The sequence below is a fragment of the Mustelus asterias genome, chromosome 4, assembly GCF_964213995.1.
Source record: "Mustelus asterias chromosome 4, sMusAst1.hap1.1, whole genome shotgun sequence".
In the NCBI taxonomy this organism is placed as follows: domain Eukaryota; kingdom Metazoa; phylum Chordata; class Chondrichthyes; order Carcharhiniformes; family Triakidae; genus Mustelus; species Mustelus asterias.
Genome location: NC_135804.1, coordinates 57,968,758 through 58,040,846, shown reverse-complemented (window position 1 = coordinate 58,040,846; position 72,089 = coordinate 57,968,758). Strand labels below are relative to the sequence as shown.

The following is a 72,089-nucleotide window of genomic DNA, read 5'->3' as shown; positions in this document are numbered from 1 at the left end:
AGTGCAAAATTCATCTCCAAATCTCCGTGTACTGAGGCTCAGCTCCTCCTTCTGCAACTGGATCCTTGACTTCCTAGCCCACAGACCTCAATCAATAAGGATCTGTAAGCAACAACACCTCCTTCACAATTATCTTCAACACCGGTGCCCCACAACCCCTTACCATATTCTTTATGCATCTATGACTGAGTGGCCAAATTCCCCTCCAACTCGATTTTTAAGTTTGCTGATGACACCACCATAGTGGGTCAGATCTCAAACAATGATGAGACAGAGTACAGGAAAGAGATAGAGAATCTGGTGAACTGGTGCAATGACAATAATCTCTCCCTCAATGTCAGCAAAATGAAGAAGATAGTCATTGACTTCAGGAAGCATAGTGAAGGACGTACTTCTATCTACATCAATGGGGATGTAGTGGAAATGGTCAAGAGTTTCAACTTTCTAGGTGCTTAGATCACCAACCATTTGTCCTGGTCCTCCACTCCTACAGTTAAGGAAGCCTACCAATGCCTCTACTTTCTCAGGAGACTAAGGAAATTTGGCATGTCCACTACAACTCTCACCAACTTTTATAGATGCACCATGGTTTATGGTTGTATCACAGCTTGATATGGCTCCTGCTCTGTCCAAGACCATAAGAAACTACAAAGGGTCATGAAGCCCAGTCCATCACGTAAACTAGCCTCCCATCCATTGACTCTGTCTACGCTTCCCACTGCCTCAGAAAAGCAGCCAGCATAATCAAGGACCCTACCACTTTGGACATAGTCTCTTCCACCTTCTTCTGTCGGGAAAAAGATACAAAAGTCTGAGGTCATGTACCAACCGACTCAAGAACAGCTTCCTCCCTGCTGCCATCAGGCTTTTGAATGGACATATCTCGTAATAAGTTGATCTTTCTCTACACCCCAGCTGTGACTGTAACATAACATTCTGTACCCTCTCCTTTCCTTCACGATGTATAGTATGCTTTGTCTGTATAGTGCGCAAGAAACAATACTTTTAACTGTATACTAATACGTGTGACAATAATAAATCAAATATAAATAGTAAATTAACCCCCTGATTTTACCCTATCTTGAGGTTGCTGAGGGCTATTAATAGAATGATTGGCTCACTCAAAAACTGAGGTGTTCGGAAAAATATGCCACCACTTAAAAAGGGGGGAAAATAAAATCAAAAATCTCCTTTCTGTTTACACCCAGGTGGGAGAGGAGACATCAGGACTGTTTTAAATTAAAAGCCTTCCTATCCATTACACTAGCATCAACAATTGCAGAAGTGAGTCCCAAACTTCTATCACTCTTTGCATATGGAAGTCCTTCCTAATTTCATCCCTGAAAGGCCTGGCTCTAGTTTTTAAGCTATGCTCCCCCCCACCCCCCCAACCCCTTCCACCTCCCCCCACCCCCCACCCCCAACCCACCCAGTCCTGGACTCCTCAGCCAGTGAAAAAATTTCTCTCTATCTTTCCTATCAGTTTCCTTAATGTATCTCAAAAAACTTTGATTGAATCACACTTATCCTTTTAAATTTCAGGAGATCCAGGAGTGCAAGAATGCAAGTCCTAGACTCCCAACCAAGTGGAAATAGTTTCCCTCTATCTACCACCCATTTTATGCCATTGCTACAGTGAGTGAACATCAGAACTTCTTATTTTAATGTCACAAACCTCTATCCTGTTTCTCTATAAATGCTGTGCAATTTGCACTTTTCCTTCCTCCAACGTGTTCACATCTCAACATTCTGTCCCTGCTTTAACTCAAATCTTTACTCGGATCTCAAACCTATGCAACTCCTCTGTCTCCTCTTCCCACCCAGTCCCTACATTAAAACTACAGGATTGGTTTTACTTTTTCAGCCTTAATGGTGTCATGGGCTATGGGCCTTCACCTCTTACATAATAAATATAAATTTTTAAAAAGGGATATCCAATCTCCTGATACAACAGATGGGAAACTGCTCACAGACTACAACATGGGCTTATCAGTTTTCCTGCTTTTCCTTTATTGCAATTTTACTTTTCCTAACCAATGGAACTTTACAGCCAATACATTATTTTTGAATTGTAGTCACTGTTCTAATGTAGGAAATACAGCAATTTATGCATAATGAACTCCTACAAACAGCAATGTGATGACAACCAGATAATCTGTTTTGATGATGTCTGTTGAGGGATAAATCTGGGCCAGGACACTGGAGATAACTTGGTTGTTTTTCTTTAATTGATCTTTTACAACCATCTGAGCAGGCAGGTGACACGTCAATTTAACATCTTATCCTAAAGACAGTAGTAGGAACAGTAACAATCGAGTCATTTAGCCTGTACAGAAAGGAGCAATAATGCACATGAGATCACATTGCAAGGCTGTGTAAGGCTCAAAATAGTTGGTAAAACAAGTATTTGATTTGTAATATACAGAAACAAGAGCAAGAATCAGGCCTTGCCTGAAGTGCCTCAAGCCCTGCAAAAACCAGGAGGGCAATTTTTCAACTTCGCTGCCCCTGGCACAGATCGTGTTAACCCTGGAAGATAGCGTGTGGCCCTAAAAATCAGTTTCTTGCCCAGCGCCAAACGGTTTGCAATTGTCCCAGGTGCAAACTGGATGGGTGCAAGGCTGATTAGCATGAGATTGACTGGATTTCAATCTCATTAGCAAGTTCGGCAACTGATTGTCCCCCCCCTCCCTGAATGTTCCCACCTCCCCGGCGGACGTCACATGAACGTGAATCACTGCTGGTTCCTTGAATTGTGGTTCATGTGCCACTAATGCAAGGCTGAATGGTGAGGTGAGTACTGCTGAGCACCAACCTCCAGGGTGCAAGAGGGCGGGTCAGCCGCTGCCATGGGAGGGTGGGAGGCCCTCAAGGGCGCAGGGGCTTGTGGGAGCTCAGGCTGGGCCAGGAGTCCTCAGATCAGGGGTCGCCATTAGGTTGGGGCTCTTGCGATGAATATTCTCCCTGCCTGCTGAAAGACCTTTGCAGGCTTTCATATGAGGTCGAGTTCAAACCCCACTAATGTTGCACTGGTTACCCTGCCACCTGTCTGCTGTAGAGATGCCGGCGTTGGACTGGGTTGAACACAGTAAGAGTTTTAACAACACCAGGTTAAAGTCCAACAGGTTTATTTGGGCAGCGACGCCGAGGATGCTTGGATAGGCCGCAAAAGTAGCATTTGGACCCCGCTGGAACAGCCGTCGTGGTGGAACCGTCGCCGGAACGGGATGCGGGGTAAGCCCCGAGATTGCGGGAGGCCGCTTCTAGCGATTCAGCCATCGTGGCTGTTTTCTGGAGATCCAGGCCATCCTGTTCAAGCAGACGCTGCTGAATATAAGTAGACTCAACATCCGCGACATAGGGGTCCCGGATCAGGTCCTCCGTGTTCTGAGCTGCTGAAACAGCCTTACAGTCGCAATCTCGAGCTAGGACCCGCAGGGCGCGCAGAAATTGGGCGCACGATTCTCCTGGCTGCTGCTTGCGAGTAGCCAGGTGATGTCTGGCGTAGACCACGTTAGGGCTCTTTCGAAACTGCCCTTTTAAGAGTTCTATAGCATCCACGTATGTAGCAGCGCCCCGGAAGATACCGTAGACTGCATCGCTTACCCGGGCGCGGAGCATGTGGAGCTTATCGCCGTTGGAGTCAACGACCGCAGCGGCGTCGATGAATGCTTCAAAGCAGTCCAGCCAATGGCCAAATTTATCAGAGACTCCGACTTCTTGAGGGTCTAATGTTAACTTGTCGGGTTTTAAAAGCTGCTCCATGTCAGTCAAATGTTATGAATAAAATTGATGTGCTATCAACTAGGCAAAAGACTACTTGTGTGCCAACTGTAGGCTTTTATTCATAACAGAATCAGGAGCACATCCCAACAGGTAACTGACCCGAACTGAACAAGGGGGAGGAGACAGCCACCTTTATACTAGGTGACAAGGGGAGGAGCTGAGCTGGCAGGGGATGTGTCCAGGCATAACAAACACACAACGGTGGTCCAGGCAGGACAAAGGCACAACTGAAGTCCACCACACAAATTAGGCTTTATTATATTTTCAACCATCATAAACCATGCCTTGGATTGCTATAGAATATGTGGATGACCTCTTGGACAGTTACAAAGAACAAAGAACAATACAGCACAGGAACAGGCCCTTCGGCCCTCCAAGCCCGCGCCGCTCCCCGGTCCAGGATTGAATCCTGAATCCAGGATCCCCGCCCAATTCTCCAGCCTATCTACATACCAATATCCTATCCACCGAGCTGTCCCTCACAGCTACGATGCTTTGTTCATTACAACCTATTAACTCACCCCCACCCCCCCATTCCAGACCATGTGATCTCCAGGGAGAGGCGAAAACCCAGAGTGAAAAACCCCAGGGCCAATATGGGGAAAAAAAATCTGGGAAATTCCTCTCCGACCCCCTGAGGCGATCGAAACGAGTCCAGGAGATCACAATGGCCCCGATCGGAAAATGCTTCCCAACCCTAGTCATTTCCACTTCCACGAACACCATATGAATTCCCTGCCCCCGAGACAGGTTCCCAACTATCCGCAGTCTCGCTCTGTACTGTTGTAAGCATATGCAACAGGCAAGCACTTCATTGGATGAAGAGGTGACAGCAAATTACAAGAAACTAATCCCCCAAAAGCATGTTACTTATTAGTGTTAAAAGTAGGTTTACATTAACACTGCAATGAAGTTACTGTGAAAATCTTGTATTCAATCAATATTGAAAAATATTGTATTGTGTTTCAAACGCAACCCCCTTGATCTCCTTCTCATTAACTTAGTTGATGCTGCAAGTCTAGGACAAATGTGCATTAAGTTAATAGGAATCTACATTCAAAGTAGTCTCAAATGGGCTTACCTAGTGTGTGAAATACCTAACAGAGCTAATGGAAGTCTTCACATACCATGTTTTCCGAAACATCACAACATATCTCAAACTGACCTATTCGCTGTGTTTAATTTTTACACAAGATCCATTGTTGAATACCCAGCACCCTGTTTGGAATGCTGGACTTACTAAAAAGCATGTGAACAAACTGGAAAACATTCAGAAAGGGACACTGAAATTGATCCTTGGCAATACCTACCAAAGATACTGTGACCCAATTAAACAACTGAATATATCCCCTCTCTGAAAATGCTCTGCTGGACTTCACTACAAAGCTCTTCAATCCCATCTCCCACTGCCACTCTCTCTTGCCACAACAACACAGAAGTAAATGTGCGATAGAATTAAAATACATCATTCTACACATTAGATATAGAATGAATAGACCAAATCTCCTAATTTATAAAACTCAGAGTGTATGGAACTGATTGAAAATTTAAGAAGCTCAACTTGACAACATGTGACCTGTGGAATTTAATACTAAATGCAATGTGTAGTAGACCTTTCATTTCTAGTTTATAAATTAAGGAGATTTGTGTTTTGCAACATATTGTAATTAATTGTATACTGAAATGTTCATAATTGTGAAATCCTTTTATTATTTTGTACTTTATTTTGATTTTAATGATTGTTGATAATTAGGTTATGAGTTATGATTACTTGTTTTATTTGAATTGTCATCACAATGCGGCAACTGCCTCTATCTGATTTTTCAATAAACCAATTGTCTGTCTGTCTGTCTTTAAGAACCCCAGCAGCAAGACATTAAAGTGTATAGTGGACGTTGGAGATGTCTTCATTACCTCTGTGACCAGATTTGCTGCAAGCCCCGGATGAAAACAACTATTTTGTATGAATGAACAATTCCAATGCATTATTGTATCGCTAAGTAAAGATTGTAACTGAAATTATCTTTGGCTGTGCTTTTCCTTTAATAATCACAAATTCAACATTTAAACTGGCATCTCACAGTCAGCAGTAGCAGCTCCAGGGCTTTGATCTTCTGCCTTGGATCCCTCATTGCAACTTCCAATCTGAGGTGGTTGGATTAGTGTGTTAGACTCTTACCCTGGGGTCTAATGCTACTTTGTATGGGTCAGTGGAAGGACAGAATGATTTAACCTAGCATGCCCATGCTCCAGCATCTCTTTATCATCTAACATGTTGAAACATGAGGAACTCCCCATGGAGATGACCTTAGGCTGAACTCTCTCATCTCACACCGGAGGAGGCTAATGGTGTACCCAAGGGACTAAAGAGTAGAATCCTAGCAATTCTGAGCTATTTGGCAGATGCAGCTCTGCAATAAATGACCCTATGATTGGAGATGAAAATGTAGGCAGAAGGTATGAGAAAATTCAGCAGTAAGGATAGAAAATTGGTTGATTGACAGGAAATAGAATAATTAGATTTTGCTCAGAATCATAAAGCTTGGAGGTAGTGTACTCCAGCGGTCAGTGCCAGCTGCAGTTTTGTGCTCAGTATATACAGATGATATAAACTTTGGTGTGGAAACACAATTTCAAAATTTACTGATGACATAAATGTACAAGGTTTGACAAACCGCAACAAGACTATAACATATGTATGTACATTTGTAAGATCAGTAAGAGTTTTAACAACACCAGGTTAAAGTCCAACAGGTTTATTTGGTAGCAAATGCCATTAGCTTTTGGAGCGCTGCTCCTTCGTCAGATGGAGTGGAAATCCAAAAGAAAATCCAAAATCTAAAAGCTAATGGCATTTGCTACCAAATAAACCTGTTGGACTTTAACCTGGTGTTGTTAAAACTCTTACTGTGTTTACCCCAGTCCAACGCCGGCATCTCCACATCATTTGTGAGATGGCAGGAAGGCATAGACTGTTAACAAAATGGGCAAACAGATGGCAGATTCAATCTGGTTAAGTGTGGGGTCATTGCTTTTGTGGAAATGCAAGGAATAGAAATATGAACTCAAGAGAAATGGTGTGGATGAGCAGAGAGTTCCTTGAAAACAAACAAACAGATAGTTAAAATCAATTGTGTTATGTATGTTGGAGCACAGCCCCTTTAAGAGAACAGGTCATGTGGCCTGGGGGTGTGAGGTGAGCTGGTTGGGAACCGCCCAGAGTGGGCAGTCAACTTTTGAAATGTGGAGTTGAGTAGACTGAATAAAGACCCTGTGTCCCCTGATGCCTGACTGGAGTAGTTCTTGAGGAGACACCTCAGTACTCAGAGATTTAACGTTGGGTATGAAGGTTAGCATATTTGACGGCTCATAAAGTGAAAGTCAGGAACCTTCAACACAGACCATCTGGAGATCCACAGTACAGAAGGAAACCCTCCGAGGATGGGTAGGACCACGGGGGTAAGAGAGCTTCGTGCAAAACAGCAAGTGGACAGACTCGGGAGCCATCAATGGTCGAAAGTCAGACTCCACGACTGTCACTGGCATCAGGTTGCAGGCAATCGAAGGAAGACTCGATCATCAAGTGATTGCAATACTAAGTGCTGAGGAAGAAGTGGGTGCAGGAGCCAGTGTGGGGAAAGCAGGCTTCGGTCCTAGCTCAAGGAGGGAAAACCTCTGCCATTGATAAAGAGAAATGGTGGGAAAATTCGGGTTGATTGGGACATTCGATGAAGAGGGTGAGTAACGGACAGCCTACATCGAATGATTCAGTATTTGTCACCATGAATAGGGTGGTGGGTGACCTCATGATGCCGATCTTTTTGAGCACAATGGGAAGTAAAACTTTTGCCGTCTTGTGAAACCTTCTGCAGCCAGTAAAACCAACAGAGAAAACTTTTCAAGAGTTGTGTGTGGTACTAAAGTGGCACTTCACACAAAAACCGCTGCTGATTGTGAACCAGGCTTTACAAGTGAGGCCAGATAGAGGGCGAAACCTTTACCAAATTTGTTGCTTCCTTCAATAGTCTGGCAGAGCACTGTGACTTCAGGGTTTTTCTGCAGAACACGTTACGGGATTGGCTTGTATGTGGCCTCCAGCAGTGAGCAATCCAGTGGAGACTATTAGATGAACTGCAGTTGGAATTTAAGGCGCTGGAGATTGCGGTCTCCATGGAATGAGCTGATAGTGAGGCAATACATTTAGGTGGTAGTACCAGAGTGCACAAGGTGGCAGAGACACTGAAAAGCCAGTCATGGACCGAGGAATGCTACCTTTGTGGCCAAGGGGGTCTCATGGAGTCCAGTTGTTGGACAATAGGAGCTCAGTGCTGGAACTGCTGGAAGGCGGGTCACATTGCCCGAAACTGCAGGGTACTGATGTCCCAGGAGAATGTGAAGCTGAAGTCAGGGTTCAAACCCAGGAGGAAGTAGTGTCAATGTAGATGAGGACAAGGAGTCCATGGGTCTGCAGATGGAACAGAGCAGACTGAGAAGACATAGTTGAAGCTAAACATCCTGTTGGTGTGAGGTGAAGCGGACAGGTTCTGGGTGATGCCCAAAGTTGAAGGCAAACTAGTGAAGATGAAGGTGGACACGGAGGTGGCAGTGTTGTTGATCCAGTATACAAAGCAAACCATCTTCACCTGAAGCTTGCGAACGTCATTCTGAGGACATATACAGAACAATTAGTTCCTCTGTAAGGCTATATCTCGGCCAAGGTGCAGCTGAGAGACCAGTGTGCGCATCTCCCTTTGTATGTGATGAAGGGTGATTCTCTTGCATTGTTCAGACAATGTTGGCTGAAACAATTGAAATTAAACTGGGAGGCGGTGGATCGACTAACGGAATCTCATTAGAGTCTGAACAACATTTTGGAAAAATGCAAGAAGATTTTTAATGGAACTCTGATTTCATTTGATTTATTTTTGTCACATGTATTGGGATACAGTGAAAAGTGTTGTTCTTTGCATGCTTTACAGACAAAACATACCGTTCATAGATGACATAGGGAGAAGGAAAAGAGAAGGTGTAGAATATGGTGCTGCAGTTACAGAAAGGGTGACGAGAATGATCAGCTTACTATATGAAAGGTCCGTTCAGAAGTCTGATGGCAGCAGGGAAGAAGCTGTTCTTGAGTCGGTGTTCTCCTATGTCGTAGAGATTCAAGGCAAGAAACATGTAGACCATCTAAGGAGAAGAGCAGTGATGGACACAGGGGATCATCAGGCGACCCCTGCCATAATTTCAAAGATAGAGTTTTAGCAACACCAGGTTAAAGTCCAACAGGTTTATTTGGTAGCAAATACCATTAGCTTTCGGAGTGCTGCTCCTTCATCAGATGGAGTGGAAATGTGCTCTCAAACAGGGCACAGAGACACAAAAATCAAGTTACAGAATACTGATTAGAATGCGAATCCCTACAGCCAGCCAGATCTTAAAGATACAGACAATGTGGGTGGAGGGAGCATTAAGCACAGGTTAAAGAGATGTGTATTGTCTGGTGTTGTTAAAACTCTTACTGTGTTCACCCCAGTCCAACGCCGGCATCTCCACATCATAATTTCAAAGATGCCAGGGTTGGTTACTGGGATTCCAGTTGGGAATGAGGGACCAGAGCAGCCAAAGGATAAGTTAACTGAGGAGCCAGCAGTTACTGAAGAGCAGCTGGACCCTGGACTGATGAGCCTGCCTTTTGCATCTGTCCAATCTGATCCTTCAAATTCCAAAGAGCCTAGTACAGAACTTAGGTGCTCTACCAGAGCCTGGAAGTCTCCGGATCGGCTAAACTGTCGGTGAGTTTTGCCATGCGGTATTCCTGTTGCCCTTAATGAAAAAAAATGTTTGTCTTACTATCCTGTTCTTTGTTCCTCCATAGGTGAATTCCAGAATTAAGGGAGAAGGAGTGTGGTGGCATGGTCCTTTAAGGAGGCATTACCTGAGAGTCACGTGATGGGGCTGGACCCTATGGATTGTCAAGGCAGGAAGCCAAGCCAATCAGGTGTGAGGGCGAATATCCCGGATCGAGGAGGTCCCGCAGATAGAGCCTGAAAGGAGAATTGTTCAGTTGTGTAGTTAATTCAGTCTGCAAATTTGTACCTATAATTATTTATTGTTGACAAAAAAGCCTTTATTAATTCAAGCCATATCGAGTCACCCTTGATTTATTACAGGACATAAGGTCCAGGAATAAAGAAGTAATGACAGATTTATGGAAAGCGTAGGTTAGCCCACCATTAGTGTTATGTGTGTAATTGTGAACACCCAATTACAGAAAGAGTATGAATGCTGCGGAGAGGGTAAGGTATAGATCCACCAGACAGAGCCAGGGATGGGAAACAATAGTTATGAGAAGAGATCCTGAAACTACTTCTATTCAAGCAGAGAAGGCATAGAGGAGATTTAAGAGAGGTTCCCAAAATTTCACATGTTTTTTATGAAGTGAAAAGAGAAACCAGTTTTAAGGAGCTACCTCTTTAATATTAAGAATGGGGAGAGAGATAAGGATCAATTTCTTTACAATATGGGGTTGTGGAGCTTGGATTGTTTTGTCACAGGCACTGCAGAGACCATTGAATCTTTTAAAGAAATGTTGACAAACTATTTAAAACAGGAAGGCAGAGTCGTGGGTAAAGAGTGGGCCAGTGCAATTAGTCCAGGATTACTGAAGCAAAGAGCTGGCAGAGACAAGATGGGAAAATTGACTCCCCTCTGTGCTGTAAACAACCATGATTCTCATATTACTACTAAATGTAGGTTATAACATCATTAAGATCCTAACAGTAAGACTGGAGACAGGACAATCAAAAGTGGTTCAAAGATGTCATGTTGGTTTTTGAAAAATAGCCTAACTTTAGGTAGCATGAGAAACCCATTTTAACAGTCAATGACCCTCCTGTCATTCTGTTGGTCTTCTATACACTGCACTCACTGGGCCATGAGTTGCTCCAGCTTTGTGCCAGTTCCACTCACTAACAGAATTATTGTCACACATCATGCCATTGTATGTTAATCATTGTCTCATAAGTATATGAACAAACGAGTAAAGATTTGCCAAAGACGCTTAATTTATCCATTATTAACTTCATTTAAACCCTTGGTGAATTTTTGTTGACAGTGACGAAGTCAGAATATGAGCATGCAAAGTGGGTGATGCAGCAATGCAGATGGGTAGAGGAAGATTAAAGGGATTTTTTATCTGGGCCATCCAATTACAGGGAGTGGACCGAGGGTGATCCCTGAGAAGCAAGCACCATTTCTGAAGCAGAGGCAGCACTGTTGTAAGGCAGCACAAGCCAAGGAGTCTGAAAGGGAGACCAGATAAAGGTGGCAGTAGTCAAATGAGATCTATTGTAACTTGCAGTGCTCACCCTTAAGGCCTCTCACTCCCTTTACCCGCTGCATGCATAAGAACCACCTTCAAGAGATCTGTCAATCTTTATGCCCCAAAGTTTGCCCAGGCTCTGGTTCGTCACTCCTCCACTTTATTCACTCTTAGCCTCCCTGTCCTGCAACACTACTGCTCGCAATGGCTGTCAACTGCAAACAACACTGACCTGCCGTTGAACTCCCTCCCGTCCCTACACCTCACTGTCCCCTTCCTGTACCCACACTCTCCCCATCTCCTCCTTCCCTCTCTTCCCTCCCCATCTCCCTATCCCCCATTCCAGGACTTGACAGCCATGAAAGGTGCATTCAGAACATAGGCAAACAGGTGATTATCAACCTCCAAATCCCTCCAAAAACCCTATGGCAGGCGGTAGGAACTGGAGAATCTCCTGGTCAGCCAGACCTGCAAAAAAGAACAGCAAACCACTGCAGTACCTTAACCATGGACGTGGACCATGGACCAACGCATGACCAACGCATGATTATTGCCAATGCCCTCTTAGGTTATGGTGCCTGAAGAGAGAGGGAAAGAAGATTGAGGGGAAGATCTGATCGAGGTGTACAAGATCATGACAAGTTTGGTTAAGGTAGACAAAGAAAAATTGTCCCTGTCAGCTAAGGATACAAAGATTTGTGGACACAAGTTAAGCAAGAGGTATAGAGGGGATGTGAGAGAGATATTTTTTTAACAGCAAGTGATAATGACCTGGAACTCGCTTCCCTTGAGAACTGTGGAAGTGGAAAGGATCCATGATAATGAAAGGAAATTGGATGGGTTCTTGAAGCAAATATACTTGCAGGGCTACGAAGGTAGAACAGGAGAATTGTACTGAATGGATTGTTTGACAGAGAGCCAGTGTGGACTCAATGGACTGAATGACCTCCTTCTGTGTTGTAATGAGTCTAAGGGGAGAATTCTATTGGCCCACATGGAATCGGAACAAGGTGGGGATGAAGGGCAGGCAGTAAAATTTCAGGGAGCCATGACAGATTGGCTCTCTGACCAGTAGAGGATTTTACCAATGGTATGAACAAGTCTTGATGTGGAGATGCCGGCGTTGGACTGGGGTAAGCACAGTAAGAAGTCTCACAACACCAGGTTAAAGTCCAACAGGTTTACACAACCCTGCCACAGCAACCTCTGCAAGACGTGCCAGATCATCAACACGGATGCCATCATCTCACGTGAGAACACCATCTACCAGGTACATGGTACCTACTCTTGCAACTCGGCCAACGTTGTCTACCTGATACGCTGCAAGAAAGGATGTCCCGAGGCATGGTACATTGGGGAAACCATGCAGACGCTACGACAACGGATGAATGAACACTGCTCGACAATCACCAGGCAAGACTGTTCTCTTCCTGTGGGGGAGCACTTCAGCAGTCACGGGCATTCAGCCTTGGATCTTCAGGTAAGCGTTCTCCAAGGCGGCCTTCACGACACACGACAGCGCAGAGTCACTGAGCAGAAACTGATAGCCAAGTTCCGCACACATGAGGACGGTCTAAACCGGGATGTTGGATTTATGTCACATTATCAGTAACCCCCACAGCTTGCCTCCTGGACTTGCACAATTTCACAAGCTGTACTGTCTGGAGACAATACACATCTCTTTAACCTGTGTTGAATGCTCCCTCCACCCACATTGTCTGTACATTTAAGACCTGGCTGACTGTAGAGATTTGCATTCTAATCAGTATTCTGTAATTTGATTTCTGTGTCTGTGCCCTGTTTGAGAACAGAGACCACTCCATCTGACGAAGGAGCATTGCTCCGAAAGCTTATGGTATTTGCTACCAAATAAACCTGTTGGACTTTAACCTGGTGTTGTGAGACTTCTTAATGAACAAGTCTGGACAGGCTTCCCGCCACAAGCAGACAGGAAACCAATTTAAATATGCAAAGGCTCTTTTGCTAGGCTGATAGCATTTTGCCAATGATTGATCCCCCTCTCAGTGGGGAGGCTGCTAGCTACATGGAGGTGTCCCAGTGGGGGTAGCTTGGTACAGAAGGCAATACCCATAGGCCCAGCAATTTCCTTGGGGAGTGTTTCCCTTCCATCAATAACATTTAATTTTTAAAAAAATGTTCTTTGACCTCCCAGCTGTAGGTTGCAGGGACCTTGTTCCTGGTGGAGCTCCTGAGATTTCTGAACCGCCGACTCTCTGATTGGCTCCTGAGCAGGACAGCGAACCCAGTGGCAGCTGCTTTGTTAGCTGCCTTTTGTAAAATAGTGGGAGAAATCCCACCGGCCAGCCATGCAGATTGCCAACACTCATTTGTAGCTGATGTCAGGATTTTGATGAGTTTGACAAAGTCCTGTCCTATGTCTCGATGGCTATACCATGAGCACACCCTTTGGTCTTAACCCATGAAGCTTTTTGTCATTTCATCCTTCCTGGAACATCTCTTTTGTTTTCTCCACCCACACTCTACATCCTCCCACCTTTCATTTGCTTAAAATCTATCACATCTCCAACTTTTCCCTGCTCTGATGATTGGTCATTGATGAAATGCTAACGTCTGTTTCTCTATTCACTGATGCTGGTGGTGGTGGGTGCGGGGGAGGGGGGGGGAGGATGCTGCGTGGGGGGCCCTGATTTCACATTCCCATTTTCAGAAGTGGGATGTGGGAGCAGAAACTTCCGCAGAGTCCCAAAAACAATTTACTGTTCCGATTGTCCTCTCCCCTGCAAATGATGGAACAGGAATCCCAACATTGACCATCAGGATCGCCAGTTGAATACATTTAAACATAATTATTAGGCCTTTACGCCTGGTAGTCCCCTGCTGCCCCCGTGAGGGCACATTGACATGAATCATGACAGGTCCCCCACAACATGCACCTGAAGGGCAGTAGCCATCGGAGGCATGCAGGTGAGTACATCCTCCGGGGGGAGAAGGTTATGCCCAGGCAGTGCCCTTTCACCTTAGTAGTGCCAGGGGCAGTGTCATAAGGCTGTGCCATTGGGAGGTGGGGATGTTTTGTGGATGTTCCATGGGGGGTTGAACCATTGGAATAAGAGGGTGGTTCTGTGGTTGGTGGGGGCTTCCGTGCCGGATGGGTGTTCTGGGGAAGGGGGGGTTCTTATTTTTAATTTTTTGTATCAGGTCCCCCTTTAAAAACAACGCCCAATCTTTTCAAAGCTATGCCGCTTGCAGGGCAGGCTCAATCAGAGCCCACTCCACCAGTGTGATGTCATGGGACCCAGCCCTTCATTTTGTTTCGGCTATGTGCCAAACAGTACAGTGGGGAAAAGCACCTTTGGGGCTGACAGTTTCCATGCCATTTTTCCTGCCCATAATGCATTATGTTATTTCTTATAAATCCTCTTGTCCTTCAGCGACTCTGTTCTAACCCTGACAGCTGTATTTTCTATGATTACAACTACTGTTAATTCTCTGGTTGGAGTCCTACCATTAAGGAAAGTGGTTGTGGTTGTTGCCAGCCAATCATCTCAGCCACAGGGTGATCTCCTACGCCCAACCAGCTTCATAAATGACTTTACCCTCCGTCACAAGATCAGAAACGGGGATGTTTGTTGATGATTACATGATGTTCAGTTCAGTTCACAACTCCTAAGATAATGAAGCAGTCCCTGCCTTCATGCAGCCAGATTGGACAGCATTCAGGCTTGGGATAAAATGTGGCAAACTAAGACTTGTGCGTTACAAATGCCAGACAATGATCATCTCCAACAAGATGCACTCTAACCATCTCTCTCAATGGTATTACTCCACTGTCAACGTCACAGGAGGTACCATTGAGCAGAAACTGAATTGGACCAACCATATAAATGCTGTGGTCAGAGACTGGGAATTCTGTGGTGGGTAACTTACTTGCTGACTCCACAAAGCCGGTCCACCATCTAACAGGCAGAAGTTAGGCCTGTATTGGAAGGCTTCCCACTTGCCTGCAACCATGCACCTCCAACAACTTTTACAAACCTTGACACAATCCAGGACAAAGCAACCCACTTGATTGATACCCCATCTACCACCTTAAACATTCACTCCCACCACTGGCAAACATTGGCAGTGGAGTGTACCCCATCTATAAGATGTACTACAGCAACTTGGAAAGGCTCCTTTTAACAGCACCAAGCCTTTACAATCTAGAAAGACAAGAGTAGCAGACATAAGGGAACACCATCAGTTGCAAGATCCTGCCCACTCTACCCCCCCCCTCCCCCACCCCCCGCCACATTACACAGTGTAACCATCCTGACTTGCAAACTATCTTGCTGTTTCCTCACTGTCAGTGGATTAAAATCCTTGAACTCCCTTCCTAACAGCATTGTGGATGTACCTACACCAGATGGACTGCAGCAGTTCATGGAAGCAGCTCACCTTCACCCTCTCAAGGGCAATATAAGGATGGGCAACAAATATTGGCCAAGCCAGTGCTGCTCAGTTCCTATGAACCAGTAATAAAAAAAATAGTCAAGGCAATGAAAATATTTTTCGACATTATTCAAGGATACAATTTCTTTATGTCTCTTAAAAACAAAAACAAAAAACAAACACCAACTCCTATCTTTTATGGCATCACTGCTGATCTTTTCATCCATTGACAATGTTGCTCTTGTTATCACCAAACCTAATATAAAAAGGAATGTCTATATCTCCTCAATTTCTCAGGCTGCCCTCAAGAAAGTTGATTCCCACTTTTCTTGCAAATAATTTTTTCTAACTCTTTGTAGTTTTAGAACATTGCTCTTTTATTTGAAGATGATCTTCCAACATTACTTTAACAGTCCTGACAGGAAAAGCTCATCACCTTATAGAGTTGTGCCATCTGTCCACTAGCCTCCACCCTTTCTCCATTTCTTGTTCGTCTCTGCCCATGTTATGGTACTGCTATGGTGAGTGCTCCTCGGAATTTTTAATTCCTCATCCTTTACTAGGGTCTTAAAACTGTGGAACTCCTTGACCTTTTCCTCATCTTGCAATCTATATTTTTAAAATCACAAGCTTGATTTTTCTTTCGCTGTACCTTCATGTTTTTTTTTGGGTTTCTGACATACTCTTTTCATCCTTGGTGTTGTCCTGAACTAAGGGCCCTTCATTTAAATTTGAAATTTTTAAAATGACAGTGCAATCTCCTGAGACAACAGGTGTTCTATAGCAACCGTGCTCATTGAGCTACAACACGGGACGATCAGATTACTACTCTTCCTTTGTAGCCACGAGCAGAGAGCAAAGACAGCATGAAATTGTATCAAGTGACTGCTTGATGTGAAAAAGAAGCAATAATGTTCAGACGATCACATTGTACAAGGATAAAAAAAAGCAATGGTCACATTCATTACTTATTGGTTGTGATGATGTGTGGCACTTGTCCACCTTTTTATGTCCCCACCTATTCTCCATATGTAATAATGCAGTGAAGGAAACAGGAGTGAGAATCAGACTTCCAACCCTTGAAGTTGTTCATGCCCTGAAAAAACAATGAACAGGACTTGCGGTCAATTCTAACAATACAGTGGACACAAGATCTGGGGTATTTTGCTTCCCCTGGTAGTCAGTCATCTCCTTATGTTGTCCCCTCCAGTTCATAAACCCTGACGGCTTCCTAGGAGGTTCCTAATGGGGGCTCTCCTACCTGCTTGTTTATAGTTTATAAAAAACAGCCTATTGGCAAATGAACCAAAGACAAGATGAGGAAATCACTTTTACACGTGAGTGTTTAGGACATGCAATGTAATGCCTATGAGTGCAGTGGAGGCAGCTCCAATTGAGATTTCAGAAGACAGCTGGATATTGATCTGAAGAGAAATCAATTTGCAGGGCTTCGGGGAAATGGCAGGAGAGTGGGGCAAGCTGCGTTGGTCGAGTAGAGAGCTGGCAAGACAACATAGGTCAAATGGCCTCCATTTTTGTTGGAACTATTCTATGATTCAGATGTACAGCAGCCCTAGACTTATGAGACTGTTTTCTATGAATGAACAATTCCAACTCTATGCTAAATACTTGTAACTTACTGCTACCAGTAAGTTAAAAATTGTAAGTGAAACTATCACCGATTATGCTTTTCCTTTAATGATCATCAATTCAACATTTAAAGTCAGCTAATGTGACCTGGTAGCCACAGCACTAGGGTTTGAACTGCTGTCGTGGATCCCTCATGGCAAATTCCAATCTGAAGATGATTGGATAGTGTGTTTTTTTTAAATACTTTTCCAATTCAATCAAATCAAATCCAATTCAGAGTCTCAACAAGTTGAGACATTTCAGATCCAGGCTGACAAGACAGGGCGAGCGACCAAAATCACCCTGTCCTGGGCCTGATCTACATGAGCCAAGCTGATTGGAGAAGGGGGAGGTTCCTCCTCCAAGACTTGAGCTCATTTGCATCTTAGCCAAAAGGCCGAGATGCCGCTTTTAAAAATTGCTTCATATGAAACATATGAAGCTTCAGTGTAACCTAATGACCTCAACCAAGTGCAGCATCCAATCCATACTACACTTGATCTTAGCCAAAAGGCCGAGAAAAGTGTGTTAGGCTCTCAAACAAGAGAGTCTGTCACTTTGGAACAGTGGGAGGGAGGATTTAACTCAGCATGTCCATGTTCCCTCTGTGTCTTTATGTGCACCTTGTCATGTTGATAAATGAGCAGCATGGAAGTGGCTTGGTGAACTTTCCCACCCTCACTGGAGCAGCCTACTGTGGATCTAGTGGGGCTAAAGAAGGAAATCCTATAAATTATGTGTTCTATTGACTGAATGAAGCTCTGCAATTAGTATCGCAAGGTTGAAAACACACTTTGAGGTATATTGCTCCCACTGATAGTCATGTTGTCCCCTCCAGTTCACAAACCCTGACGGCCTCCTAGCAGGTTCCCGATGGGGGCTCTCTTATCTGGTTGTTCTGTGATCTATAGAGGGACATCCCTATGGTTACGATGTCACTGCTAGAAGGTGCACCCCCTCAATTACTAGGGTCTGCCTCCATGGCACCAGCATGGTAAATAAAAAATCTTACGATGCCTTTGAAGGTCCCTCAATATGTGATACTGCCAAAGCTTCCAAACTGCTCGCCCTCTGAATGTGGGACCCAACCTTGAGTGGATCGGTAGTGGGTCACTGTCCATTTGACTGGTCATTACTGTCAGTGTCCCACCATCCACCTACTCAGGGTTGGGTCCCACTTTCACTCTCGGTGATAGGACTACTTACTTTTCAAAGAATTCCAGCCAACACTTCAGGTCTAAGACATTTCATCAGAACTGGGAAAAGTCGGAAATGCAATAGGGTTTAAGCAAGTGAAAGGGAGGCTGGGAAAAGCAGAAAGTCTGTGAAAAGGCAAAGGGCAGGAGGGATCAAGATAACAAAATCATCCAGGGTACAAGCCAAAGGAGCAAAAAAGAACAAAAGATGTCCCTGTAGGAGGTGTAACGAGGAGGATCATGAACAGTTGTCATTCAAAAGTTGATGCGCGACAATCAAGCACGAGGTACAAGGCTTCAGCGATTGAAGGCTTTTATTGACAAACAATGGAACTATCTAAACACGAGTACACCATTCCAGACTGGAGGGGTCCCGCCTGAGCAGAGGGTCTTATACCTCTCCCCAGGAGGCGGGGCCCGACCGGGATGTGCCATAACAGCATCCACCACAGGTATATTAATCCCACAGTGTAAACACCCTAACCCAACAGTAACATTGGAATAACCCCACAGTGGTAACCAACGATGGTTCACCACATTCACCCCTCCTTTGAAAACAAAGGCCGGCGGGGTGCGAAAACAGATTACATATATACAAAAAATCTACAAGTCCAGACGGTCTGGAGGACCGCACCGTCGCTGTGATCTCCTCAACACCGGTTGTGACACCGGAGCAGGTGCTTGCGGTGGCGTTCTCTCCAAAACAGCGTCCGGCTGTCCCCTCGAGGACTCCCGGGCCGGTTGACCCTGGTGAAGCGGTGGTGCAGGGGATCCCGGTACCTTCTGTGGTGGCGCCGATCTCCGAGTCTCAGGCAAGCTGTACATGGGAGTATAACTGTTATGCACTGGTCCCGGTGCTGACCGCGCCACGTCCGGGGAAGAAAGAAGTGATAGGGGATTCATGGCAGGGGGTATAGGAGCGACAGGAGTTGCTACGTCCCCTGCGGGCGCCAGGTCCCGAATCGAGACCGTGTCCTCTCGCCCGTCAGGATATGCCACATAGGCATACTGAGGGTTGGCGTGGAGGAGTTGGACCGGTTCGACCAAGGGGTCGGACTTGCGGGCCCTCACATGTCGCCGCAGAAGGACGGGTCCTGGGTACGTCAACCAGGCTGGTAAGGAGATCCCCGAGGACGACTTCCGAGGGAATGAGAACATCCTCTCGTGGGGAGTAGCATTGGTTGCCGTACACAGGAGGGAGCGAATGGAATGAAGCGCATTTGGAAGGACCTCCTGCCAACGGGAGACTGGAAGGCCCCTGGACTTCAGCGCCAATAGGACAGCCTTCCAGACTGTAGCATTCTCTCTCTCCACCTGTCCGTTACCCCTAGGGTTGTAGCTCGTGGTTCTACTAGAGGCAATCCCGTATGAGAGCAGGAATTGCCTCAAGTCGTTACTCATGAACGACGAGCCCCTGTCGCTATGTATGTAGCAGGGGTACCCGAACAGGGTAAAAAGATCACTGAATGCCTTAATCACTGTGGCAGTCGACGTGTCCGCACAGGGGACAACAAACGGGAACCGGGAGTATTCATCTATGATATTGAGAAAATACACATTCCGGTCCGTTGAGGGAAGGGGGCCCTTAAAATCCACACTCAGCCTCTCGAAGGGGCGAGTGGCCTTGACCAATTGTGCCCGGTCAGGTCGATAAAAGTGCGGTTTGCATTCCGCGCAAATCCGACAGCTTCTCATTACTGACCTGACATCCTCCACCGAGTAGGGCAGGTTGCGGGCTTTTATGAAGTGGTAGAGCCGAGTGACCCCAGGATGGCACAGGTCATTACGGAGGGCGTTCAAGCGGTCCTCCTGCATGATAGCGCATGTTCCGCGCGAGAGGGCATCCGAGGGCTCATTGAGTTTCCCTGGACGATACATAATATCGTAATTATAGGTGGAGAGCTCAATTCTCCACCGCAAGATCTTATCATTCTTGATCTTGCCCCTCTGCGTATTACTGAACATAAACGCCACGGATCGTTGATCCGTGATCAGGGTGAACCGCTTCCCCGCCAGGTAATGGCGCCAGTGTCTGATGGCCTCCACAATAGCCTGAGCCTCCTTCTCCACCGCTGAATGCCGAATTTCGGGACCGTGAAGGGTGCGGGAAAAAAACGCGACGGGCCTGCCTGCCTGGTTCAGTGTGGCGGCCAGGGCGAAATCCGATGCATCACTTTCCACCTGAAAAGGGATGGATTCATCCACTGCGTGCATCGTGGCTTTCGCAATGTCGCTTTTCAAAGCCTTGAAGGCCAACTGGGCCTCCGGCGTGAGTGGGAAAGTCGTGGACTTGATGAGCGGACGGGCTTTGTCCGTGTAGTTGGGGACCCACTGCGCATAATAAGAAAAGAAGCCGAGGCATCTCCTCAGTGCTTTTGCGCTAGCGGGCAAGGGAAGTTCAGTAAGGGGGCGCATACGGTCTGGATCAGGGCCGATGACCCCGTTTTCCACCATGTATCCCAGGATAGCTAACCTGCGCGTACGGAATACACACTTCTCCCTGTTATAGGTCAGATTCAGGCGAGACGCAGTGCGCAGAAAGTTCTGGAGGTTTGTGTCATGGTCCTGCTGGTCATGGCCGCAGATGGTGACGTTATCCAGGTACGGGAAGGTAGCCCGCAACCCGTTCTGGTCCACCATTCGGTCCATAGCACGCTGGAAGACCGAGACCCCATTGGTGACACCAAATAGAACCCTAAGAAACTGATACAGACGACCATCCGCCTCAAAAGCCATGTATTGTCGGTCCTCTGGGCGGATGGGGAGTTGGTGGTAGGCGGACTTAAGGTCTATGGTGGAGAACACCCGGTACTGCGCAATCTGATTGACCATATCAGATATGTGCGGGAGAGGATACGCATCCAGCTGCGTATAACGGTTAATGGTCTGACTGTAGTCGATGACCATCCGGGGTTTGTTCCCGCTTTTAACCACCACGACCTGCGCTCTCCACGGACTAGCACTGGGCTGTATGATCCCTTCTTTGAGGAGCCGCTGAACCTCAGATCTGATGAAGATCCGGTCTTCAGCGCTGTAACGCCTACTTTTAGTAGCGATGGGCTTGCAGCCTGGTACCAGATTCTTAAATAAAGAGGGTGTGGTGATCTTTAGTGTGGAAAGATTGCATGCGGGGCGCTTTGGACAATTTGGAGGCTGCGGCTGATTCCCTACTGCCAGCGAAGGGAGTGGCCCACCGTACTGTAGGATCACACTCTTCATGTGGACCATAAAGTTTAGTCCGAGGAGAATTGGCGCGCAAAGGTGCGGCAACACAAGGAGCCTGTATCGCTCGTAAATTGTGCCCTGCACCTCCAGGGTTACCACACAACGTCCTTGGATCGGTACAGACCGGGACCGTGATGCCATAGAAATTGTCTGTTTGGCAGGTAGAACCCGGAGTCCACACCTCTTTGCAGTGTCAGGGTGAATAAAACTCTCGGTGCTCCCACTGTCAAACAGACAATACACAGTACGACCATTTACCTTGATGTTCATCATCGAACAGTCAAGCCTGTGATGCTTTGTCTGGTCCAGAGTGATCGACGCCACCGTTGGCCCTTGGACGTCACTGCAGGCAGCCGAGGTTGATACTGAGGACCCCTGCTGGTCGCTCCTGGTCGTCGTCGACCACGATGGCCGCCCCCATGAATCGCACGTGGGTGAGGGCGCCAAGCGTAGCGACTCCTGGTGGTCATCCTCCTCCTCCGCCAGCCACGATGGCGTCGTCCTGGATTCGCACGTGGTCGGACCTCGTGGATACTGCGACGCCGAAGGAGATTGTCTCCGCTCTGGAGGGTCACAGGCTGCACTGCCGTTCTTGGGCTTCGATCTGCAGACTTTCGCGTAGTGCCCCTTTTTACCGCACTGACTGCAGATCACCGTTTTAGCTGGACACTGTTGCCGTGGATGCTTGGCTCCTCCGCAAAAATAGCACCGCTGGCCGCCTGGAGCTGCCGCCGTCGTCGGGTCGATATGGGAGCGCGAGCCCGTGGGGCGAGGAGGGATTTGTGCTTGCTCCTGCCACGTTGTCTCCACGTGGTCTTCGGGGTACAGAGCCAAGCTTTTCGACGCTGCCTCCAGCATCTCAGCCATCTCCATCGCTTGGGTCAGGTTGAGGTTCCCTTTCTCCAATAGCTTAAGCCGGATGTACGAGGACCCTACCCCTGCTACAAACGCATCTCGGGCGAGGTCGTACATGTACTGCTCAGCCGACACAGCTTTGCAGTCGCAGCCCCTGGCAAGCTGCAAGAGCTCATTGGCGTAGTCCTCCATGGTTTCGCCCGACTGCCGACGTCGTGTAGCGAGGAGGTAACGAGCGTGAATCTCGTTGGGTGGTCTCGTGTATCGTTTTTTCAAGAGCTCGATGGCCCTCGGGTAAGTGGTGGCCGCACGAATCGCGAGATAGACCGTGTCGCTTACCCTCGCGTGGAGGACCTGGAGTCTGTCGTTGTCCATAGTAACCGCTGCAGAGGCTGCCAGGTAGTCCTCGAAACACTTCAGCCAGTGGTCGAAGGTGTTAGAGGCACCGACCGCACGTGGGTCCAGCGTCAGACGCTCTGGTTTCAGCATTTGCTCCATACTCTCTTTACTGTCGAGAGTTTTGTGTTTGTCAATAAAATTGATGCGCGACAATCAAGCACGAGGTACAAGGCTTCAGCGATTGAAGGCTTTTATTGACAAACAATGGAACTATCTAAACACGAGTACACCATTCCAGACTGGAGGGGTCCCGCCTGAGCAGAGGGTCTTATACCTCTCCCCAGGAGGCGGGGCCCGACCGGGATGTGCCATAACAGCATCCACCACAGGTATATTAATCCCACAGTGTAAACACCCTAACCCAACAGTAACATTGGAATAACCCCACAGTGGTAACCAACGATGGTTCACCACAAAAGTAAAAACAAAATAGGAAAGAAAAAGGAACAAAAGAGAAAAACAAAACCTGCAAAGAGAAGAGAAAAAGTGGGAGCAAAGGTTATGATCTAAAATTGTTCAGACTGGAAGGTTGTAAAAAGCTCCGTTGAAAGATGAGGTGCTCTGCCTTTAGCCTGCGTTGAGCTTCTTGCAACACTGAAGGAGACTGAGGGCAGAAAGGTCAGATTTGGAGTAGGGAGGAGAATTAAAATTGCAGGCGACTGAAATCTCAGAGGTCATGTTTGTGGACTGAACTGAAGTGATCTGCAATGTGGTTACTCAGTCCGTGTTTGGTCTCCCCAATTAAAGGAGACAACATTGTGAGCTATGAATACAGTAGACTAGGTTGAAAGAAGTATGAGTAAATTGTTGTGTTTGAAAGGAGTGTTTGAGGCCTTAGACAGTGAGGATGGAGGATCTAACAGAGGAGGTATTGCATCTCCTGCACTTGCAAGGAAAGGTGCATCGGGAGGAGAGGAAGTATTAGGCAGACTGGGGAGTGGAGCAGGATGTCGGGCAGGGAACAATCTTTTCAGAATGCTAATGGGAGGGGAGGGGAAAATGCGCTTGGTGGCGGCATCACACTGGAAGGGGCAGAAATAATGAAGGTGAATTCATTTAATATGGAGGCTGGTGAGGTGGAAGATGAAAACACAGGAACTCAATCATGGTTCTGGGAGAGAGGGGAAAGGATGAGAGCTGAAGTGCTTGAAATAAAATTGACACAGTCAAGGGCCGTGTCAACCATAGTGGAGAGAGAGTTCCTTGACTGAGGAAAAAGGAATACATGTTGAAAGCACTAATGTGGAAAGATGCACCATTGGAATAAATGTGCCGGAGATGGAAAAGGCTGAGAATGGAATACAATCCTTACAGGAAATGGGATGTGAGGAAAAGTTAATCTCTGGCATTTTCTGTTCTGGTTTCCAGAATCTGCCATTTTTGCTTCTGTGTTTGTTTGTGTCTGTCTCTTTGTGTATCTGCTGTAGGTGGGTAAGTTGCTATCCTTACCCCCATTTTTGTACCGTCTTTAATAACTCTATTCAATCAGCGCGCCCCTTCTTCATCAGTGTCCCTGTCTGTGTGAGTCTGAGTCTTTTTGTTTGTGTCTGTCTCTTTTGAGACCAATTAGATGTATTTAGACATTCACGGAATGTGGGTGACGCTGGCATGGCCAGCATTTGTTGCCAATCCTCAGTTGCCCTTGAGATGATGTTGGTGAGCCACTTCCTTGAACCACTACGGTCCATATGGTGTAGGTACAGTGCTGTTAGGAAGAGAGTTACAGGATTTTGACCCAGCCACAGTGAAGGAACGGCGATATAGTTTCAAGTCAGGATGCATGTGGCTTGGAGGGGAACTTGCTGATGTGGTTTTGCCATGTATATACTGCCTTTAGATAGTAGAGGCCACGGGTTTGGAAGGCACTGCTAGAGAGTTGATTACTAACTGGTGAAATTAAATATAAAAATATGTTGAACCAGCTACTAATTGAAAAAGTTAGATACTGTTTTGAGTTGAGAAATTCAGATTCTAGGCTGCCTGTTAAATGAACAGGGTCACTAACTAGGTAACAGTGAGAACTATTGGGTTGCTAAGTAACTGTGATGCTCCTTGGAGACAGCAGCTAAGTGTGGCTGATGAGGGAGTCGGTGCTGGGCTCAGAGCCTGGACACGGCCGTGCAGCCAGATGCATAAAAAGGAGGGACGCGTGTACGAGGGGCCGGGGGCGCCGACGCCGCCTTGGCGGGTCAGTCTGGCCGCCCGGAAAACGGGCCTGTACCGGCCTGACTTGCCCACCATCCGCCGCATGCAAATGGACGATGAGATGGGAAAACTGCCGGGCGAGCACTGCCGGACCACAACCACCTGCAACACAGGTAACAGAGGCTGGAGCCAGAGGGGAGAGGCACAGCCCAGAGACAGGAGAGAGAGAGAGAGGAAAGAAGGAAGGTGTGCGTAGGGGAGGGAAGGGAGAAGGAAAGGGGGAAGAGAGGAGAAGGAGGGAGAGCTTAGGTAAGGTTGCCAACCCACCCAGGATTAACCTGGGGTCTCCATAGAGTTTTACAGCACAAAAAGAGGCTTTTCGGCCCATCACGTTTGTGCCAGCCATCAAGCACCTATCCTAATCCCATTTTCCACCACTTGGTCCATAGCCATGTATGCTATGTTGGTTCAAGTGCTCTACTAAATACTGACTTAAATGTTGTGAGGGTTCCCATTTCTGCCATCCTTTCAGGCAGTGAGTTGCAGATTCCCACCACCCTCTAGGTGAAAAAGCTTTTCCTCAAATTCTCTAAATCTCCAGCCCCTCATCATAAATCTGTGCCGTCTGCTTATTGACCCCTCTACTTAGGGGAAAATCTCCTCTTGATCTACCTTATCTGTGCTCCTCAGAATTGTGTACACCTGAGTCAGGTCTCCCCTTCAATCTTCTGTGCTCTAAGGAAAACAACCCCAGCCTAACCAGCCTCTCTTCATAGCGGAAATGCTCCAGCCCAGGCAATACCCTCTCTAGTGCAATCACATCCTTCCTACAGCGTGGCAATCTAAATTGCACACTGAACTCTAGCTATGACCGAATGAATGGGTTTAGACAGCTCCATAATAACTTCCTTGCTCTTATATCCTATGCCTCGCCTAATAAAGGCAAGAATCCTATATGCCTTCTTAACCACCTTATCCACCTCTCCAAGAGTTGAAGATCAACCTCCGGGGCACTGCTGTGGGCAATGAGAAAAATTATAGGGATATTTTTTAAGAATTAAGTTTTTTGTTATATTCTTTGAACATTTCTCTGAACCAGATATAAAAATATTGACAATATTGACATTATCCATTTGGGTAATGAGTGTTTTTGCTTTCCAGTTGACATAGGAAGGATGGATGTGTTGGCCGACTAATGGTTGGAGTATGGGGCAAGTCATGTAATGAAACTTCCAGGAATGCATTTGGTCACACTTGGCAAGCCTGGAAAGCTGAGAGGGAGAAAGATGGGAAAGTGGGATGGAGAAGGGAGGAAGCAGTAAGGGGGAATCGGGGAAGGAGAAACATCTGAAGATGTAGCGACTGGAGAAGGAGAGGAGGACAGCATTCTCAGGAGGGAAATGTAGAGATTACAAAAGAGGGAGCAAGGGGTTTTGTGAGAACACAGTGAGGAGATACTTTAGGAAAAAGGGTGCTACGAGGTTAGGTTGGAGAAGCTGGGATTGTTCTCCATGGAGTAAGAGAGGGAAGGACTCGAGGGATTAACTTTGTCTCTCTCTTCACAGATGCTGCCAGAGTTTTTCTAGTATTTTCTGTTTTTAATACAGCCCAGACAGATAGGAATAACGCCACCTTGCACTGTACTTTAAAGGGTGCTGTATGTCTGGTTGCTGCAGAGTCGCTGCATTGAGCAAAACCTGTGATTTTGATGCATGTGATCAGCCTCAAGGGCAGCTGGTGCAGAAAACAGAGATCTGTGTTTGATCTGTGCTGTATTTGCTTCAGAATAGCTTGGCATTGGCAACAGATGCTAGAAGTGGAAGGGACTTAACACTCTTCATGAAGCAGAAATTGGCCATAAATACAGTTCTGTTTTTCAAAAGCCTAGAAGACATAAAACAGTCTTCTGTAAGTAATGTGACAAAATATGAAGATTGTTGGAAATTTAAACTTGGAAACTTATGCGTCTGCACTCCTAGGCAAAACCCTTGTCCAAATACAGGTCAAGGAAAGTCCTCAGCTGTTTGGATTTGAAGAGGTCAGTACGCTGTGAGCACAATGTAAATTGTCTAAAAGTTATATACATGTTAAGATTTAGCTTGATGAAACATAAGACAAAATATAGAAAACAACAGCAAACTTACTCTAATCCCCCAATCGTAGAGTGAGCACCCAAGATGCCACATAAACTTTAAGTATAACGTTAATAGATGTGGGTGTGCATTCTTGCAGAGTGGAAGTATAACTCAAATGCACCAAAGCCCCTAGATGTGACACCATCTCACTGTGGTTTAAATTGGCAGAGAGTGAGGTCATGTCCAGAGTGATCTGAAGCTTGATTCACTCCTTTCACTGTGCCTGTCTCATTGCAAGCAGTTCTCACATAATAAGAAGCCACAGAATATGCTTTGTAGCTGTTGAAGATGCATTCTTAGTGTAGATTTCTGCACTGCATTGATATTTCTACTCTTTGTTTTTTTAGATGATTTCACAAATACTTCCTTTACCCTATTTGACCATCCCAAACAAGCTCATGCAGCACTGGTGAGTGATTTTCATTTTGAATCCATGTTGATTTTGAATCCATGTTGAGTAGAAGTAAGGTAGCAATAGTTAATCATGAAGACTGTACAGATCAATCACGGACCAAGCCCAAGCTGTCCAAATTGGTGACAGGATCAAGCTAATCTACAGATTGGAAATAGAGACTCACACAAGACACATAACGTCGACAGAGGAGGTTTACCAGGATGTTGCCTGGTATGGAGGGGCTTGGTTATGAGGAGAGATTGGGGAAACTGGGGTTGTTCTCCTTGGAAAGACGGAGGATGAGGGGAGACTTAATAGAGGTGTATAAAATTATGAAAGGCATAGATAGGGTGAACGGTGGGAAGCTTTTCCCCGGGTCGGTGGTGACGTTCACGAGGGGTCATAGGTTCAAGGTGAAGGGGGGGAGGTTTAACACAGATATCAGAAGGACATATTTTACACAGAGGGTCGTGGGGGCCTGGAATGTTGTGCCGGGCAAGGTGGTGGAGGCGGACTCACTGGGAATGTTTAAGACTTATCTAGACAGCTATATGAACGGAGTGGGAATGGAGGGATACAAAAGAGTGGTCTAGTTTGGACCAGGGAGCGGCGCGGGCTAATTGTTCTTTGTTTCTCGTTTCAAGGCTTCATTCTATGATCATCTTGCTGGTGCCAGTACAGAGCGAGACTGCGGATAGTTGGGAACCTGTCTCGGGGGCAGGGAATTCAGATGGTGTTCGTAAAGCAGAAGTGGAAATGAATAGGGTTGGGAAGCATTTTCTGATCAGGGCCAGTGTGATCTCCTGGACTCGTTTCGATCGCCACAGGGGGTCGGAGAGGAATTTCCCAGAGTTTTTTTTCCCCATATTGGCCCTGGGGTTTTCACTCTGGGTTTTCGCCTCTCCCTGGAGATCACATGGTCTGGAATGGGGGGGTGGGGGTGAGTTAATAGGTTGTGATGAACAAAGCATCGTAGCTGTGAGGGACAGCTCGGTGGATAGGATATTAGGATGTAGATAGGCTGGAAAATTGGGCGGGGATCCTGGATTCAGGATTCAATCCTGGACCGGGGAGCGGCGCGGGCTTGGAGGGCCGAAGGGCCTGTTCCTGTGCTGTATTGTTCTTTGTTCTTTGTTCTTTGTCGAGTTCCAAAGAAAATAGCTGTGAAATTTTAGCACAAACAAATGGGTCATTTTCTTACATGGGTCAAAACTCAAGTATACAACAACTAAACCATCAAAAGGGCTATAATTATTGGACAATAGCAATTCTCAGTTTGTTAATCAAATGTAAAGTAACCACCACCAAATTACTCTGATTGCAATCCTTTTGTATTCCCCGAGATTCAGAGTAGTATGTCAAGTTCTGGTCACTACACTTTAGGAAGGATGTGAGGACCCTGATAGAGTGAAAAAGATACTAACAGAATTGTTCCTGGGAGTAGAGATTTTAGCTACGAGGTTAGGTTGGAGAAGCTGGGATTGTTCTCCATGGAGCAAAGGAGATTGAGGGGAGGTTTGATTGGGTTGTAGAAGATTATGACAGGTTTAGTCATGGTGGGTATGACATTGTAGTTCTACAAGGACTAGAGATGCAGATTTCAGGTTTGGGGAAGAGAGGGATGTGAGGAAGTACGTTTTTACAAAGCAAGTGATAATGAGTTGGATCTCTCTATCTATGAGGATGGTGGAAACAGAGACAATGAATAATTTCAAAAGGAAACTGGTTTGGCACTTGAGGGAAATTAATTTATAATGTTACAAGGAATAGAGCGGAGGATGGAACTGATTAGATTGCTGGATAGAGAACTGGGATAGAGTTGATGGGCCAAATGGGATTGCTCTACCAAGAATCACATGGAGTTGATGGGCTTAATGGCCTCCCTCTGTGCAGTAATAACTCCATCTGTTACAAATAGTTCCATTCCCCACTCTACCCCTTGTAACGCTATGAATTTATTTCCTTCAAATGCCAATTCATAGAATCATAGAATCATAGAAACCCTACAGTGCAGAAGGAGGCCATTCGGCCCATCGAGTCTGCACCGACCACAATCCCACCCAGGCCCTACCCCCACATATTTACCCACTAATCCCTCTAACCTACACATCTCAGGACTCGAAGGGGCAATTTTTAATTTGGCCAATCAACCTAACCCGCACATCTTTGGACTTCAGGAATTCAGTTTCCTTTTGAAATAATTTCTTGTCTCTGTTTCCTTTTGAAATAATTTCTTGTCTCTGTTTCTGCCACTGTTCAGAACCTCAGGACATTGCAAAGCACTTTATAACAAATTAAGTTCTGTTGTAATATAGAAAAAGCCCAGCTAATTTGTGCACAGCACATTCCAACAAACAGCAATGTGATAATGACCAAATAATGCATTTTAATGATATTTGTTTAAGGATATATCTAAATATCGGTCAGAACACTAGAGACAGTTTCCTTGCTCTCCTTCAGAATAGTGCTGTGGGATCTTGAGATATTCATCTGAGGGCAGACATGGCCATCTCAAAGAAGGTACCTCCAACAGTGCACTGCACTCCCTCAATTGTGCTGTGGTGGGATCTAAACCCGTAGCCTCCTGCCCTAAGGCAACAGTGCTTCCACTGAGCCATAGCTGACATTTAATGAGAGTAAGAGTGAGAGCTCCTTGTGCTTCACTCATAGCATTTGGTCATATCGGCACTTTCATAAAATCTCTACAGTACAGAAGGAGGCCATTCAGCTCATCGAATTTGCACCGACTCTCTGACAAAGCATTCCACCCAGACCCTATCCCCGTAACCCCACATATTTACCCTATTAATTCCCCTAAACCACACATTTTGGGACACTAAGGGGCAATTTAACATGGCTAATCAATCTAACCTGCACATTTGTGGACTGCAGGGAGAACGTGCAAACTTCACACAGTCACCCAATGCTGGAATCGAACCTGAGTCCCTGGCGTTGTGAGTCAACAGTTGATGGAGATCTGAGAGAGAAATGTCCATCCACCCACCATTTTTATTTAGGGAAGGCTTGGGGTGACAGTTGCTGCAAAGGGAGGAGATAAAATTAGAAGTGTAAAACTTAGAACAATGTGAAGTAGCATTCCCTTCGAGAGGATGAATTTTATAATTGTGATTCCTGGTCCACCCAGTTATTTAGCCACGCTGGAGGATCTCTGAGTGCAAGTGACAAGTTTTCTCCTGATGGAAAGCGATATATGATTCCCAGCATTCACATCGAGAAACCCTGGAGCCACTACAAGCCTTTGATCACCAAGGCCTCACAGGACTGGTCTCATTTTGTATCACAGTGTGGGGAATTTGTACTTCCCAGAAGGGATTTCAAAGGTGAGAGATTTGGAGTGGACAGTTGTTCCACTGGCACTTTTTTTTTGTTTTGCAAATTTTTAAAACTGGCAGCCTGTTTACATCTTAGTGCCACCACCATAAGAGGAACTCCGAAAAGCTCAAATCCCCTTATTGTTATTTTACTTATGCCAGCCTTTTTGAGCTAAACGATAACCAACTTAAGATCACTGTCACATTTTATTATTTTCTGACCGATTGGCTGCTGAAGAAATTGGAAATCATGGCTGGAATTTTACTGCCCCGCCCTGGGAATCAGAGCGGGCGAGGGGCAAACCATGGAAAGGTCTGTTGACCTCGGGCAGGATTTTACGGTTGTGGGACAAGCAAGGCCGTACAATCCTGCCCCATTAGTAAGATTGACCTCTCAAGTGGTTAAGATTCACAGAATGCTGTAGTAGGGATTTGGATTAGCGTGGAAACTAAGTGATTGATCTAAAATAAAAACAGAAAGTGCTGGAAATACTCAGCAGGTCTGGCAGTGTCTGTAGAGAGCAAAACAGAGTTATGTCTTGAGTTGAATATGATTCTTCTTCATATTCATATTCTTAAGAGCCTAATCTAGACTGGTTAATACAATGGAAGCTCGTTTAGGCATTCCAATGATCATTCACAGCAGTTAATGTGAAGACAGCACTATTCCTTTGATTCCAGTAGGACATATTTTCTAGCAGCTTCTGTCCAGGAGATGCAGTTTCTGTACATACATGTGATAAGGAGGGACCGCAGAAAAACAGATAATCAGCCATGGATATCTAAGGAAATAAAGGAGGGTATCAAATTGAAAGAAAAGGTATACAAAGTGGCAAAGATTAGTGGGAAACTAGAGGATTGGGAAACCTTTAAAGGTCAACAGAAAGCCACGAAAAAAGCTATAAAGAAAAGTAAGATGGATTATGAGAGAAAACTAGCTCAGAATGTAAAAACAGATAGCAAACGTTTCTACAAATATATAAAACGAAAAAGAGTGGCTAAAGTAAACATTAGTCCTTTAGAGGATGAGAAGGGGGATGTAATAACTGGAAATGAGAAAATGGCTGACACATTGAACAGGTATTTTGTGTCGGTCTTCACAGTGGAAGACACAAATAACATGCCATAAATTGATGACGGGAAGGCTATGGCAGGTGAGGACCTAAAAACTATCATTATCACAAAAGAGGTAGTGTTGGGCAAGCTAATGGGGCTAAAGGTAGACAAGTCTCCTGGCCTTGATGGAATGCATCCCAGGGTACTAAAAGAGATGGCGGGGGAAATAGCAAATGCACTAGTGGTAATTTACCAAAATTCGCTGGACTCTGGAGTGGTTCCTGCAGATTGGAAAACAGCAAATGTGACGCCACTGTTTAAAAAAGGAGGTAGATAAAAGGCAGGTAACTATAGGCCGGTTAGCTTAACTTCTGTAGTAGGGAAAATGCTTGAATCTATCATCAAGGAAGAAATAACGAGACATCTGGATATAAATTGTCCCATTGGTAAGACGCAGCATGGGTTCATGAAGGGCAGATCATGTTTGACTAATTTGGTGGAATTCTTTGAGAATGTTACATGCGCAGTGGACAATGGGGACCTGTGGATATGGTGTATCTGGATTTCCAGAAGGCATTTGACAAGGTGCCGCACCAAATACTGCTGCATAAGATAAAGGTGTACAGTGTTACGGATAATGTATTAGCATGGATAGAGGATTGGTTAACTAACAGAATGCAAAGAGTGGAGGTAAATGGGTGTTTTTCTAGTTGGCGATCAGTGACTAGTGGTGTGCCTCAGGGATCAATGTTGGGACCGCAATTGTTTACGATTTACATAGATGATTTGGAGTTGGGGACCAAGTGTAGTGTGTCAAAATTCCCAGATGACACTAAGATGAGTGGCAGAGCAAAGTGTGCAGAGGACACTGAAAGTCTGCAAAGGGATATAGATAGTCTAAGTGAGTGGGCGAGGGTCTGGCAGATGGAGTACAATGTTGATAAATGTGAGATCATCCATTTTGGTAGGAAGAACAGCAAAATGGACTGTTATTTAAATGGTAAAAAATTGCAGCATGCTGCTGGCAGAGGGACCTGGGTGTCCTTGTGCAAGAATCACAAGGAGTTGGTTTGCAGGTGCAGCAGGTAATTAAGGCGGCAAATGGAATTTTGTCCTTCATTGCTAGAGGGATGGAGTTTAAAAACAGCGAGGTTATATTGCAGCTGTATAAGATGCTGGTGAGGCCACACCTGGAGTACTGCGTACAGTTTTGGTCTCCTTACTTGAGAAAGGATATACTGGCACGGGAGGGGGTGCAGAGGAGATTCACTAGGTTGATTCCGGAGTTGAGAGGGTTGGCTTATGAGGAGAGACTGAGTAGACTGGGGCTATACTCATTGGAATTCAGAAGAATAAGGGGAGATCTTATAGAAACATATAAGATTATGAAGGGAATAGATAAGATAGAAGCAGGGAAGTTGTTTCCACTGGTGGGTGAAACTAGAACTAGAGGGCATGGCCTCAAAATAAGGGGGAGCAGATTTAGGACTGAGTTGAAGAGGAACTTCTTCACACAAAGGGTTGTGAATCTGTGGAATTCCCTGCCCAGTGAAGCAGTTGAATGTTTTTAAAGCAAGGATAGATACATTTTTGAACAGTAAAGGAATTAAGGGTTATGGTGAGCGGGCTGAGTCCACTAAAAGATCAGCCATGATCTTATTGAATGGCGGAGCAGGCTTGAAGGGACAGATGACCTACTCCTGCTCCTAGTTCTTATGTTCTTATTTGATTGGCAGCTCCCTAGTAAAGTTTAAAGTTTATTAAAAGTTTAAATTTTATTTATTAGTCACAAGTAAGGCTTACATTAACACCGCAATGAAGTTACTGTGAAATTCCCCTAGTCGCCACACTACGGCACCTGTTCAGGTCAATGCACCTAACCAGCACGTCTTTCAGACTGTGGGAGGAAACGGGAGCAACCAGAGGAAACCCACGCAGACACGGGGAGAACGTGCAAACTCCGCATAGACAGTGACCCAAGCCAGGAATCGAACCTGGGTCCCTGGCGCTGTGAGGCAGCCGTGCTAACCACGGTGCCACCGTGCTAGTAAGGGAGGGAGTCAAATGTCAAACTGACTTCCTGTCCAGCCAGTAAAATAGAAGAAAATGCACGTTCTACATGGTGAATTCTAGAATGTTAGATTAGGCTCTTATGGACATGAAACAATGTGACAAGGTCAGTCACGTCTAGAGTAATTTGAAAAGTTAGCTTAGCCCACTAATTGGGATTGGAAAAATAAATTTGTTATTTTCTATCTAAGGGCAGTTAACTAGGGACAGAGTGAAGTGAGATTCACTGAAAAATGTTGCTCAGCACGTTCACTTAGTAATTGTAGAATAAATCAGTTTGTTGATTTACATTTCGCTTTTGTTTTCCGAACAAGAAATCTGCCTTTCAGAGATTGGAGTAATGCATGGAGTGGCGACTTGTGTGATTACAGTATCCAGTTCACATAATGAGGGATCTCATTGTTTTGCACCTGATTCATGCTATTGTATAACTGGATGTTGGGCAAAGTAAACTCCTGATTGTAAGAGACATGATCCTCTTATGGAAGAGAGCGGAGACACTCAGCCTGAGAGATAATCTAGAACAGACCTGAAATTTGTAAAATCCACATAAAGGAACAGAATCTCTTGGATCCTTTCTCAAATTTGCTTTGTTATGCTGTATTTGTACAATATGCCTTGCCAATGTATTAACTTAGAATTACATATTTTAAGCATGCTATTCTGAGATTCGGATGTTGGTGCCCAGAATTCTCCCCTCACTCATACAGTAAGTTCCTGACCTAAGCAAGTCCATTCCAGCCAATGGATGGAGTTGTCACAGCTAGAGCTTTTCTATCAATGACTTCTCTTCTCTTTTCCCCAGCGCCACCTCTTGAGTTCCCCAAGGATCTATCCTTGGTCCCTCCTCTTCCTCATCTATATTCCACCCTTTGGCAACACCATCCATATAGCTTTCACAAATATGGTGGCAACACCTAACTCTACCTCTCTTCAACTTCTCTTGATTCTCCAGTGCCCCTGAATTATCCAACAGCTTGTCTGTCATCCAATTGTACTTATGAATCATACATACCTCCAGCAAAATATTATTGAAATATATTCTTGACCTTAGATACAAACACTTATCCTCAACACTGATCCCATCTCCATCCTTGGCCACCATTTGCCAACTTGATGTTCTGAATCTAATTTCCACCCAAATATCTGCATACCATTACCACTGGAACATTGGTCCACCCCTACTTTAGCCCATGTTCTCTGCTGAAATCCATCTGACCTTATAATGCTTCTTCATAAATGTTCCTTCCCTCGTTGCACATTAACCTCTATTTTGTCTCACCATTTTAGCTCCGTTGGCCTCAAGCTTTTCCCTCTTCCAAGCCTCTCCCTTTCCCACTGCCCTCTCCCCTTTCAAGAACCTCCTTAAAACCCACCATTTCTGATGAGCTTTTAATTGCCTTGATTAACCCTTCCTTGACTTTTGTTTATTTTCTTTCAGATTGAGTGTTGGGATGCTTTACTGTTTCAAAAGACGCTATATAAATGCATGTTGAATGTGAATAAATCCGTGCTATTTTCACAGATCTATAATAAGGCTCAGTGCATCCTGGGTATGTGCAGAGTTGGCTGAGTCGGTTGGATTTGGCTTCAATGACCCTGGCTCAGAGAAAGGGTGAAAAAACAGCCAGGGTTCCCACCCCTGATCACTGTCCAGTGAATCCAGCCAGTGAATGCACTGTTTGTAGAGGTTGGATGATGATGAGCTCAGGTTTTGCCAGTGTGCTCTTCTGGCTGTGTAACTTTCTGACTGCTTGCACATGAAAATAGTCACTTTGGGAATAGTGGGTTTCTATACCTGTACAGTCACATCTCAGTGCGAGTTAATATGTTTAGCAATAGAAAGGCTACAATTGTAGCTGTGACATGCAATCAGTAGCTATGCATTATCAAACTAAATTAACGTGGGAAAACTGTGGTCTTTGAAAATCATAAATGAAAACAGAAATGGTGGCAATTCACCACAGGGCAGTCAGTATATGTAAATTGACAAGACCAATTATGACAGTTTTGGTGTGTGCTCCTTCTCAGTATTGCTTTCTGCGAGAGTACACAACTGAATGTCATAATCTTTGATTTCTCTTCAGTGATGTGGTGACCTGCAGTGCAATTTCAGGCATTGTCTGATATAATAGCAAAGTCTGTACTTAATATTAATGATACAGACACATGTATCGAATTACAACTGTTGACATATCTGCTATAATACTAAAGGCTATATATTTTCTTGAATACAAACAGCATGTATTCATAAGAACAAAAGAGGTAGGAGCACGAGTGCACCATACAGCCCAATGAACGTGCTCTGCCATTCAATACCATCATCGCTGATCTTGGGCTTCGACTACTTTCCCCCCTGCTTCCCATATACCTTTGATTCCTTGAGAGATCAAAGATCTGTCTATTCCAGCCTTAAGTATAGTCAACAACAGAGCGTACACTACTATCTGGGATAGAGAATTCCAAAATTCTTGAAAGGGGAGAGGGCAACACTTTGAGTGAAGAAATTTCTCTGCATCTCAGTCCTAAATGATCAACCGTTATCCTGAGATTGTGCCCTCATGTGTTTGATTCCCCAGCCAGCAGAAACTACTTCTCAATGTCTATCCTGTTAAGCCTCTTCAGAATCTTGAATGCATCATTGACATTATCTCCCATCCTCCTAAACTCCATAGAAAATAGGCTCAATTTACTCAACCTCTTAAAGGACAACCCTCTCATCCCAGGATCCAATCTAGTGAACTCTATCGCCTTCAATGCAAATATATCCTTCCTTAAATATAGAGATGGAAAGTGTACACGGTATTCCAGATATGGTCTCATCAAAGCCCGGTACAATTGTACCAAGACTTCTTTATTCCTGTACTCCAATCCCTTTGCAATAAAGACCAACTTAGCATTTTGCTTCTGAATTGCTAGCTGTACTTGCAAAGAATAACCTCACAATTCCCTGCATTATTTTTCATTGACTATCTTGTTGCCCATTTACTTAACCTGTCTATATTTCTTTGCAACCTCTCCGTATTTTCCTTACAATTTACATTTCCACTTAGCTTTGTATCGTTAGCAAACCTAGACACATTTCACTCTGTCTCTTTGTCCAGGTTATATCATATTAAACAGCCAAACCCTCAGCACTGATCTTCGTGGCGCTCCATGAGTCACAGCCTGCCAACCTGAGCATGCCCCATTTATGCCCACTCTTGGCTTCTTGTCCATTAACCAATCATTGATCCATATCAATATATTACTCGCAACTCCATAAGCCCTTATCTTGTTTATTAAACTTTTATATGGCACCTTATTGAATGCCTTTTGCAAATCTTGATAAACAATATCTATTGTTTCCCTTTATCTACTCAAACAATTAGATCTTCAAAAAACTTGAATAAATTTGTCAAACAAGATTTCCCTTTCCTAAAACCATGTTGACTTTGACTGATCATGCTATAATATTCTAAGTTCCTTGATAAGACTTCCTTAATAATAGATTCCAATAATAGATTTCCTGATGGCTACTGTCAGGGTAACTGGCCTGTAGGTCCCTGTTTTCTCTCCTTCCTTGAATAGGAGCGTCACATTCACTTCTTTCCATTCCAAAATCTAGGGAATTTTAGAAAACCATAGCCAGAGTATCCACTACCTCTGCAGCTATTTCTTTCAGAATCTGAGGATGTAGGCATCAGATCCTGGGGATTTGTTGGATTTTATTCCCTTGTGATTTTCCAGTACTTTTTCTCTGTTGATATTAATTTGCTTTATTTCCTTACTCTTTTGAGCACCTAGGTAACCCTCTGTTTCTGGTATGCAACCTGTGTCTTTTACACTGGAGACAGACATAGGGCCCTATTTCACCATTTTGATTTTAAGTGCTGGGCGGACTTGAAACTGGGAATTTTTCAGATCTGACTTTTAGACCCGTTCTCAGGTGCCCCCATATGCATTCTGCCTGCAAAAATATCAGCGATTCCGAATCATGCTGCACAAGCCTGTGGGTGGGGCTTAACATGCCCACAACCCTGCAGCTCCGATCGGTGTCTCCAACTGCACATGTGCAGAAAACAATTGATAGAATGCTGCTTCCCTGCCACATCCTTCCCAGACCGGATAATGCCTCCCCCTGGCCCCCACAAACATTGCCACATCCCCACAACATTACTGATCCCCCCCCCCCCCCCCCCCACACTCCCGCCACCCAGACCTATTGCGGACCCCTTTCCCCCCCACTAATCTCAGGCAGAGTGGCAGCAGACTCACCCTTGCCCCCCCACCGATCGCAGGCAGAGTGGCAGCAGACGCCCTGTTTCCCTCCCACTGGTCTCAGGCAGAGTGGCAGCGGAGCCCCCCCCCCCACTGATCACAGGCAGAGTGGCAGCGGACCCCTCTTCCCCCCCCTCCCCACTGATCATAGGCAGAGTGGTAGCGAACCCCCTTTCACCCCCACTGATTACAGGCAGAGTGGCAGGAGACCCCCCCCCCCCATCACCATCCCCCCACCCCCCCAACGATCTCAAACAGAGAGCCGTCGGATCCTCCTCTGCCCCCCCACCGGTCTGAAGCAGAGAGCCATCAGACCCGTTTCCCCCCCCCTCATTTAAATGGCTGTCGCGCCCGTTTCGGGCGCGGTCCCAATTGTGGCCATTTTCAGGCCTTGGTAAAGGGGGAACCAGCGCGGAGGCAGGCGTGGATCGCGTTATTCGCCTCATGCCCAACTTTACCAAGTTTTCACAGCCAAAAATGGGCACAACGCGATGGTAAAATCGGGCCCATAAAGTTTTTATTCAATGTCTCTGTCATTTCCTCATTCCCCATAATAATTTTGTTCCCTTGTTGCTTCTTAAGGCTGGATTTTACAGCCCCGGGCATGTTTTTGGCACTCTAGGGGAATGTAAAATATAATAGGTGGGTTCCCGCCTATCCCCAACCTGGTCAAATGATGGGGAGTGGATAAGTTGCCCACTAACCACTCTCCCCTCACCCTTCAGCTTATTGGAGCCTTTAATTGGCCAATTAATGTCCGTTTAAAAACCACAATCCACCTCCACTGCCTAAATCCGCTCAGAGAAGGAGAGTGGGAAGCTGTTTTTTTTACCAATGTTGGAGAAAAGGTGAGAAGGTACATCTTTTGGGGGAGGGGTATCCTGTGTCCATTGTGACACCCTCCTAAAATCATAGTCTCCTCTTTTTGCCTCCCACCTGGCCTCCAAACCACCCCCCATCCCCTCCCCTGGGTACCCGTGTCCTCCCCACATGAAATTCTTGGGACTTGCACAGGTCCTGTGTCCATGGCACTTCTTTGTGGACCTCCTTGTAATCCCAGCAGCCTCCAGTAGTAAGTTCTGGCACTGCTGAGACTGTGAGAGCTGCCAGCCAATCAAATGGACCGGCAGCTCTCGAGGCGAGACTTTCTTCCACTGAGGGACAGACGTCCAACTCTTTGCTTGTTAAGGCCACTGGCAACATAATAATGCTGGAGGGAAGCCTTTTTTAAAGTCAGTCTGTGACCAACTTTTCTAATGGCATTAGGGAGGATGTGTGTGGGCAATGAGCAATATGCCGCAGCCTGTAAAATGCAGCCCTACGGGACCAATATTTACTTTAGTTGCTGTGTTCCTTCTCATATTTATAAACATTCTCACAATCTGTTTTTGCATCAATGTCTAGTTTACTCTAATTTTATATTTTTGTGTTTATCTACTAATTGGCGGTCCGTTGCTAGTTTCTAAAACATTCATGATCCTCAGACCTCCTATTCTTTACAACTTTATACGCCTCTTCTTTTAATCGATTACATACTTAACTTTATGAGAAGGTTATGGATGGATGATCCTTACTGAGTTTTTGTTTTTCAATGGAATGTATTTTTGTTGAACATTTTGAATTGCTTATTTAAATATTTCCCACTGTTTATTTCCTGCCATATCCTTAAACCCTGCCATATCCTACTTATCCAGTCAACCTTATCTAGTTCTTCCCTCATAACTATGTAATTGGATTTGTTTAAGATTTTTATTCGTGATTGGAGTATGTTGATTTCAAACTTAACATGGAATTCATTTTGTATTATGATCACTAGTTCCTTATAAATGTTTTACTATGAGATTACAAATGAACCCTGCCTCATTACATTACACTAGATCTAAAATAGCTTTATCCCTAGTTGGTTCCACAAAGTCTTGTTCCAAAAAATTGTCATGAAAATATTCTACAAACTCATCCTCTAGACCACCTTTGTCAATTTGATTCGTACAGTCTGTGTGAAGATTAAAGTTCCACACAATAATTATGTTGTCTTTGTTACACGCTTCTTGGTTAATGCTCTGTCCAACAATATCAATCCTGTTAGGGGGCTTATGAATTACCCCCACCAGCATTTTCTGAAGCTTGCTATTCTTGATCTCCACCCATATTAATTCTACTTCATGATCTTCTGAGTCAAGATCTTCCCTCACATGCCCTCATGTCACCGTTTACTATCAGTGCTATATCTGCTCCATTATCATTCTGTTTATTTTTTTGCAATATTGTGTAGTCTGGAATATTTATTTCCCAACCTTGGATCACCATGTAACCACGTCTCTAAAAAAGCAATTAGGTCTAAACCATTTATCGCTGTGCCACTAGGTCATCTATCTTATTGAATCTTAAGGACATAGAAAAGACATTGAAACAGTGTAGAGTATGTCAAGCAGTAGAAAAGAAGCCACCATCTTTGCAACCATGTAAAGTTTTAAGGACAACAGCTATTTATTGTGATAGATAGCCATTCAAAATGGGTTGAGGGGTTGCTGATTAGTTAAAGTAGTTTGTATGCTGCTGTGGATTCCCAGAGGAAATTGCATCTGACAATGCACCACCGTTTTGTTCAGAATAGTCTGTAAAATTCATAAGTATGAACAAGGTAAAAGGCACTGGAGTTCCACCCTATTATCCTGCTTCACATGAAGTAGCAGAGCTCACAACACAAATTGTTAAGAATATTCTTGTTAAACAAATGCTGGATATAAATTGGAAGAAACATGAGTTGTCATGGAATCACAAACTGGCGATATCTTTCGGTGAGATTTTCTAGCCCTTCCTGCTGGCAGGACCTTCCGGTTCCACGTTCCTCCACAGAAGAGGGTGCAAGCCACGCAAAATGCCACAGACATTGGTGGGACCAGAAGATCCTGCCTGTGGCCAATGGCGAGCTGCCTCCACTGCTGGAAAACACACCACAGGGAGAGGAGGGGGGTGTGGTGCACGGAAAATCCCACCCTTTGTTTATTTATTGGCAACATATCTCACATTGCTACCATCAAAATGCCAGCTGAATTCTTTCTTAGAAAACAGCCTAGAAAAAGCTCTTCATTGTTGAAGACACATTTAGTACAATCAATGGAAGAGCAACAATCCCGGCAGAAGGAGAAACATGTTGGGGTAGAGTGAGAGAAAGAAGTTTGAAATTGAATAAGAAGATTAAGGTGAAAGATCATCATGGTAAATAGTTGAAGTGGCCACTGGATGGGCCATGAAAATATGTGGTCCTTGCAGATATTTGGTCAACATGCTTGGTAGTGGAAAGGTTAGCTTTGGACATATGGATCATATTTTATTGTCAAAGGTTTCACAAAGAAGAATGAAGTTTGATGAATCAAATGAAACTGATGAATTGGATAGTTGGGATATGGTTAGAGCACCAACAAGTTGTGCTTGAAATCATTTCAGACCGAGTAAGAGCCAGACAGATAGATCTGATGAAGTGGAAAATTGGTCAAGGGCAAAATCAGTCTTTGTTGGGGTAAGATGGGCCAAGGTCTTTCCCCACGTTTTGAAAGTTTGGGTCAAAATAGGCCCATATGAATAGGAAACTAGTGGTTCATTTGGATTTCTAAATAAATGAAAAATAAGAAATGTATATAAATTGTATGGATTTTGAGCATTATTTAACTTTTACATTAAGGAGGAAGGAGTGTAATAGCATCCTCTTGTGGCTATTTGTACATGAATGTATCTAAACCAAAACCGAAATAGACCAGTTTAGGTTGGTACCAGAACTCCATGTCTATGCATCAGTGTTTTGTCCTGCCAAGTTATCAAATGAACATTGAGTTAACTTAAATTTATTTTGAAAGTAAATTAACACTAAAGCAATTTCAAGTGTAAATGGTCCTGGATCAAAAAAAATCCGAACCTAAAGGGAAGAGGCTGAAAGATTTGCCCTTTAATAGATACTATTGGTCCAATTCAAATGTGCATCATTTTGTGGCATGATGCAGAACAACCAAGCACCTGGGAATTGTCAGTGACATGTTAAATATTGGCCACACTGGAGCTTCATCGACCCTTCATGTCCCCTCACAATGACAAGGCAGCAATGCCTTAGGCAATGCAGGAATTGCCAGAAAAGTATTTGCTGCTTCGCACTCAGTCATGCATGTCACTTTTCTGAAGCGGCATGTTTATTTTAGGCTGGTTGGGGACAACAACACTGTCTGTACGCACAATGAAAATGTTGGTCCTGTTTCATACAACCTACGTACGTGAAGGTGGAGTTTCAGGAATGACACCAATGAAAATACAATTCCGAATGTATATGCACAAATGCTTATTGAGGATATTGTTACACCTTGACAGAATTGTTGTTCAGCATCAACAATAAGGGTTTCATTAAGTGAATAAAACAAAAATAATAACTGCATGTCTAATCATAGAACTAACTTATACAGAAAAACTGTGCAGTGTTATGGGATCTGTGGAATTTTATAAAATGGGAGGGAACCATGGAAACAAAACCAGTGAAAATTATTTTTATGTAATTATGTAGTAACACATTGTAATAGCCACCAATGGATCTACTATTTCTCAGTTTATGTCATACATTACTCCAGTATAACACAGTATATGCTATATTTTGGGTGTGCACACTGACCAAGGCCTTTATTTTCCATGCTGCTTTTAGATGTACATTACTCTGGTTACGCTGTCAGATATTTGAAACCCAACATTGCCCATTCCTGGAAGGTAGAGTCAAAGTTTAAATTCCCCTTCAATGTTCTATTCCAGTGTTATATAAATCTTACCGTAATGTTTTAAAATGACCACTATGTGCCCTCTTTCAGTATTACCTTCATTCAGAGCCATCGGTGCAGAAATATGATCAGAAGCCTGTCCCTTTCGAAACTTGGTAAGTCCAGATAAAGCTTGTTCTATCAAATTGCTGCCTAGTTTTATTTCTAATCCTCTCACTTAAAATGACTCTTCTTTCTCTTCAACAGGAACCGATACAGAAGATTGGCCAGTCCATTCAGGTACTTGTATTTGACTTTGTAGCACAGTACTCTAAGGATTCTAGTGATGTTTCTCGTTTAATTTCTTTATTTTGTACCCACTGGGAGGTAAGTTAGATAGTCTACAAAAATGGGAGCAGGTATCACTTGTGCAATTAACCTGTGCCTGGTGATTGAAATTCATGCAGCAGACCAACTTCATGCTACCTGCTCATTAGAATGCATTATGCATACAGCCAGCACTAACTGAGTCTTGGCTGCACACATCAGCAAGGGATCCATCACCACTTCAACCGAGCCTGCACCGCTTAAAGATGGTCTGTGCCTTTGAAAGGTGAAATGCACTGTGGTTGATGCCGGTACTGGGAATCATGCAGGAAGGGAAACTGTTCCAGAGAAAAGTGGGCAATAGCACAAGGTAAAAGGAACAGGCTGCAAGGCTTTTGGAGGCTGCACTGGTGATGTTGCTGGAAGGGGTAGAAAGGAGGAGAATTGCCCTGTATCCACAGGGAGGCTGATGACCCTCCAAACACAAGGTCAAAAGGCAGTGAGAGCAAATAGCTGTGGAAGTCAGTGTTACGAGTCAAGCCTTGAACTGGATGCAGCACCACAACAAGTTCAATGATTTTACATGAGTGTTCATGGTCAGCAGATGCATCTTCAAATACCATATTCTAATAACTGCGCCACTAGCCTCAGTCGCTGATCACATTGCACTGCCCTATCACTCATCTACCAATAATATTTGTCAATCAGGACTTATCATTAACAGTCATAGCTTCATCTCACACTCGCCCAATTAGCACTGCTGAAAGCCCCACATCTCACAGCTTCCACACAATGCTAGCTTTTCCACCAAGACAGCTTCATCACCCAAACTGATTGCACTATAGTTATTGACACACTTCCCTCTCCCTTCCAGGACAAGGTGCTGAACAACTGGACGTAGGAGTCAACAAGAGAGGGTAGATGTCCCTCAAGTAGGAGACAGTGCTGGTTATTTTTGAAATAGGTGTTGCTGAAACTGTGGCCAGTGGTGGGGCTGAAGCCATTGCAGAAAATGGTACCTTTAAAATGAATCCTCCTTTTCACGTGCCACTTCCCATCTCTTCTGATTAAGTGTGCATCTCTTACTTTACCCCACCCGTCCCAACAGCACAACACTATCCTTGTGCCTTTTTCCTCTGAAAGACCCAAGGTTAGCACTGTTGCTTCACAGTGCCAGGTACCTGGGTTCGATTCCCTGCATGGGTCACTGTCTCTGCAGAGTCTGCACATTCTCCCTGTGTCTGCATGGGTTTCCTCCGGGTGCTCAGGTTTCCTCCCACAGTCTGAAAGACATGCTGGTTAGGTGCATTGGCCATGTTAAACTTTCCCTTAGTGGGAACAGATGCCGGAGTGTGGCGACTAGGGGATTTTCACAGTAACCTCATTACATTGTTGATGTAAGCCTACTTGTGCCACTAATAAATAAACTTAAACTTTAAAAAGTGCAACCTGCCCAGGCAGTGGAGGAACACCAGCAGATGAGTGATGATGAAGAAACAGCACCGTCACTTCTCTCACTTGCAGCCATCAACTCAGATACACGCATCCTGGAGGACACATTAGAGGCAGAATGTGCACATGGTGCAATACTGGATACAACAATGCTGCAGTCAGGGCAGGGAGCAAAGATACCACAGCTACCGGCTTGTTAGAGGGTGAGTTAGGACACAGCTTCCAGTGCAGAGGATGCAGAAGGAAGTCATTCAGCCCAATGAGTCTGCACCGACTCTCCAAAAGAGCATCTTACCCAGGTCTGTCCTATCCCCGTAACCCCATGCATTTACCTTGGTTAATCCACCTACCCTACACATCTTTGGACATTATGGGGCAATTTAGGATGGCCAATCCACCTAACCTGCACAGGTGTGGACTGTGGGAGGAAACCACAGCACTCGGGTGTTGTACCTGTTAATTCTCAGATACTTTCAACCAGTTTACTTACTCCAAGGTTTTACCCCGGTGCCCTTATTTGCAAGATGGACAAAGGACAAACACAAGCAAAGGTTCAACAAGTTTATTAATAATAACACTATTAACCCTTAAATTACCCACATAAAACAAGAGGATACCCCAGCAGATTCAAATATACTACCCGTAAAGATGGTTTGGTTGAACTGCAAGTCCGATTCTCTGAGTCCCTCTGGTCCGTCGTCACGAAGGTGAGTCTCGATGGCCGCTTCTTCCTTCCTTCCTTCCTTCTCTGGTCAGTCTTCTGAATGGTCACTGCCATCTTCCCTGTCGAGTCTTCACTGCAGTGTGTCTGAAAATGTGTCCCTTTATCCCCCAGCCTGCTTGCCTTTCCAGAAACTTCTCTGGCTTCTGGCCAATGAGGTCCCAGGAGGGGGTTCCAATACCCAGTGGGTTTCTTGATGTCTGCCTGACAGGACACCAGGGTCCGCCCCCCAGGTGTCCATCTCCATGTTGTTGAACTTGTTATCAGACAAGGTATCTACAGGAACTCTTGGTGACAGAAAGTCTGGCTCGATCTGCGCTTCTAACAATAGACCGATGCATTTCAATGAGGTGCCATGATCTCCTGCTAAGTCTCAAGTAGAGTGTAACGACCTTTGATGGGTGGTTGATGGGTCAGGCCCAGACACATTTGTGTATTTGTATAATTGGCTGAGGTTTGACTGTGTTTGATTTTAATATGCCCAATTCTTTAATTTAGGATATCCAATTTTATCAGCCTTCAAACTAGGCCCTGTATATATCACCACACAGGACACCCATGCAGAGATGGGGAGAACGTGCAAACTCCACACAGACAGTCACCCAAGGTCGGAATTGAACACAGGTCCTTGGCGCTGTGAGGCAGCAGTGTTAACCACTGTGCCACCGCTGATGGACAACATAACTTCCAGTTTTTTAGCATGTAGCTGATTCATTTAAATGCGTGAGCCCTTGAATTGCTTTTTGCATGGCTGCACAAGCATAGTAACTGAAAGGGACCAATGGGTGCACAACCTTCATGCAAATTTCTGGGTTGCTGTGTGGCCATGCAGCTTGGAAGGAAGAATTACAACCAAATGCTGATGCATTGGGAAGCCTGCCAGAAAACTTGCTTTCAATGTCAATCAGCAAGGAGGAGTTCAGCACCAACTTGTTATAGGACTTTGCGCATAGGTTGGATGGACAATGCCATTCACACATGCTTGTGGCTTTACCACGATTCAGAATCCATTGTGCCACATGCAGGAGATAACCAATAGGCATGCTGCAATGGAAGCTCAGCTCAGACTACTGCCTTCATGGCTGTGGATTACTTGCGCAAAGAGACTTGCACGGTATCATAACGGTCCAGCAATCATGAATGTTGACATCCATTCTGCTGAGTATTGCAGGTCTCCTCCAGGCAGTAGAAGAGTTGTTTTAGCATGATAGTGGTCTGCACTATCACATTTCATTTGGCAGCCTGACTTTCACTGTACGTATGTTGCACGCGTCTGCATTGATTACGCACCAGAGTTATGAGCCAAGTATTCAGTTGATTGCCAATCTGGCTCAAATACAGTGGACACAATGGACTGCTGCAGAATGAAGACATCATGACTGCTGCCAGGATACTGGGCATTGATCTGTATGATTTGTTGTCTATGGTTACACGCCAGCTGGATGTTGAAGGAGTGGAATTCCTTTTATTTCTGGTAAAGTGCAGGGTTGACATGTGGCACCTGCAAAGCAAGAAACATTCAGTCAACGACACTCTGGGAAAGCCTACAATCCATGTGAAGCTTCATGCGGGCTGGCTCTGCCTGCTGAAGTCTGCAAAAAGAGAATGAAAATTAATTAATAAGACCCATGACTTCCCTTTTCACCGGTGGATGGTAAACCGCGAAATATTGCAAATCTCTGCTGCAGCCAAAAAAGCTCATCACCACAGTCACCCTCACAGCCGCTGACAATGTTTTCCTTGCTCTGCACTGAGCTTGCAGTTGTGACTGCAGCAAGCAGCAGATTTCGGTGAGAAGATCTTTATTAAAATGCAGACATCCGATGCATTGTTCCTTACTAAGGTTCAGGTTAGGACAATTGCCCTGTGAACACCTTGGGTGATAAGATCCACCCCCTCCCCCACCTTGGTGCCATCAAGCCCAATTTCATACCCCCTGTCCTGTGGTAATGCAAGGACTTGCACCTCAGTTATACTTTATCAATGTAACAGTGTTGCCAATTCATTGACCACACCAGTGATTGAAGGTGAAAGAGGGAGTAAGGAAAAATGTGCCTTTGATAATCCAGTGAATCATGTGCATTAAAAGACCAAGCTGAAACATTAACAAATTTAAAAGGATTGTGTGGGTATAACGCTACATCTTTTAGATTGCTGATTCACCATCTTATATATTCACTTTGTCTACCACTGGTTCACCGTAGTTTCAGTGTACCTTTCTGCAATGTAACATAACTCAGCAAGGTACCTTCAACAGCAATTCCCAAAACCATGACTGCCAGCACTTAGAATGAGGAGTAGAACAGGCTCATGGGAACACCACCATCTCCAGGTTCCCCTCCAAGTCACACAACATCCTGATTTGGATATTTAATGCCGCCGCCATTCCTTCATTGTCGCTGGGAACAAATCCTGACTCTTCCAAACTACAGAAATGTGGATCCGCTTTCACTATACGGATTGCAACATTTCAATAAGACAGTTCATTGCCATCATCTTGAGGGTAACTGGGATGGACAAATTAATGCTGGAGTTGCTCACAACTCTCATATCGCAAGAATTAATAATTTTTTGAAACAGAGGTTGACCTCTATAGAAACGTACTTAAATACAGGCACTCTGCCCCTTGGGGAGCCTTACAGACAGGTGACACAATGGTTCTGCTTTAGTTCTGAGAAGTTAAAGGTTCGTCATCAGATTAGCTTTAAACTTCAATGTAGAAATTACATTGTCCTCCATCAGTGGCTGGAGAATGAATTGATGTAAGCTCAATACTAGAGTTCTGGCTTGTGTTTTGAAAATCATTTTGCTTTGACACCATGAATCCAATACAGCTTCAGCAGTGTGTCACATGGTTTGTTACACCATGTGTATCACTCTACTTCCAGTACAGTGGATATACCATAGCAGTAATTGATGTTGGATCATATCCAGGAACCATTGGGTTTCTACAGAATTAAGAACCTTCACTAAAGTTTATTTTTTAACAACTGTCAATGAACCTTCATAATCACCACTTGTAGTAAAATATATAAGGGTAAACTCAAGTTCATGCACCAAATCTATCACTCTCACCTAAGCCTCGGCTTCTGCTAGCTTACTGGGTAAATGCTGGAGAGGAATTTGACCAATTTAGGAAGCAATCCAAGATGTCACGGTGGCAACCAATGTTCCATCAAATCCACTTCCCTAATGATTAAAGCTGTTCCCAATATTGGAAGGATTGCTTGAGAGACAAAAGCTGAAGACTTGATTTACACACACCTGTTTTTTGAATTCTATTTGGACTGCCAATGTCACAATATGAGAGTGAGGGAGGGCAGGAATCGTGCATACTTCTGGCTGAAAATGCATCACCCAACATAGTGGGTAAGCGTAAAGCTATCCGTTCTTTATCCACAGCAGATACTCACCTTACCACCACCACACCTCCTCCTCCGCCACCCCCCCCACCACCCCCGCCCCCCCGCCGCACTCCACACCCTCAACTTCATCAAATCTCAGCCAAAGCTTGACAGTCCAGTCAGAGGATTGGGCTAATACTTAAAGGACAGTATTATTGATCCTCAGCTGTGCAAAGATGAGTGATCCTCCCCTACAGAGAGAATTACTCTTAGAAAACTGGGATTGCACTTCAGCACCCTGGCTGTACTGTCCCATCCTGTCCAATTGGGCCTGTTGCCCTGTCCCACCCTATCACTAGCTGGGACCTGAATTGTATTACACAAGTATATACAATTATGTCATCGGTGTGCCTTGTGGTAAAAGCCACCATCACATTTATGTGCAAAATTAATGCAAGGTTTTTCTATCTAGTAAACCAAAAAGTCCATCTTTAAAAAATGCTCTCAAGGATAACTGATAAACATTTCTCAGCTTTCCTATTCCAGAGCGTAATCTGTTCGTTTGTAATGATCAACTTCTTTAGTGTCAGCTGTGGCTCAGTGATAGCACTAATGTCTCTGAGTCACAAAGTCTGTTGTTCAAACCCTGCTTCACAGACTTGAGCAACAGTCCAGGTTGACACTTCAGTGCAGTACTGAGGAAATGTTCCACTGGTGGTGCTGTCATCTTTTCAATAAAGTATTAAACCACAACCTCGTCTGGCTGTAACAACACCCTGGAGGTGGCCCACTCTTGATATCTATAACCTGCACAGCCCACTGACGTATACTGTGCATAGTGTACAATACCTGAGAGCACCAAGTGACATATTTTATAATTCTTGAGGGGTCATCACAGCTGCATCTCATCCTACAGTAAGCTGATATCTACACATGGTTCGGTGCGGGGGGAGGGGGGGTTTGTTTAAGTGGAGAAATGGCACTGGATAGCAATTATTAGCAAGAACCCTGAATTATTTAGCCTCCTTAACCCATGGATGTTGAAGCTGTTTGTAGCATCTTGATCTGAACTGCAACTAACATGGAATAGCAGTTATCAATCCTCCAACCTTTTGGTCTACACATGTTATCCCAAATGCATGTTAATTTTACAAGTGGTTCACTAACTCATCGCATGGTGTCTTTGTTTCTGATTCACCCAAGACTCAGAATTGTCTTTAATGGTAAATTATGTTTTATAGTCGCACTTCCTTCCAGCGACCTTGGTATTAGAGCTTGTCGCATGTTCAGAAGCTACGAAGAGAAGCTGTCAGTCACCATGGAATTGGATATACTGCAGGATCTGGAGCGACAAACATACTTTCAAAGAAGTAAATGATTCTCTTTCAATATCAAGAGCATATTTTGCTTTTCACTTAGTAAACACTGTAATGTAAGTGACCTGGTGCTGCTGCTTTTCCTTTAGTGATCATGCATCCCGGTAACTTGCTGATGTCCGATACAATACGATTATAAACTATTTTCAAAGAAGTTCCACACCTCAAATTCTCACACCACTCACATTGCATTTTGGGCTCAAGGCAGAGGAATAGCTCTCCTCACTTCAGCATACTGTTATAAGTACTTGAGGAGGGGGGCAATTACTCTCCTATTCTCCCATTCCAGGTTTGACTGTAGCAGAATGTTTTTTGTGAATTTAGAGAACGATATATAATGCCAACTGTGTAAGAGTCCCACTGTTTATACCTTCAGATTGTAAAGAATTATTCAGACGGGTTTTTTTTAGGTTAAACAAAGAACAAGATGACTGAAACTATTTCCCGAATTGAAAAAAAACAAAGTAATCGCAACCAGCACTCATACATAACACACATTCATCTGGGACCACACACACACACAGACACACACACATATGCCAGTACAGATGGCAGAGTAAGAGGATAGGCTGATAGGATTTTTACAGTTCGTGAAAAATAAAGCTAAGGAGTATACAGCTAGTTGTTCCTTGGTTTCTCTCATTGCAGTGATTCCACATTGCATTATTTTATTGAGTAGTCTTCCTTGTTGTAGTTGTGTGGAACTGATTTCCATGTTTTATTGCCTAAAGGTCTTGGTTCACAGTAGATTTCTCTTCTCAGGATGGTTACTTTGTAAAACCGGACACAACACTTTGGTGAGAGCAACGCAGAGAGAACACATAGTTTCAAGCAACCTGTGTTCAATACAGCATGTCTTTTGTTCTCTCTCTCCTGGTTAGTAAGCAGTCCTTAAAATACCTTGTTGGTTATATATTACAGAGAAATTCTGAGGTCTGAAGAGCAAAAGGTTTGATTTGTACACAGGCAGTGGACAATTTATTAAAGAATTGTTACAGCAACTGTACATTCCATCAAGGCACAAAAACCCAAAAAAAGTCAGTCAATTGTGGCTAACAAAGGAAATTGTATAAGATTAAAAGTTGCCAAAAATAGTAGTAAACCTGGAGATTGTGATAACTTTAGAATACAGCAAAGAGGATCAAGAAACTGATAAAGAAAGGGAGAATGGAATATGAATGTAAGATAGAAAAACACATAGAAAATGGACTGTATAAGCTATATAGGTACATAAAAAGGAAATGTTTGGCTAAGACAAATGTAGGTCCACTGCAGGCAGAGTCAAGAGAATTTATAATGGGGATAAGGAAATGGTAGAGAAGTTATAATATTACTTTGTGTCTGTCTTCATTGAGACAAGAAATCTCCCAGAATTAAAGATCCAAGGGACTAGGACGAATGAGGAATTGAAGGAAATTCGTATTAGTAATAAGGTTGTATTGGAGAAATTAATGGGGCTGAAGGTTGATAAATTCCTGGGACCCAATATTCTACATTCCAGAGTGTTGAAAGGGTAACAATGGAGAGAGTGGATTCTTGGTGATTATTTTCCAAATATTTATAGGTTCCTGCAGATTGGAAGGTAAAAAATGTCACCCCACAGTTTAAGAAGGAAGAGAGAAAATGTTAATCTTGCACCAGTTATAGGGAAAATGCTAGAATCTATTGTAAAGAATGTGACAAATGGGCACTTGGATAATGATGATCTGATTGGACACAGTCTACATCAGTTTATGAATGGGAAATCATGTTTGATGAACCTGTTGGAAATTTTTTTGCGAGTGCTATTAATGGAATTGATAAATGGGAGTCAGTGGACATAGAGTACTTGGATTTTAGAAGGCTTTTGATAAAGTACAACACAAGAGATTAGTTAAGCACATGGGATAGGAGGTAATATCCTGGCATGTTAAGGATTGATTAACAGGCAGAGAACAGAGAGTATAAATAAATGAGTCATTCTTGCGTTAACAGGCTGTGACTAGTGGTGTTTGGCAAGGATTAGTGATTTGGATGTGGGAACCAAATGTAATATTGTAATATTTCCAAATTCTTGGATGACACAAAGCTAGATAGGAATGTGTGTTCAGAGGAAGATGCAAAGTGATGTCAAGGGGATTTGGACAGACTTAATAAGAGGGCAAGAGCATGGCAGATGGAATGTAACGTGGAAAATGTGAGGTTATCCACTTTAGTAGGAGGAACAGATGTGTAGAGTATTTCTTAAATGGTAAGAGATTAGAAAGTGTAGAGGCACAAAGGGACCTAGGTGTCCTCGTCAGTAAGTCACTGCAAGCCAACATGCAGGTGCAGCAAACAATTAGGAAGGCTAATGGTATTACAAAAGGATTTGAATAGGAGTAACAAAGAATTGATTCAATTGTATAGAACATTGGTTAGACTGCACCTGGAGTACTGTGTGTAGTTTTGACCCCCATACCTTTGGAAGGAAATCATTGCATAGAGGGAGCGCAACAAAGGTTCACCCGACTTGTTCCTGGGATGGCAGGACTATTATGAAGAGAGATTGGGGATACTAGGCCTGTATTCTCTAGAGTTCGAAGAATCTGAGATGATCTAATTGAAACCTACAAAAAGGGATAGATAGGGTAGATTACAGTAAGATGTTTCCCCTGGTTGAGGCATCTAGAACCAGAGGACATAATTTCAAAATAAGGGGAAAGCCACTTAGGATCAAGATGAGGAGGGTTTTCTTTACTCAGTGGGCTGTGAATCTTTGGATTTCTCTCCTCCACAGGGCTGTGAGTTTGTTTAAAGCAGAATTTGACAAATTTCTAACTACCAATGACATAAAGGAATATGGGGATAGTGTGGGGAGAAAGCATTGAAATGGATGATTAGCCATGATATGTTGAACGGCAGAGCAGGCTCGATGGGTTGAATGGCCAACTCGTGCTCTTATGTGCCTAGTTAATGCAGTTATTGTTTCAGGTAATTGCATTTTGATTTCTCATCAGAAGCATTTGAAAAGTTTCAGCATGGGATCTTTCTAGCTCCCCACAGGGTTGTGTGTCTGTTTTTTTCATCCCAATTAGTGGAATGCAATATTGTGCGTATTGTAGCAGTTCTGTCATTATATCTCAGAGAGTTCAGTTTTTTAAATAATCAGCCAGGGATAGAATAATTAGAAACTATTTTTAAAAAGTACATCCTTGTAACAATATAGTGTATCACATCACAGATAGGATGATTACCCTAAAGGTTTCAGAACTGAATGGATTATTATAAAAGTTTTTCAAACCAAAGTGGGTCGACGAAGTTAAAATTTAGCCATGTCTAATTCCCTATCGTTACCTGTCCACATCAGAAATGTACAGAAGCCAAAGAAACTATTGTATTCTATCTCAAAAGTCTGTTCTATATATTCACCACCACTGCACACCTCAAAATTCCCCACACAGCCACACAATGTAAATCTTATAAACACACATAGACCACTGGACTGCTTTGCACAGTAGCCAATACATTAATGAAGAACATCAGCAGCACATGATTGCAATAAAACTGCAGGATATGGGCCATACCCTCCTGGTTCTGCAACATAGGATTTAGGGGTACTCCCAAAGATGTGCTGTGGAATCCCTCTTGAAGGTTCCCACATAAGGGTTTACCTGGCAATTGTCCAGAAGTACCAGCTTCCTCTGGACAATTGTGCTGTGCTGGACTGGGAACCATGCGACAAAGCAATTTAAATCACTAACTTTGGATGGTTCTGCTAGTTTTACACTCAAAGTTACTCTGAAAGAGTTAGAAGGATGAAAAATACTTATAACTACAGAGTAACTATTTTAAAGACCCCGACCAAGCCCTGCACACGCCTAAGCCCCCAGGGGATCCATCACAGCCCCCCCCCCTCCACCCACAAGCACCCCATCCTCTACCGACACAGGATTCTCCTGACCCCCTCTCACCCAACCCGACCAGGCTCGATCGCACACTAGCCCAATCAACCCCGAACATGACCCAAACCCTGACCCAATCTGACCGCCCCTCCCCACCAATGAATTCCAAACACCCTCCTGCCCATATCCGACCCCTCCACTGATGTCTGAATCCCCCACTGATGCTTGAACCTCCCCGTCAGTGTCCAAAACTCCTGTCAATGTCCTGAACCTCCCCGCCAATGTCCAAAACCCCTGCCAATGTCCAATCCTTCCCACTGAAGCCCGAACTTCCCCACTGATGCTTAAACCTCCCTGCCAGTGTCCAAACCTCCCTGCCTGTAAGCAAAGCTCCTGCCACTATCCAATCCTCCTCGCCAATGTATCAACCCCCACCCCACACTGATGCCCAAACCTCCCCACCACCAATATCTGAACTTCCCCTCTGTATTCTGGAACCCCCGCCCCCACCGATGTTCAACCTCCCATTGGCTGAATCTCCCTGCCAATGTCTTAACTCCCCCCACTCTCCGCCGATGTCCAAACCTCCTGCAGCCGATGTCTGAACCCCTCCACCCCTGCAATGCTGATGTACAAATCCCACCCCCCCCCCCCCAGCCTCAATGTCCAACCTCCCCACCCCGATCTCCAAACCTCACCAACCCCTGCTGCCAATGTCTGAACCCAATCTGACTGCCCCTCCCCACATCCCATTCACTTACCTTGGAAACTTACCCACTCCCTTTCAATGATCCCTTTAAACTCATCTGCTTTATGGTAGCTGGTGTCCTTGTTCATTCCACTATTTTTGTACTTTGCTTCTTCAGTCTCACCCAATCTAAGTCCGGAAGGTCGGGGCGAGACAGGTGCTTTCCACTTTAAGCACAGGTAAATCGCTACAGATTGGCAATCCACTGTTGATTGTCACTCCTGAGGAAGTTAGTGGCCACATTACAAGATGCACTGATACCTGGCGCAGAGTACAGTATGACTCATAACACATTTGTGATCTTTTGGTGCAGGACATTATTGGAGCAGTGTGACATGGCAGAGTGTTCACACAAAAGACAGAAATAGTGAAACTTCATTTCTAGATTTAGTGTATTATAGTGAACATGAGTACACTAAATCTCCCATTACAATCAACATGTACATTGAATCTCCTGCTATATTCAAATAAACATATCTCTGTCAACACAGATACACTGAATATTCTGTTGTGAACACATGCACTATTCTGTTTGTGAATACAGGTACACTCCATTTCATGTTACAGTGAATGCCTATGTACTGACTATCCTGTTATAATGAACATGAGTATAGAGAATTTCTTGTTATGATGAATTCATGCACATAAAACCTTTGTTTATAGTGAACTTGGATTATTTAATATATTGAAGCTAAGATTATTACACTGAAATATTCTTTTTAGTAACTATGATTTTGTGTATTGTTAAGATGCCAGATCAGAAACCCCATAGTATATTATGAAACCAGAATAGACCCCAACAATTTTCTATTTTGGCATAAGTGTGAGGAAAGGATGCTTCGCCTTAGGAGTGATTCCACCGACAAATTAGAGATCTTTTAATAAAAACAATCTTTATTCATGTCAGTTTAAATATACCTCTAACAAAATGAAATAGTTTAATTCTTAACCATTGAACAACCATTAAACATGAAAAGAAACAAACTCTTCTAACTTATTTCTACTCAGTTCCATTTATGCAATATTTCTCTTATAGACTTGAACCCATCTTTAAAAATAGTTAACAAATCCAGGCATACTTGCTTTGACTGGGGTAATAGCTTTAGAGCTCCCAGAGAGATTTTGTAGAGAGAGAGCTGCTTGTAGGTTTCTATCATTGAACAGCCCCTTCCAACAAATGAACTCAGAAAGCTGTTTTTTCTCAGCCACATGACTATATGACCCTGTATACCAAACTCACCTTTCCATTATTTTAATCAAGAAAGCACCCCAAAGGTAATTTTCTTAGGTAAATAAAAGTTCATTAAGCCTTCTGCAAAATAAGCACCCACATGGTTAAAATGAGTAATTATCCTGCTTTCCAGTATCTGCTGTATTCCTGCCAGGCAAACCGACTATTTGTAACAAAACACTGAATCTTAAAGCAGTCTCCCCTGAAACAAAAAATACATCAAAATAGCACATATTGTCACAATATTGAGTGATTCACAGAATTAAGTGATTCAATTCACTGGAATCTCTGTTTTACTGCAAGGTGATTGTATCTTTGTGACTGTTTCCATCTGAAAGTTATTGCCTCCCTACTTTCACATTTCTCACTGATTAAATTACAAAACTATAAGTAATTTTGCATTAGAAAAACAATTGGTATTTATTTGATAGATACAAAATTCACCCATTTAAAGTTAAAGGGAAGATCTTGTCTAGTGAAACATTCATAACAGCTTGGTTCTCAGGTGACCTTTGAAACTGGAACAGGTTGAATACTTTGGCTGCTTGATGACTGGTTTGCACCTGGTTTCAGAGTTTTGTTCTCAGACTGACTAACGACTGGTGGTTCTATTGGATCTGCTAGATTCTGGGGGCGATAAAGGTACTGTTCCTGAAACTAGTTTCAATCACATGCCCATTTACAATTCAGAGGCCCACACAGTCTAGGTTGGATGGGGACCAGATGAGATGTACCCCAGGCTACTGTGGGAGGCAAGGGAGGAGATTGCTGAGCCTCTGGCGATGATCTTTGCATCATCAATGGAGACGGGAGAGGTTCCGGAGGATTGCGGATGTTGTTCCTTTATTCAAGAAAGGGAGTAGAGATAGCCCTGGAAATTATAGACCAGTGAGTCTAACCTCAGTGGTTGGTAAGTTGATGGAGAAGATCCTGAGAGGCAGGATTTATGAACATTTGGAGAGGTATAATATGATTAAGAATAGCATGGCTCTGTCAAAGGCAGATCATGCTTTATGAGCCTGGTTGAATTTTTTGAGGATGTAACTAAACACATTGATGAAGGAAGAGCAGTAGATGTAGTATATATGGACTTCAACAAGGCATTTGATAAGGTGCCCCATGCAAGGCTTATTGAGAAAGTGAGGGGGCATGGGATCCAAGGGGACATTGCTTTGTGGATCCAGAACTGGCTTGCCCACAGAAGGCAAAGAGTGGTTATAGATGGGTCATATTCTGAATGGAGGTCGGTCACCAGTGGAGTGCCCCAGGGATCTGTTCTGGGACCCTTACTCTTTGTGATTTTTATAAATGACCTGGATGAAGAAGTGGAGGGATGTGTTGGTAAGTTTGCTGATGATAAGTTTGCCCCTTAGTGTCCTGGGATGCGTAGATTAGAGGGACTAGCGGGTAAAATATGTAGGGATGTGGGGGTAGGGCCTGGGTGGGATTGTGGTTGGTGCAGACTCGATGGGCCGAATGGCCTCTTTCTGTACTGTAGGGTTTCTATGATTTCTATGACATAAAGGTTGGAGGTGTTGTGGATAGTGTGGAGGGATGTCAGAAGTTGCAGCGAGACATTGATAGGATGCAAGACTGGGCAGAGAAGTGGCAGATGGAGTTTAACCCAGATAAGTGTGAGGTGGTTCATTTTGGCAGGTCAAATAGGATGGCGGAATATAATATTAATGGTAGGACTCTTGGCAGTGTGGACGATCAGAAGGATCTTGGGGCCCGAGTTCATAGGACGCTCAAAGCAGCTGTGCAGGTTGAGGCTGTGGTTAAGAAGGCGTATGGTGTACTGGCCTTCATCAATCAAGGAATTGAGTTTAGGAGTCGTGAGATAATGTTGCAGCTATATAGGACCCTGGTCAGACCCCACTTGCCTCAGTGCTAGTCGCCTCATTACAGGAAGGATGTGGGAGCCATAAAAAGGGTGCAGAGGAGATTTACAAGGATGTTGCCTGGGTTGGGGGGCATGCCTTATGACGATAGGTTGAGCTCAGCCTTTTCTTCTTGGAGAGACGAAGGATGAGGGGTGACCTGATAGAGGTGTATAAGGTGTTGAGAGGTATTGATCGAGTGGACAGTCAGAGACTTTTTCCTAGGGCTGAAATGGTTGCCACAAGAGTTCACAGGTTTAAGGTGCTGGGGAGTAGGTACAGAGGAGATGTCAGGGGTAAGTTTTTCACTCAGAGGGTGGTGGGCGCGTGGAATGGGCTGCCAGCAACGGTGGTGGAGGCAGATTCGATAGGGTTTTTTAAGAGACTTTTAGATAAGTACATGGAACTTAGTAAGATAGAGGGTTATAGGTAAGCCTAGTAATCTCTAAGGTAGGGACATGTTCGACACAACTTTGTGGGCTGAAGGGCCTGTATTGTGCTGTAGTTGTTCTATGTTTCTATGATGATATCTTACGGAGAGACGCCATGCTGGGCTGACAAATGCGAGGTGATGCATTTTGGTAGTTTGAACCAGCGCAGGACTTACTCAATTAATGGTAGGGCGTTGGGGAGAGTTACAGAACAAAGAGATCTAGGGGTACATGTTCATAACTCCTTGAGAGTGGAGTCACAGGTGGACAGAGTGGTGAAGAAGGCATTCGGCATGCTTGGTTTCATCAGTCAGAACATTGAATACAGGAGTTGGAATGTCTTGTTGAAGTTGTACAAGACATTGGTAAGGCCACACTTGGAATACTGTGTGCAATTCTGGTCACCCTATTATAGAAAGGATATTATTAAACTAGAACGAGTGCAGAAAAGATTTACTAGGATGCTCCCAGGACTTGATGGATTGAGTTATAAGGAGAGGCTGGATAGACTGGGACTTTTTTCTCTGGAGCGTAGGAGGCTGAGGGGTGATCGTATAAGGTCTATAAAATAATGAAGGACACAGATCAGCTGGAAAGTCAATATCTTTTCCCAAAGATAGGGGAGTCTAAAACTAGAAGGCATAGGTTTAAGGTGAGAGGGGAGAGATACAAAAGTGTCCAGAGGGGCAATTTTTTCACACAAAGGGTGGTGAGTGTCTGGAACAAGCTGCCAGAGGTGGTAGCAGAGGCGGGTACAATTTTGTCTTTTAAAAAGCATTTAGATAGTTACATGGGTACGATGGGTATAAAGGGATATGGGCCAAATGCGGGCAATTGGGATTAGCTTAGGGGTTTTTAAAAAAAAGGGCGGCATGGACAAGTTGGGCCGAAGGGCCTGTTTCCATGCTGTAAACCTCTATGACTCTATGGTATCTCCCTGGCACCACACTACTGTGGCTCCAATCATAGGGCCAAGTCAGACAAAATGGCAGGGCCAACTTGTGATCTAGCACAGGCCTCCATCCATAAAGGTTCAAACTGACACCTCATGGCTGCTGCCATCCATGGAATACCTCTTACAAGAATCAGTGAAGGGGAGTGATGTAGTAAGCCAGTCAATCTTTATAGCAGTGTGATCACCAATGCAGGTGAGTAAGAAGAACCAAGGAATGAAAGCACAAAACTTTAGGTGGTAAGGCTTGTTGTAGGAAAGTTGTCCCCAAATTGTAGAATAGGTGATGTTTAATTACAATATAAGCACATAGCTAGAAACTAGCTTGCCAACAAAACAGTTTCACTTTGATATTAGATTTCATTTTTATTTTTAAATGCTTTTTATAAATGGAGCTTAACAAGTTATGATTCTTCATATTACAGCATAATAGTGATTGAACCAGTGAACTCTTAAGGTGCTTGGTTGAAAGTGAAGTTTCAATGTTACTGCTAAATGTTCAATGTCAAAATCCAAAGAGACCAAAATACCAATACTTACATCAATCTCATTTCGCTTTGCTGCCCCATTCACCTGAATTACCTGTCATATGCATTTTATATCACATTCAAAGGAACAGCATTGAAGCATTATTTGTCTTGAATTCTTTCAAAGCACACCTAGTCTAGGCAGATTTTAGATGCTGCAGATATTAAATATTCAACCTGAACAGACAAGTTGCTGAAATCCTTGAGTATTCAGTCCAGACAATTGTGAGTTACTGCAAAGATGCTTTACTGAATCCAGACAGATGTGTCTTGTTGAAGGGTCAACAACCTGAAACATTAACTGTTTCTACCACCACAGATGCTGCTTGACCAACTGAATACTTGCAATATTTTGATTTTTATTTCAGGCAGATATCAGATACAGTCAAGGTTACACAACTGGTTCAAACAGATACGAGTTGCTGCTGCAGATGTTATGAACTCAGTTCAGGCATCTATCTTACTTACATACTGAGGAGCAATAATTAGTATGCATTATCAAGATTAATTTCCAAATAAACTTTGTCATTGTCGGTTTTATTTAGCACAAGGGTCACACTAAGCACATTACAAGATATAAAACTTGAAACATAAACTTAACACGAGGAATGACAAAGATCTTAAAGAAAAAAAATGTATCATCTAATGACCACATCATTTGGTTTTCCACGAATTTGTTCCAAAGAATTGCCACATACATTTCATTTTTTTTAGCTGCTCTCTCTCTAATATATATATATATATAAAATAGTGCATGTGGCTTTTGACTATTATCTGGACCAGAACAGGTTTTCTTTCATTGCATGGTTCTTAGGAACCTACATTCAGTTTATTCAAAGGTTAAACTGTAACTCACAACATAAGCATCACTGTACACATATAGTTTCCTGTCTTGTGGGTTGTAGTTCATGTACTGGATGCCAGGCAAGACTTTTCGGAACTTGATATTCAAATTATTTCGTTCAACTCCGCTGACTGTGTCAAACATGTAAAAGATCTCTTCTATTTCAGAGCTTATATACCTGGTGGCGTACACAACCCCACACACCAGAAAGGCATTGGTTGCTGATCGTTTGAATAGGGTGGTGTTCCAGCTTTCCAGGAGCGACAGGTCAGCTGCATTGAGTCGGCTGACAACCAAATTTCCAAAATTGAATTCAGTTGAGTAGAGGACCCACAGCCCATTTTCATCTGTTGCTAGGTCCATGTCTGTGTACCCATAACAGGAAGAAAATGTGCAGTATGGAAACTTGTCATTATAACCAGCAAATGGCAAGTTGACAGATATGACTGTGTGTGTGGTCATGTTAAATCTGCAAAGCTTGCCCAAGTTGTAGCAATTGTAATAGTAGGCATTTCCATACATTAACCCATTGGAGCCTTGGGGATTATGAGTTTGAAAACTCACATCTTTGTGAGTGGTTTTCATGAGGAATTTAGCATAAGAGTTGTAAAGACGAATCTTAGTTCCAAATCTATTGCTACTGGATAGAATTACAAGCCAGTGCTGATCCTCATTCCCAGGTGCTGGTAGCGGGTCTTTCCCCCAGGAACCGTATGGGTAGGATGTCCCATAATGATTGAGCATTGAACTCTTGGGATAGGAGACTGTTTTTAATCTTCCGAATGAACAGGACCCTGTAAGAAATCCCAACAAACCCTGTTACAGTTGGTAAACAGCAATATGTACAGTATAATAATACTCAGAATATTTAAAACACAGAAAGAGACTAGGAATCCATTTGATCTTTTCCATTTGTTGTGATCAAAATTTAGTCATGATTTTAGACCGCTCAGACATCACTCTCCTCGAGAAAAGAGCCCCAGCCTGTTCTGGCGTTATCCTTGTAGATCTTTTTTGTAACTTCTCCAGTGCATTTATATACTTGTTGCAAAATGGAGCAGAAATATACACAATCCTCTTGAGTGTGGTCTAACCAAGATCCCACATAAGTTTAACAAAACTTCCCTGCTTTTCAGTTCCTTTTTAATCTTACTTTCTAATGATGTTATAGATAAGATTGGTGGTACTAATAGCAAAATTATCATGCACATTTAGACCCTGTGGGCGGGATCTTACTGGCTCACAATGCTAGTCGATTGGCGTAGCGAGCTGGTAAGATAGGGCAAGAGGCGTTCATGCCCGATTTCTCACCTCTCGCAATCTTTCCAGTTCTGCCGACGAAATCAGCTTCGCATCCGGGAAGGAAATGAGGCTGATTTAAATATTAATGACATTTTTGCATGTCATAAGTAAGGCTGGACTAAATAGTCCAGGCCCTCTTACCTCAGTCCCCTTGCCGGTGGGACCGGAGGTCATTGAAGCCCCCTGGGTGGTTGGGGCAGGGCCAGGCAGTGTCCAAGGGAAAGGGCCTGACGGGGCAGGGCATAGGGCTGAAGCTTGAGGGGGCAGGGCCTAATGGGGAGCAGGGCCTCATGGGGGCAGGACCATGATGGGAGGAGGCGGTGGGGAGCTCCATTGGGGGTGGGAAGGGGGATGGTTGACTGGCTGGGTGGTGATCGGTGGGGGGGAGGGGTAATCAGCCTAGGTCATGACTGAGGGGGGAGGTAATCGGCTGGAACTACAATCGGGGGAGTGGCAATCGGCTGGGGCAGAGATCGAGGGGGAGAGACAACAGATTTCCCAGTATACTGTGGGAGATCGGGGCGCCTGCACAATTGCGCCCCTACAGATCAGCAGCCGGCCTCATGGGCGGGCTGAGATTCCACCCCCTCTACTGGCGAGATTCACATTATGGCCTCTATTGCACAGAGTGACGTAAATTACCATTACTTACTGCACTGAAAAAATGGGTGAGAAATCCTCCCATTTTCTCGCCCGTTTTACACTTAGAATTTTTTGGAGAAAATTTTGCCCTATATGTGTGGGGATGGTGCTCTACTACCTTCCAAAATGAGAACATGTAACGCAAACCAATGGTTTTCATTCCTCTAGAGCCCTATTAAACCAGCCATTCATTCACAGCAATTACATAAGGCTATTCTAATCATAGAATAGAAATCATAGAATCAGGTCTCTTGGAATACCGACCAGAATGCCTTACTTTTTGTTGAAAACTGTTTTTTTGCTGTGATATATTGAATAACTGGATAGAATTAGGAGCTGATTGGTTGATTTTAAAACCCTTTGCAAAACATTGGTATTGAAGCCAATTACACCCAGGGTGAGATCAGCGAATTCAATAATGACAAGAAACAGTTAGCACCTTCTATTCTGTGTGCCTTTAGCCACCATAGCATTGAAGGAGCTTTACATTACATGATACAAATGGCACAGAAATTGTCCAATTGACTCAACCAGTCAATGCTGGTTTTTATGCTCCACTCCAACTTCCTCTCACCTTTCCTCACCTAAATCTATTATTGTAAACCTCTATTCCATTCTCCCTCATGTGCATGTTTAGCTTTCCTTTAAATGCATCTGTACCATTCCTTTTAACCACTCCGTATGGTAGCGAGTTCCACATTCTCGTCATTCAGTGAGTATACAGAAAATGGCAGAACCCTTAAGAGTATTGATAGGCAGAGGGATCTGGGTGTACAGGTACACAGGTCACTGAAAGTGGCAGCGCAGATGGAGAAGGTAGTCAAGAATGCATACGGCATACTTGCCTCCACCGGCCGGGGCACTGAGTTTAAAAATTGGCAAGTCATGTTGCAGCTTTATAGAACCTTAGTTAGGCCGCACTTGGAATATAGTGTTCAATTCTGGTCGCCACACTATCAGAAGGATGTGAAGGTTTTGGAGAGGGTACAGAAAAGATTTACCAGGATGTTGCCTGGTATGGAGGGCATTAGCTATGAGGAGAGGTTGGAGAAACGTGGTTTGTTCTCACTGGAACGACGGAGGTTGAGGGGCGACTTGATAGAAGTCTACAAGATTATGAGGGGCACGGACAGTGGATAGTCAGAAGCTTTTCCCAGGGTGGAAGAGTCAATTACTAGGGGGCATAGGCTTAAGGTGCGAGGGGCAAGGTTTAAAGGAGATAAACGAGCCATGTTTTTTACACAGAGGGTGGTGGGTGCCTGGAACTTGCTGCCGGGGAGGTAGTGGAAGCGGATACGATAGTGAGTTTTAAACGGCGTCTTGATAAATACATGAATAGGATGGGAATAGAGGGATATGGTCCCTGGAAGAGTAGGGGGTTTGAGTTCACTCGGGCAGCATGGTCAGTGCAAGCTTGGAGGGCCGAAGGGCCTGTTCCAGTGCTGTAATTTTCTTTGTTCTTTGTCTTTGTAAAGAATTTATTCTGCATTCCCTATTGGATATCTTGATGACTATTTTATATTGCCGACCTTTAGTTATTCTCTTCCCCAGAAGAGGAAACATTCTGTATCTGCTCCATTAAAACCTTGCATGATTTAAAGAGACCCAGCATGTCAATCCTTTCCTGATAAATATCTATATATATATGCCCACATTTCTGGTATCATCCTTGTAAATCTTCTCTGCACCCTCTCAGTGCCTCTATATTCCTTTTATAATATGGCGACCAGAACTACATGCAGTACCTTTAAGTTTGGTTTAACCAAGATTCAATACACGATTAACTTCTCTACTTTTCAATTCTATCCTGCTAGAAATAAAGTACTTGGTTTGTTTTATTATGGCCTTGCTAACATTTGGTGTAAGTTTTAGCGATTGGTGTATTTGTACTCTGAGACCCTTTTGTTCCTCTATCTCACCTAGACTTGCACATGCCAAGTAATAAATGACCTCCTTATTCTTCCTACCAAAATGTACTACTTCATATTTATCTGTGTTTAACTTCATTTGCCAATTATTTAACCAATCTGCAAGGGTTATTAATGTCCTTCTGTAACGTCATGCAGTATTAATATCTGGGAGGCAGGTTCAGTAAGCTATATGGCGAACATGTGGTTGAGAATAATGCCAACAGTGAGGGTTTGATTCCCATTCTGGCTGAGGTAGACTTAGGGTCTCCCTCCTTGCCCTACCCCTGAGAGTTGGGTGGCAGTGGCAAACCACTACCGACAAAAATTGTCAAACAAACAGCCCAGGATGCAGCATCTACAGACAATGAGCCAAGGACCTACCTTTAGGTAGAGCACACAAACCAAACCATACACTATCCCACCCCATTCCGCAAATTTAGAAATTATGTTTTTGATTCCAAATTGTTAATGTAAATTTTGAACATAAGTCGTGCCGGCACCAATACTTGTGCAACATCGCTTCCCACCTCTGCCATTCTAAATAACTACCATTTATTCCCATTCTCTGCTTTCTTTCTTGAAGCCAGCTAAAAATCCATCCTGCCACTTGTTCTAATCCACATTCTCTGACCTTATTGTTTGATCGATTGTGGGAGACCTTGTTGAAGCCCTTTTGAAAATCCAGATAAATCACATCTTGTCCATTATTCTTGGCTGTCCTTCTAGGTGGTTGAAGTCACAGGTTTGCTACAGGTTTGTCTACTTGCTATGTTACCTTCTCAAAAAATTCAAGAAGGCTGATCAAGCAAGATACTTGAAATCTATGCTATTAGATTTTTTTGTTCCTAGATGTTCTTCTTTCCCTTAGTAGGGATCCCATTATTTTTCCTATGACCGATGTTCAAGTGTCTGGTTTATAGTTTCCTCACCATGTTCTATCCCCTTTCTTAAATATAAGAATCTCATCAGCCATCCACCAATCCACTGAAACTAGATCTTTTTCAACAAATTATTAAATATGTGCAGTAATTCCTCTGCTATAGTTCCCCTTGATTCTGTTAAAAGATGTGAATGCAATCCATCCAGGCCAGGGACATTATCCTGTTTGAGTTGGATTTGTTTATTCAACAGAAACTCCCCGGAATTCCCTTCCCTCCAGCAAATGGACCATAATGGTTCAAGAAGGTAGCTCATCACCACCTTGTCAAGGACAATTAGGGATGGTCAACAAATGCTGGCCTAGCCAGTGAAGCTTGCAACCCAATGAACAAAGAAAAAAGTTTAATACAACCCTTTTAAAAAAAAAAATCACACTTACCTCATTGCTCGTCTCATCATTCAATGTCATTTCTACTTGTAAATACTGAAGTGAAATAATCATTTAATATTTCTGCCATCTCTCTGTCATTACTGTGACATTGTCCTGTCAATCCCTCACTGGTTCTATTCCCAAACTATCCTTCCTTTTAAGTCAATGTGGGCCTTTACATTCCTTTCAGTGTTTGGTTCCCAAGGTAACTCATGAGTTACCAATGAGCTCTCATATCCATTATGACCCATGGAACTCCTAGTCCACTGGATTAATCCAGGACCAAGGCTTAAAATACTTTGTGATTAAGTGTTGATGATGCGTATGTTATATAAAGTGTCTGCCTTGTTACCCTGAATAATTGAGTCTTTTTTACTGTAAAAATCTATTCATTTGTTTTTGAGATTTCAGCAACACTTGCAAAGAGCCCATCGCTAGTCACCCTGCATACATTAAGATTTAAACATACAGCTTCAAACTGGTGACACAAATAGGTCAGATTGGGCAACAGTGGCAAGTTACCTTTTTTGGTACCAGTCCACAAATGTATTTATCTGATGAAAAAGCACATGTCTGAAATGTTCACTCTTCACAATAGTTTGAAGTTTTATTTATTTATCAGTTATAAGCAGGCTTACATTAACACTGCAATGAAGTTACTGTGAAAATCCCCCAGCGGGCACACTCTGGCACCTGTTCGGGTATACTGAGAGAGAATTTAGCAGGGCCAATGCACCAAACTAGCACTTTTTTCAGACTGTGGGAGGAAACTGGAGCAGCCAGCGGAAACCCACACAGACAAAGGAAAAACGTTCAGATTCTGCACAGAGAGTGACCCAAGCCGGGAATCGAACCTGGGTTCCTGGTGCTATGAGGCAACAGTGATAACCACTGTGTCACTGCTGCCAGATAGTGCCAGACCTACTGAATATTTCCAGCATTTTCTGGTTTTATTACAAAGTTGTTGAATTTGTTTGCAGGCATGTTGGGATTTGAACTCATGGTTCTGGGTTGCTAGTTCTGTGAAACAACTCTGAGGCCACTGTACCTGTGGGGCCTTATTCCATGCCTACCAACCACTTCAGTTGGTTTATTTGTTGTCTGATTGACATTCTGTTATCCTTATGCTTTAAATGCAGAACTGAGTGAATGGGAAGAAAGCCAAAATGGTGTTAATCAAATGGGTGATTACACAATTTGGGAAGAAGTTTTTTTTTGTTGTTTTTATAAAATGAAATCATGGGATTTGGGCATGGTGGCTAAACCAGCATTCATTGCCCATCACTAATTGCCCTTGAGGAGGTGGCTGTGTACTGATTTCTTGAACTAGATCTGCAACCAGCTGAGATGGAAATACCATCAAGCAAATAATGTTGAACATGCTAAGTCAGGGAAAAGAATTGCAGGGCTACAGTGAAAGATCTGGGGAATGGAAGTTATTGCATTAGTCTTTCAAAGAACTGGCACAGGCCTGATAGCCCAAATGGCCGCTTTCTATCCTGTATGGTTCTATGCCATATCAAAACATCTAGTGACTACCACTAGCCATCATTTTAGCTGGTGACTCAGGATATGATGTGGAGGCTAAACGCAGTCAGTTTTGAAACTGATCCATTTATTCTGGCTCTTCCAGCCGATTTGCCTTTGAACACCTGCGTCTCTTTGCTGCAAAAATTGAAAGTGACAAAACTGAATTAAGGCACCAGCAATATTTCATATCACCTGAATGGATAAAATCAGGGCGGATTCTTCCTGTTGTCTGTGTGTGACAGTGTTGCCAGTTGTACTCACCTGGCTGTGGAGTGACATACGGGGTTGGAGTTACTAATAGTGCATTCTGGCAAGCAGTCAGACTCCTTTTCAGGATGGCATTTCTTCTGTGTTTTTGAACTACTTTAAGACGGTCGTATTTCTCCAATTCATTTACTTTGTTGGTAATATTTTGTGCCTGTTGGATAAAAAAAAGAACATAAGAAAGAACTGCCTGAAAGGGTGGTAGTGGTGGGAACTGTCACATTTAAGAAGCATTTAGGTGAGAATTTGAAATGCCATAGCGTACAAAGCTATGAACCAAGTGCTGGAAAATGGGATTAGAATAGATAGGTGCAGTCACAATGAGCCAAAGGGCCTCTTTTTGTGCTGTAATGACTCTAATTTGTGTTTATATTGTACTTTAGACCAACTCAAGAATGCTTTGCAGCCACGTTTGAAGTGCAGTCACTTGTTGGCATGTAGGAGGCATGGTAGCCAATTTTGGCACAGCAAACACCGACAAAAAAACATGATAACAACTAATGTTGGTTGCATAAGTAACATAGACCCCCTGATGCCTCACCAAGTTTCTCTAGTGATTACTTGACCTACACTAATCAGAAAGCTCTAGGTTTGACTCCCAATTTGGGATGAATTGGATTCCTCTGTCATGGGAGTTTCAAGTGACTTCACAGCTTCCCAACCCTCAATGTCACACATACCCACACAAAACCAATCAACACTGAACTCTTCTTACCTGCATATCCAGATCAGTTCTCTCATCATTGTTCCTAGAGTATTTCTCTTGAAGTTGGTTAAGCAAGTCATTCAGCTCGGCAATTTCGATCTCTATTATCCGAAATGAAATGATACTATATAGTTCACCGTCATATTCTTCTTTGAATTCATGAATGCGCTGCACAAGGTCATTCAGTTTCTGCTCCACGTTGGCAATAATTTCAATAGGTTCACTAAACTGTGAATTAAACAAAATGCATGTTTCTCTGTTCAAAAGATTGGGATAAGGAATCAACTGGTTAACAGCAAACTAGCACATCATAGGCTGACACTCCAGTGCAGAACTGAAGAGGTGCCACTGTGTCTTTCAGATGAGAAATTAAACCGGGGCTCAGCTGCAATCTCAGGTTAAAGACAAATATCTATACTACTACTGGAAGAGGAGTGGGGATTTTCTGCTGGTGTCTCAGCCAACATTAATTAATCTCTCAGTCAACCTAAAACAGACGACCCTGTCTTATTGATTAGAACATAGAACATAGAACAGTACAGCACAGAACAGTCCCTTCGGCCCACGATGTTGTGCCGAGCTTTATCTGAAACCAAGATCAAGCTATCCCACTCCCTATCATCCTGGTGTGCTCCATGTGCCTATGCAATAACCGCTTAAATGTTCCTAAAGTGTCTGACTCCACTATCACTGCAGGCAGTCCATTCCACACGCCAACCACTCTCTGCATAAAGAACCTACCTCTGATATCCTTCCTATATCTCCCACCACGAACCCTGTAGTTATGCCCCCTTGTAATAGCTCCATCCACCCGAGGAAATAGTCTTTGAACGTTCACTCTATCTATCCCCTTCATCATTTTATAAACCTCTATTAAGTCTCCCCTCAGCCTCCTCCGCTCCAGAGGGAACAGCCCTAGCTCCCTCAACCTTTCCTCATAAGACCTACCCTCCAAACCAGGCAGCATCCTGGTAAATCTCCTCTGCACTCTTTCCAGCGCTTCCACATCCTTCTTATAGTGAGGTGACCAGAACTGCACACAATATTCCAAATGTGGTCTCACCAAGGTCCTGTACAGTTGCAGCATAACCCCACGGCTCTTAAACTCCAACCCCCTGTTAATAAATAAATAATAATAAATAATGATTGTTGAACAATTTCCTACAACAATGCTTACACTAAAGAAAAGCACTTTCACTGACTCTAAAACACTCTGCGACTTCCTCAGGTCATGAAAGGCGCTATATAAATGCAAGCCTTTATTTATTTCGAAAAAAACCTTACGACATCCCCTTCCTCCTTATTTGTGTGCAGGGACAGCGAAGTGCTCAATTTGCAACCCAAAACCTGCCAATGGCTGGTGCGGGCTACAGGCCATCCATCTCAGCACAGTAGTATTCCATTCGTCTCCACAACATCCCGGGAGTGCTGGGTCACAGGATGGAAAGATGTCACAGTTTGTTGGGAGTTAGGGTTCGGTTTAGGAGTTTCCGGAAGGTAGGGAGGAGTTGGCTCTCCGCCCCCCCCCCCCCCCCCAACTCAACGCCACTCACCTGCTGAACGTTCAGCCTCTGGCTGCAGCTCTCTGAGACCGAGTACAGTTGCTGAAATTGTTTGTGAGGGAATGGCCCATCTGACACCTGAAGATCGCAGTAGCATCTCTTCGCGACCCGAGCCTCTGCCAGAACATCACGATCCGCCTAATGAAATAGTGGGCAAAGGGAGAATTCAATGCAAAATGAATGAATCAACGCTCAGCATCAAACTGGAGTCAGGAATAAATCCATTCCCACCCCTCATTGTGTAGATCTATCTCAGTCATGTTCCCTGTGATCAATTACTGGGAGATTGAATGCACTACTTACAGAGGCAAAGCCCAGGAATAAAAACAAGCCGAATATCCCCATCGCTCCAACCCAATTCTAGTTGCGGAACTTATCTAGAGACATGAGTATTTATATAAATGGGGGGGGGGGGCGGGGATTAGGGGAGGCGTGATTCACCCAGGGGTCCCTCCTATAACAGTAACTCTCCCGTCGCTGGACAAGTTCCTCTTCGATGGTGATTGAGTGGGTTAAAAATGTCACCCACTCAGCGCTGGGTCTGCCAGAAGTTCACTGGCATCCACCATCCGCACTTCCAAAGCCTTGCTGAGACCGTTTGTGTGTTAGAGAAAGAAGAATCCTCTATCAAGTGAGGTGGGAAGGGCTGTGCCTCAGTTACCACATTGACCTGACTCTTCAATGACTCAAACAAGAGTGGGTAGGTAGAAGGTAAGGTTGCCAACCCTCTAGGATTGGCCTGGAGTCTGCAGAAATTCAAGATCGATCTCCAGGACCCTGGAGAAAAATCACAGTGACATTCAAAAAGTTTTGGTCACATCCTTTGATCGTTTCCCTGTGCCAGATATAAAAATATTGACAATGGGGGAAATGAAAGGTTGACAATCCAGCATCATTCAATTGGGTGATGTGCCTTTTTGCTTTCCAATTGGTGCAGGAAAGCAGTGCGTCACAAGGATGGATGTGTTGGCTGAATAATGGCTGTTGTGTGGGATCAAGTCTCCAGGAATACATTTAATCACAGTTGGCAACCCTAGTGGAAGGGATGAAGTTTTGCTTGCATTTCATGTCACTAGAATCCCACTGTTTCTTGTTCATGTGAATGTAACCCTGGATTGTTTCATAGAATCCAGGCTGTAAATCTCATGTGACATCCATCCAGAGCAAATTTGGCTCGGTGACTGAATTAGTTGGAACCTTTAAGATCAGTCTTTATTTTACCAATCTTTATTGTTAAATTCCTGTTTTTTTGGGGTGATTACAGTAAAATGTGACTTCTCTCCAATGCCCCCCACAAAATGCAGTATTGCTTTATTGTTAGGCGTGGTTCCGTGGTAATATTCCTGTTCCTGAATCAGGGGTCTGGGGTTCAAGCCACACTCCAAAGATTTCAGTACAAAATCTAGGCTGACAGTTCAATGTAGCACTGAGGAGGTTTTGCACTGTCAGAGGTACCAATTTTGGAATGAGACATTCAGCCACATCCACCTGTCCTTACAGGTAAATGATCCCTTAGCCCTATTCGAAGAGTGGGTGATTTCTCTCTGGTATGCTGGTCAATATTGGGTAGAATCTTTCCATCGTAGAAAATATTCTTCCGCATGGCAGGTGCCATCCCTGATGGTGTGTGCCTGGCCGCCTATGGGTACAGTCTGTCCTGCACATGACCATGTCATTGGGACATGGAGCCTCTGGCTCTGCTGGCACTCTGGCCTGGCATTGAAAGGCTGCCTCCATTGTGCTTCTGAAATCAGTACTCATCAGGCAGCTGCTGGTGGAATGCTCTCCATCTCCCTCATTAGCTTCCTAATTGATAATTATTGTCTATTCACTGCTGCCAGGTAGGCAGCCACTGCCATTGATGATCCACATCTGGCAAGATTGCCTAAAGGCAGGAATAGCCTGCTGACACCCTAATCTCAATGCTTACTCTGGTCTTGCCTTTAAACTCCCTCCACAGGACCAGGAAGATTCAGCACATTAATGTCCCCAATGAAAATCCCTAAAGCAGATCTAAAATCTGATCATTATCTGATTGTTGATCATGGGACCTTGCTGTAAACAAATTGACTGCTTGGTTTGTTACACTATAACAGTGGCCACACTGCAAAGTTATCCCTTAGCTGCAGAATGCTGTGGGGCCTGAGGTCATTAAAGTTGTATGTAAATACAGGTCCTTTCTTTGTAAGACATACCTTTTTCTGAAGTCATACAGGGTGTTC

At 44.1% G+C, this 72,089-nt stretch overlaps 2 protein-coding genes across 2 annotated transcripts; one reads left to right on the top strand and one right to left on the bottom strand.

Annotated features, from left to right (window-relative positions):
- Positions 1-24,952: 24,952 nt before the first annotated feature.
- Positions 24,953-60,238, top strand: LOC144493112 (sperm microtubule inner protein 8-like). Its single transcript, XM_078212014.1, has 8 exons — positions 24,953-25,142; positions 27,452-27,513; positions 30,644-30,839; positions 42,898-42,959; positions 43,058-43,122; positions 43,214-43,246; positions 46,788-46,920; positions 60,167-60,238. The coding sequence occupies exons 1-8, from the start codon at positions 24,953-24,955 to the stop codon at positions 60,236-60,238; spliced, it is 813 nt and encodes a 270-aa protein (XP_078068140.1).
- On the bottom strand, positions 60,139-70,225 carry LOC144492731 (olfactomedin-4-like). The gene is made up of 5 exons (XM_078211101.1): positions 70,171-70,225; positions 69,859-70,005; positions 68,315-68,533; positions 67,597-67,753; positions 60,139-61,436 (listed from the first exon to the last, which is right to left on the bottom strand). Exons 1-5 carry the CDS (start codon positions 70,210-70,212, stop codon positions 60,628-60,630), a joined length of 1,374 nt encoding a protein of 457 aa, XP_078067227.1. The 5' UTR covers positions 70,213-70,225; the 3' UTR covers positions 60,139-60,627.
- Positions 70,226-72,089: the final 1,864 nt, after the last annotated feature.

Bases quoted from the DNA above. Each gene is read 5' to 3' on its own strand.
- LOC144493112 (XM_078212014.1), top strand. From the start codon at position 24,953: ATGCATAAAAAGGAGGGACGCGTGTACGAGGGGCCGGGGGCGCCGACG. The intron at 30,840-42,897 runs GTGAGAGATTTG...TGCTGCTTTTAG, and splicing joins TCCCAGAAGGGATTTCAAAG to ATGTACATTACTCTGGTTAC. The intron at 46,921-60,166 runs GTAAAGTGCAGG...TTTTTATTTCAG, and splicing joins TGGAATTCCTTTTATTTCTG to GCAGATATCAGATACAGTCA.
- LOC144492731 (XM_078211101.1), bottom strand. From the start codon at position 70,212: ATGGGGATATTCGGCTTGTTTTTATTCCTGGGCTTTGCCTCT. The intron at 67,754-68,314 runs GTAAGAAGAGTT...TTTATCCAACAG, and splicing joins GAACTGATCTGGATATGCAG to GCACAAAATATTACCAACAA. The intron at 61,437-67,596 runs GTGAGTACAACT...GATTTCTTACAG, and splicing joins GTATGTCACTCCACAGCCAG to GGTCCTGTTCATTCGGAAGA.